Source organism: Sarcophilus harrisii, chromosome 4 (assembly GCF_902635505.1).
Source record: "Sarcophilus harrisii chromosome 4, mSarHar1.11, whole genome shotgun sequence".
Taxonomy (NCBI): Eukaryota; Metazoa; Chordata; class Mammalia; order Dasyuromorphia; family Dasyuridae; genus Sarcophilus; species Sarcophilus harrisii.
This window is the reverse complement of record NC_045429.1, coordinates 159,916,827-159,988,915: the sequence shown is the minus strand read 5'-3', so window position 1 is coordinate 159,988,915 and position 72,089 is coordinate 159,916,827.

Genomic DNA, 72,089 nt, shown 5'->3' with positions numbered 1-72,089 from the left:
TTTGCAACTGCCCATATACTTTATTACCTTGTCCACTTCTATAGGTTTGTGTCTGTCCCTGAAATAATTCTATCCTCACCTGATTTGCTGTTTGGATCCCTGGCTTCCTTCAAAGGTCAACTCAAGAACCACTCTCTACATAAGACTTATTTTGATCTAGACATTGGCATTTGTTACTCCTCTCCTCAATATACATTGTACATACTTTTATTTACCTATTGGTATTCATGTTATTTTCCCCAAGTAGAGTATAAGCTTCTTGAAGGCAGTATTTTTATTTTGGTGTCCATATGCCAACTGTCTCTCTGAGTATACAGTACACAACAGACACCTAATAAATTTTTTGAAGGGAATGGAATTGAACTTACTTTGTGGAATGCTTAGCTAGTCATGGTAGGACAGCACTAAAATGTTTTTTCAGTCAAATACGACTGCTGTTATTAACAAGGGCTAAGGGACAGATTTGAAGGAGATGAAATGTGTCTGATGCACTTTTGTGCCCTTTTCTGCCTTTTCCATTTCTTGGTGCCTTTTCTTTCTTATACCCGATGCTGAGATTCCCACATCTTCCTGAGAAATTCTGTTTAAACTAAAATGTGTCTTAAATTATACAACATTTAAATAATGATAAAAATTAAATTGACATTTTTTGCAGAGTTTTATTGGAAAAATGTATTTAAATTTCTAGGTTAAGAGGTTAAAATCCCATGACCTCTAACCCTTGAAGTGGTAACTAGAACTCCCCCTTATTCTTCCTCATCTTTTAGGACATGGGAGCAGGGACTATCATGACAATAAATCACTAGTGGTGGCTTGGGTGACCTGAGCTAGCAATTCTAGAAAGATGGGGGGGTAGGGTGAGTGTCTTGGGGTCAGGGGTGAATAATAATATGAAGGTAAGCATTTTGACATTCTAAATCTCTAGGTACCACTTTTTGGTTGTTGGATCATTGAATTTATACAAACTTCTCATTTTCTTTCTTTTTTGTCTTGGATCATTATATTGTTAAGAACAGATAAGTCATATGATCCTCATATAAGATTACTATTACTATATATAACATTCTCCTGTTTCTGCACACTTCATGTTCCATCAGTTTATATAAGTCCTTACAAGTTTTTTCCTCCTCTCATTTTCTAAATAAGGAAAAAGCTTGCTTAACCCTCAGTAATTTGTCCAAGGTCACAGAGGTGGTAATAGATAGCAGAGCTAAGATTTGAACTCTTATATCTCCTAACTCAAGTGACTAAAATGATGATGATCATGATGATGATGAACAACAAAAGAAGAAAAGATGAGAAAAATCTGTAGAATCTAATCTTCATAAATCTTTTATCACCTTCCAAAATTTTCATTACCAATGAGGATTCTTGAATGGGTCAGTGAGAACTTCACCATTAATGACTCCTTTTTGTTAGCCTTGAACTGAATCAATTTTCAGTAGATGGAGTTCCTTGGTAATGGAGTCATCTTAGCATTGTTTCCAAAGAGATCTAAGTAGTATTTCACATGTGTCTAAAACAATTGTATGACATTATGTTCCATGGGGAGTAATACATTTCACTTATAGAAGACAAATGGTTAAAAAATAGTCCTAGTGGGAAAAGGAGGTGACAAAGTACAAAATAACATGGAGCAATATATATATATATATATATATATATATATTATCTAGTGCATTTATACATAATCCTATTGTGAACAATATTGGGATTAATTAGAAAGGAATGGAGAGCTCAGTGGAAACAAATCAGCACTCCAACCTCCCATGGAAACTTAGATATTGTGTTTTCTGACAGAAATATAAGTCACAAAAAATAGATTAGTGGCAGAATAAAGTTAATATGATACGCAGAGTAAATTTTCGGAATGGATTCCATTTGTGCTGAAATGAAGAAAACAGAACACCATGGAAGCTAAGTACAGCCAAGTGAGTGAAATGTATAATGAGCTTTGGGGATGGAAGGGATCACAATCCAAGGAAAGGACCCTTATTCTACAAAGCAATACTGCCTGCCATCTGGCAACTGTCATACACTGAAGCCTGTTCTATTTGCTGAAACTTCAAAATGAGAGGTAAAACCTGGAGATATGACTTGGCCTTCCAAGTAATAGCTCCAGGCCCTTTTCCTCTTACAATAACTGTCTTCACATTTATTTGTATTTAACCTTGAGGTCTTAGTGGTGTTATTTGTTAGGTACAAAGCATAATGCCATAAGAATTGGGATGGGGCAGAAAGTATCATAAATTTCTTAAACAAACTTGCCATAATGGCCAAAGCTAATAAGTTTGTAAATTATACTGGGGTGAGTGAAAAATGGAAACTATTTAATACTACTGGGACTGGTTAAGGGGGAGACTGGAGACTGCAATGTTTGCTAGGAAGGACTGGTGGTGACCAGAATTCACTTGTCCTTGAACCATAGACTCTTTGTTCTACTCTTCTCTGCCACGATGCTCTCTCTCATCTAACTATTTGACAATATTGAAATGCTTTATTGATTCCTTTACATATTGAATGGATGTTCATCTTCTTCCAAAAAATTCTTTTAAACTACAAATTTGCCAAATAATGTTTAAACCACAGAGTCTTGTAATTAAAAACCAACAAACTTTTATTAAGTATTTACTTTGTGGAGACCCAGGGCTGAAATTAAAAAAAATTATATTGGGAATGATTCTTGCCTTTAAGAAATTCACAGTCTAGCTGAATAACATAATAGTAACATAGTTAACTAATAGCAACCATTCATTTAATATTATTGAATGAGTGAGCGAATGGATGAATATTTATATAACAGAAATAATTAGATGGAGAACAAAATAATCACTCAAGTTGGCAGGGTTTGAAGAATCTTAATGAGCAGGAAAATTGGGCCTGAAGTCAGATCTTCCTGAGTTCGGATCCAGTCTCAGACATTTATTAACTGTGTAATCCTGAGTGCTGTTTGCCTCAGTTTCCTCATTTGTAAAGAGAGCTGGAGAAGAAAATTGCAAACCATTTCACTATCTTTGTCAAGAAATCCCAAATGGGGTCTGAAAGAGTTGCACACAACTGAAATAAATTTCTTAACGCTTAAGACCAGCATTCTTATCCACACTTAGCTACAAATAAAAGGGAATGTGCTTAAGTTAGTCATGGGTTATATATATATATATATATATATATATATATATATATATACACACACACTACACACACACACACTACAAAAGCTAGTCTGTTACTAAAAGTTTGGGAAATATTCTTTTTGGGAGAAAATTTTAACGAAATTTTCATCTGCTTAATGTCTGCACTAAGGTTAGGTCTAAAGCAATAACTTACTTTGTACAAATCTAACTTGGAAATTTTCTCACTAATTTTATGATAAATCTGCCCCTTTATGAAACTGAGAGGAACTCATACAAAATGAGACAGCTATTAAAACAATGTTAGGACAAATCAGGCAAATTGTAATTTGGGACTGTAGCATTTAGAACTGGTGGAGAACTTAGAGGTCAACTAATCTAGCTTCTTCATTTTATAAGATTTGGTGCTGGGACCTAGAGAGATGAATATCTGATTTCAATATCTGACATACACTGTGTCACTCTCAGGCAACTCACTCAATCTCCAAGTTTTAGAGGCAACTCTCCAAAACTGTAAATTTTAAAAGGATTACTGATATACCTTGATTGAAGGAGTTTGCACATTGGGAGTCTTCCACATTTATGAAATTGATGAAATAATAGGTATGACCCCCCAAAAAATATATAGGTCTTGGCATGAAATTTAGAGTCTTCCTACTTCCCATTTCTCTACATCAATATGATGTTCCTGAAATGATGATTTCTTCATATACATGATTTGCTCAAAAACTTTCAAATGTGACATATTTACTCCTTACTCCTTAGTCTATTTCTTGTGATAACAATTTCTTTGCATTCCTCAAAACAAACCGCACATCAAATTCAGATATTTTAGTCTACTCAGTCTTTTCCCTAGAAGTAGCTAGGTGGCTCAATGGATAGAGTGTTGGGCCTGGATTTAGGAAAACTTGAGTTTAAATCCAACTCAGAAATTAGCTATGTCACCTTGAGCAAATCACTTAATCTGCCTCAACAATATGTTGGGGATTGTTTCCTCAACTATATAATGAGGATAATAATAGCACCTTCCTCCTAGGATGCTTGTGAAGATTAAATGATGTAATAATTATAAAATGCTGGTACATCATAAGTGCTATAATCATTGTTAGTCATTATAACTATTCTTATTAGTAAATGAGATATTTGTAAAGAACCTACTACAATACCTGACAAATAGTAGGTACTTAATAAATGATTGTTTCCTTCTGTCTTAAACATGCCCTGATTATTCCTGTGTTTTATAGAGAACCTTTTGAAATAACCCAATGGATTATTTTGCTTTAGCTTCTCTTGAGAGGCATAATGTAGAGTACAAATTTAAGTAATTATGACCTTGGTTTGAACCTGACTCGTACACTTAAACTGTCTTGTATTAGACTAGACATCTAACCTAAAGTAAGGATAATAAATCACCTTCCACACCCAAGTTTTTATGAGAATAAAATAAGAAAATATATGGAAAGCACATCATAAGCTTTAAAGTATCAAATAAACCATAATTGTCTATCATGACTTTCACAGGCATACCAGTCCAACATAGCCCTCTTTTAATATTTCATAGCATCAGCTTAGGATTTTATCATACACTACCTGGTATGATCATATATGTATATTTAACTTATTGTGTAGATCATCTCATCTCCTCATTAATATCATGTTAAGAACAAGGATACTTTTAATACGTGAATCATATATATATAGTTAGGCAAATATTAAGTGTTTAAGTATTTGCTTAATGAGAGAATAAGTGAATGAAAATATTTATTATCAGAATGTAGACAAGGTCTTACGTCACAATTTAGCTATCAATAGGACTCTAATGACCAGGAAGAAAGATTTGGTGTGGTTTCATTTTTACTTTAATTTCAGTAATTCCATTCAAGCCAACAGATGTTCATTAAACATTCTAGGCACATGCTTAACCAGTGATCCAAATCATTTAGGAAGATGCCAGATTAGAGTGATTGAACCTCATCCCTCTCCCACCCCTCAGTTACTGTAGGAAAACTTAAAGAAATTGGGAGGGGGTGGTTTAGAATTAATATGATGGTAAAGTCTGACAAGATGGGGATTTCATATCAACAGAGATGCTTCTTTATATCAGCAAATGCAAGTTATATCTGTAGATGTCTGCTTAGAATTCATAACAGGCTGATTGAACAAACAAGCAACTGAACCTCAGAGCTATTTCTCTCCTGAAATGTTCTTGAATTCCAGTTCACAGGAGCCTAGGAAGGTGTGGGATACAAAATACATTCCACCACTGAATTGACCAACCAGGCCCAGAATGCTCTAGAGGGCTCCAGTTTTGGCTGGGAGCTCGAAAGCAAGGGCACCTTCAGTTTGAGAATAACTGAAATGCATTAAAGGGAACTGAAGTGGGGAATTTGGGAAATAATTCAAGAATGGCTTCTTATGCTAAACAGGTCCTATTTGCTTTTTAACAAAAGGAAATAAAAGTCAGATAATGTTGATTTCTTACCATCAAGAAAATGTTCTGTCCTTTCCCATGATACTCAAACACTTTTAAATTGTTTTCCTTATATTTTTTGTGTGGCAGTTCTTGGCAAATAATAAAGAACTGTAGAATTATAAAACAGGCAAAACATTCCTCTTGCCCTATTTCTAGTTAGGACTTGCATAACTTAAAGTTATCCTCTTAAATTTTTCTCTTTTCTTGGTTGGAAGCAAATAAAATATCATAGGTATCTGTATCCCTTGTATTTTCTTTCATCTCATACCTGTGAAGTCTAATTAGTCTCTACCCAGGTTTGTTTATCTTGATTTTTAATTTCATAGATTGCTCAAGTGGTTTTTACTTTTTTTTCTTCCAATTTTATAGAGGTTAAATTGAAGAACAACTGTAGTTTTCTAGATTCTGTTCCCTTCATGCCTTTAGCCAGCACCACCTTGGTCTTCCTGTGAGACAACACCTATTCCTTGAGAACCTTGCTTCCATAAATATCTTTCAGTTACCTGGAGAAGTAGGAACGTCTCTTGTTTACTGGATGTGGACTAAGTAGGTATAGAGTTTCTGTTTCCTACTTTTGACCTTGAAGCAAAACAAAACAATGAATCCCTCCATTTTCACCATTGATCACAGACCTGAAAGAATGTTAATCCCATCTAGATTGTCTTCTCAGCAAATGATTTTCAACCTAAACGACACATGCCCTTTCAGGGAATTCATAGTTATTATGAGGGAACCTCAAATTTGTGTATGCTCCAGTCATTGCTATTCTGGTTTTCATTAGGTGCTACCAAAAGTGAATGCAACTTCTATCACAAGTAGAAGAAAGTCCATGAAATTTTTTGACCATTCAATATTTGCAAAAATTCTACATTATGTATGAAATTCTGACAAAGTATTTCCAGGCAAAACCATTAAGCTCTCCCCAGTACCTAAATGCCCTTGTCTCAGATCCTGTATTCCCTCATGGCCTTCAACTCTTACATTTCTTCCTTTCCTTCAAAATTCAGCTCAGACAATACATTCTATGTATTTTATATGACTTTCCTGATTCTTCCAGCTCCTGGTGTTTTCTCTCCCCAAACTAACTGGTATTTATTTCATATATGCTTCCTTAGTTAGAATATGAACTCCTTATGCTATGTACAGTTTCTTTAAAAAAAAAGAAGAAATATTCCTCCATCACCTAGCACAATGCCTGATCAATAATAAGAGCTTAATAAATGCTTAACAATTGATTGATCCTAGCTGTTTACCTTATTACAGGCATATAATAATGGCCACTGCCAACATTATTTGTGATTATTGTCTGAGAAAGAAACAGATTAAGTTTGATACAAATTTCTTCAAGGAAAGAAAATATTTTTTTTCAGTTCTGTATGTTTGTATCTGGACTGTGAAAGATAATGAATACCACAACAACCCAAAGGAGTCCCAACATAATCTCTTTGGAATAGGTTAGTGATGGAAAAGTTGGATTTAATGCTCTTTCATTCTTGCAATAAAGCGGGTTTTTTTCCCCCAAGTTCTCTTAGACCATAGAATTTAATATTTAATTAAATCAATATTTTAGGCTCAGAGGAAAGAGAGAGATGGGACAGGGAGGAGAATATAAATTTTGCCTTGTTTTTTTTTAAAAAGAATTTATTTAGAAAAACCTAGAATTGTTCTGCATTGAAATATGTTATGTTACAGGCAAAATTTGTAAAATGTTCTCTGGAGATGTTTAAAAATTCTATATTCCTTTATATTTAGGAAGGCCTGAAGATGATAAGAGAATTCTGGACCTTGTGAGGTTCAGAATTAATTTTTCCCCATTCCCAGTACTAAGTACTTTTTATTCATTCTTCACAAACTTGGTCAAAGTTTGCAAATATGTGTTTTTCAAGCTCCACCATCTACATGAAGCTTTCCCCAATCCTACCTACCATGCTTCTAATATATATAGTCACTCCTAATAAAATATATGCTTCTTGAGGTCAAGAACTAATTTTTGTTTTTATAAGTTCAGTACCTAGAATACTGCTAGACATATAGTAGATGATTAATAAGTGTTTCATGACTGATTCACTGATTGATTCCTATAAATGCAGAAGTCCCATGAGTAGCCAAGGTGAAGTTAAATTTTCCCACTGCAGCATAGGACTATGTGCTTTGGATTTCTTTATGTTTATAAAATGTTGAGGGAAATGGTACCCCCACTCATGATAAAGGTTTAGATGCATGTTAGACAAGATCTGAGGGGCCTGAACATAGCCTTTGGGGATGGAGAAGAGCATCAATCACTTTCCTCAGCATATTTGAGGCCAGGATTCTACCTGAATTCCTTGTCCATATTGGAGAAAATGCAACTACAGAAATAATGACCAGACATCTGGCTGAGGAAAATGCCAATGAGGTTTGCAAAAGAATTATATGGGGACTAGACAAAGATGCTCCTTTAGAGGAGATCATAAGACACTGTGCCACAGTGAGCACAAATGCTAATTATACCCAAACTATGATGAACATGGAAAGACAGGGTCCTTCTTGGCAAAGGAATTCTAGAGAAATTCATCGATGTTTTCAGTGTGGAAAGATAGGACATCTGAGATGGGCAATCGGATCTCCCATTCTGAGGTATGTGCCAAGAATGACTTAAGTCTGTGAGAAACCTGAATCCAGCAGTTGAGGAACAAATACGTAGAAAAACCACAAATGCTTCCTTTCTACATTGCCAGCTGGATGTTATAGAAACACTCATGTAAGGAAAAATTCCTTAGAATCCTATATAACTTGAGTTTGCATTTATCATGCACTCTACAAAACTTACTTGGATCAGCTCTTTATCTCCTGTAATTTCTCCTCTAAGTACATCTGAGTTAAATACTACAGGTCCATATCACCTTGCAGTAAGAATTACCCAGGGATGCTTTGCTGGCATATGTCAAAGGCAGAAACTGAAAGTCTCTATTTCAAGTTCTAAGGCCAGCTCTCCACTATCTCACACTGATTTCCAACTAACTAAACCAACTGTGAAAAGTAAATCCTCATTTTATTTTCCCTCCTCTCTAGAAATTTCATTTCCATAAACTCATTTTCCTAGTGATCAAGGATTTACAGTCATAAATACTTTAAGTATATATGTATATATTTAGTGAAATGAAAAAATATATTTATAAACACTTATATGGATAAGAGGATCAGACATTTAGAACAGAAAGAAACCTTAGAGATATCCATAATGCAAGCATTCCCTCAATCTGTAATAGATTACTGAAAAACTATACTTTCCACCCTCTGTGCCTCTTGCTCATCCATGTTCTTCATGATCTTCCACATTCTCTCAATGTTCTGGGGATCTTACTTTTGATAAATAACAATGGAACATTTGGGTTGCTTATCCTTTTTTCCTCATTTTTACTCCATGATTGAAATAACTTTACAAATGGAAAAAAAAGAGATTTACAATGCATACTCTAGGAAGATAGTTTTTACCAATTCAGTAATAACACTTCGTAAATGAGTAGAGAAGCATATTATGATGTGGGGGCAGTGCTATGAATTAAAAATGATGATAAGATGAATATGAAATAATTATTCCTTAGTACATGAACTTTGAGAACAAAGATTTTAGTTTCAAGAATTTTACAGTTTCTGATGCTAAGTGAAATGAGCAGAACTAGGAGATCATTGTATATGGTAACATTGATTATATGATGAACAATTCTGATGGATATGGCTCTCTTCAACAATGAGATGATTCAGACCAGTTCCGATGGTCTTGTGACGAAAAGAGCCATCTACAACCAAAGAGAGGACTGTGGGAACTGAGTGTGGTTCACAACATGGCATTTTCACTCTTGTCGTTTGCTTGCATCTTATTTTCTTTCTCATTTTTTTCTGTTTCATTTAGTTTTTCTTGTGCAGCAAGATAAACGTATATATATATATATGTATGCATATATTGGATTTAACATATATTTCTATCATGTTTAACAAATATTGGACTACTTGCCATCTAGGAAACAGGGTGGAGGAAGGGGGGAAATTGGAACACAAGGTTTTGCAAGGATTAAGTCAAAGAATTATCCATGCATATGTTTTGAAAAATAAAAAAGTTTAATAAAAATAATTTCACAGTTCAATCTGTAAGGATCAAATATAAGGATAATATATATGTATGTGTGTATAAGTGTTTTGCAAGTTCTAAAGCATTATTATATAAATGTGAACTGTTATCATCCTTATTATTAACACCATTGTGCTTTTCATCATAGTCATTGTAGGACTATGGGGCATTGGATATTTCTCATATTAAGGAAGTAGGACAGCTGAAATGTGGCATCAGAAAGCAGTGAACCTAAGGAAATTGTTCCTTAATGAAACTATTTGTAGGTAGCATATAAAAGTAGGAAAAACTGGATTAATATGAGAAGCTGTCATGGTTATGAGAGGTTGGCTACAGAACTTCTTACCTCTGAAGGGGAATAGGTAAAGGGAGGCCCAGATGAGACTTCACAATAGAAGCAGTACAGCTCTGGGGATTTGGTATTCCTGGGTAGTTTCTCTAATTTTACATTTCCTCATGTTATGTGTATCATTGAGAGAAATGGTATATGTTAAACTGAACTTGCAACTTTTGGAATTTTTTGGCATAAATAACTTGAACTATTTGAATGGTACTGTGTTTTGTTTGTTTGCTTGTTTTTCTGTCTTTTAAGAATACTTACTGAACCCTTCTCTAATCTCTAAGTCTTCTCAGTGATAGATGTGGAGGAAACTGATAAAACATTAAAGGTAAAGGAGGAAAGATGGGTAAAGATAAAACTGGGACAGCATTATCATTGGGGGTGACTTTTTTCCCCACATACACTTATAGATGCTCAATCAACCTAGAATTAGAAAAGAATCTCTCCTGTGAATTCTAACAAATGGTAGCAATTCTTATCGATGGTATCAATCAAATATTTTTATATCACTCAAACAAGTTGAGCATTTAACTTTCATGATATCTCAAAAAGCAGCAACAAAATTTCTATATATAATATATAAATATAGATAAATAGAAGGATGGATGGATGTGTACATATATGTATATATATATATATATAAATATATATATGCATATATATATATATTGATAGTGATGTCTAAATTTTAAGCTCCTGTGTATCATGCAAGTTCCTGGAGAAGAGGAGGTTTTTCAAGCAGGAAGAAATTTTTCTCATAGCTTTGTTTCATACTAATCCAGCATTAGGAAAAATATTCTATTTACATGTAGGTGACTGAACATTTACAACTCATACTATTGCTCCATTTATGTAAAAAAAGAAGAAATTAGACCTTGTAAATCCTCATTCAACTTATTTTTATTTGGGAACCATGTAAGCAATTGTGTATAAGGGTGCAGCATACCTAGGTAGGTCTGAACTTAACAAATTCTATTCTGAAAATTGATAATTAGTTAACTGTATGTAATCCAATGCCTTTTGGCATAAAGTTATAGCCCTTCATGTTACTGAGTTGCATATCAACCTTCAGAAGTCTGTTTAAATGGAAAGAGAAATATCTAGTAATAAATATCATAATAAAAATTATAAAAGTTCAAATTTACATAGTTTTCTAAAGTTTTCCAAGTGATCTATGGGTGGTATTCTAGAGACCAGATTATAGTTCATGTTCATATAGAACAAATTTAAGAATTAAAAGCACATTTTGTATTTTATCCCATTTGATATATATATACATATATGTGAAATATATGTGAAACTATCATTATAATATATATTGATAATCATGATAGTACTGTAGAATCAGACTGTTATATGTAATTGTATCTTTCCATAAAGATGAATTTAGACATATAGTTTGGTTGGCTAGTTATGTTCCTTGTTTCTTCCTTTGTGCCTTTCTCCCAATCTTAATCCTCAATTCACAATCAACAACCAAGCAAGTTTTAAAAATTTAATTATTCCACCATATTATGTGTAAAAATGATCTCAAGTGATGCATTCTTACTCTACTAGACTGTAACTTCCATGAAGGTTGAAACTGTTTCTTGCTTAAATATTAAATCTCCTCAGGACCAAAACAGTAAATGCTTAATTAATTGCTTTTTTAAAAAATTGCATTTCTTGAATTGATGCAAGAAATCAGAAGCCAAAAGTTATCTTCTTCAAGTCTTTAGGTATAATTTTTGGATGTAAATGTTGGTATGATCAGAATAATTGAATGGCAAAATAGCCTACTCCAAAGTAGGAGCCTTGAAAAGGAAAAAATGGAAGAGAAATGTGAGCCATATTTCTCTATCATTGGCTAGGGTAAATCCTGAACCATTCTAATGTTTCAGAATGCTTGAGTGAGGTGGACTAGCTTATTTATATTAACATCTGCTTCTTACTCTGATTTCAAACATTATTTACTATTTACTTGCCATACAGTCTTTTTTTCCCCAAAATGTTAATCTGGTCCACCAATTAGGTTCACTTAATCAGAAAGAGCTATTTCTCATTGTAAGTTATTAAATTGGCTTTCTAGTACAAGCCAATTTTATGTGAGTTTGGTCAGTGAAAGATAGTTTTTCCAAAAGTTTAATCACTATGGATTAGCCAGCCAAGAAGCATTCAAATCTGCCCAGCTTTGAGCCCATAATCTGTAGTGGAGAAATACAGACATTTTGAGGTCTCTCTTAAAAATCAATTTGCTTTCTTTGAATTATTATTACTGCTGATGCCTCGTTCTTAATTGATTCAGGGACCCTTGGTCCTATAGTGATGATCCTAATACAAACATCTTATTTTTGTTTAACGATATAATAATAATAAAGTACATGTACAAATATTAGTATATTTCATCATAACAAATGTTGAGAGAATAAGGACAAAATCTACATGACATCCTCCACTTTCAATGTGCTTCCACATCTTTTCCCATATGGGGTAATGTAAAGGTCTGAAACACTTGAGTTCATGCACTGAGGTTGGATAACTGAGCACTTAAGGCTAACTACCAATTGGATAATACTCTATTAGCATATGCTTGGAAAATGGCCCTTCCCACTATTCTGTGCTGGCTCGATAATTGGTGTATACAGAGAATTGTAGGAGGGCCTAGGGTCCCTAGCCAGGGTCACTCTGGGTGGGAGACGAAGGAAGGTCATGGAGATTCTGTGTCCATCCAATTCACTCCTACCTCTAAAGACCAAGAATAAAGACCAAGGACTTTTGCTTATCCTGACTCCAGCTGATTCTAAGGTATCCAGGGTGCTAACGTGGTCTTCACATTTGGTGTCCAATGTGTGGACCAAAGACCTTATTTTCACTGAAGAAGTCCCCAGTGACCAGGAAATAGGGTGAGTATTTTAATGGACAAACAGGGAACTTACTTTGTTAAGAGCTAAACTAGTAACCTTTTCTAGCTGAAATGGGGCAGATATTAGGAAAAGATTCTTCCCCAGTCCTAGCACCATGCCCACCCCCTCCCCAAGGGGGCACTATAGAAAGCATGCTTAAGTTGATCAAGGGACAAGGCTTAATTATAACTTGGTTGCAGATTGCTAGACTCCTGGCTACATTAGAACACATGTCCCCTTGGTTCTTAAAGGAAGAAGAGATAGCGCTAGATAATTGGAAGTTGATGGGAGATCAACTCTGTGAATACTACAATGATAAAGGTCCTCATTCAATTTCCAAGGAAACATTCTATACATACAACATAATACAATTGGCTTTAAAGAATCCTGAAAGTTATAGAAAACGGAAAAAATTTTCAGAACAGCCAGAGGAGGAAGTGTGAGGAAAAAGAGGAGGACAAAGGATGGATTAAAAGTGATGCCACTGGAGGGCATGAGGAGTTAAATGAGGATGAAAGGCATGGTGATTCTCCCTCTCACAAGGTAGCTTCAACCCTACCTAAAACAGAACTGGTTCTTGACACGCCCCCATCAACTTCACCTTCCAGGATGGAGGGAGGAGGAGTAGTGGAAGGGACAGTGACACCACCAGCACCTCTCCACATCCCCCAGCAATCACCCCCTCTTATGACTAGATTGCCAAAGGCACTACTTAAAGCCACAGAAGCAGGGCAGGATACAGATGATTTGAAAATAGGAATGTATCCTGTGATTCAATAGTTTAACTCTTCAGGTCAAGAAAGTAGAAGATATGCTCGTTTTGATATAGAAATCCTCAAAGACCTGAAAAAGGCTTGCACTCTTTATGGGGTTACATTAACTTATGTTAAGATGTTATTACAGAATTTGGCTTATGAAGTCTCAGCCCCTAGGGATTGGAAATCTATAGCAAGGACATGCTTAGAACCTGGAAAAAATTGTTGTGGCTTTCTGAATATAGTGAGCTCTGTAGGATACAAGCCCAACAAAATAATCATAGTGGAGTTAATACTCCAATCACCTATGATCAACTAACAGGTGTAGGTTCTTATGCAGAAATTTCAGTACAGATTAATTACCCCATAGCAGCATATGAGCAAATTGCTGCTGCTTCTATCAAAGCATGGGCTTCTTTCCCCAATAAAACAACAAGGGTGAAGCCTTCACAAAAATAACACAAGGGCCAAATGAACCCTTTGCTGAATTTGTGGGACGTTTGCAGACAGCTGTCATACAAACTAATGGTGAAAATGCAGGAACAGAAATTATGATAAAGCAACTTGCTAAAGAAAATGCTAATGAGGTTTGTAGAAGAATTATACTAGGACTATGCAAGGATCCTCCTTTAGAGGAGATCATAAGACGCTGTGCCACAGTGGGCACAAATACCTTTAATAACCAGGCTATGATGCAGACTTCCCAAGATCGAAACATGGGAAAACAAGGTCCTTTTTGGCAAGGGACTTCCAGAGAGATTTGTCAATGCTTTCAATGTGGTAAAGTAGGGCATATAAAACCTCAATGTTGGCATAGAGACAGAGTGAGAAAACAGGGTGGGAGAACAAGACCCAATACCCCATGTCCAAAATGCAACAGAGGCTTCCATTGGGCATCAGAATGTAGACTGATTCAGGAAAACTGGATGAGGAGCCCAGCCCCAGGGCCCAAGATAAAAAATACTTGGGGCATGATGGCGGCCAATGCTACACCCAGAGAGTGCCTAGAAATTCAGTACCCAGACATGACCAATCATCCAGGAAGCCATCTGATGGGAGAAAGGGATTATATAATCAATCAGCTAGGAAGCAACCTGAAGAGAGAAAGGGATTACAATTGGGGAGAATAAAGTTATATGCAGCTGGGACAATTGAGATACCCCCTGGAGAGGTGAAATCTGTTCCTCTCCAGCCTATAGATCCCTTGCCTCCAGGCACAGTAGGCTTGACCATTTCATCTCCTGAGAGCACTTTCAAAACAGTGTCCATCCATACACTGATATGGGAAACTGGTGATATCCCAGTCACTAATACAGGTAGACAATATGTGACGTATCAACCAGGAGAAATAGTAGCATCAGGTTTGCTAATACAGACTTCTAATAAGCAATGTGGTGATAGTCACCCAGATTCTGACTCCAAGCAATAAAATCCAGGAATATATTGGACAGCAGCTGTGACAGCTGACCATCCTATTCTCACTATATAAATGGCATACTATTAGAAGGATTGGTAGACACTGGTATAGATCATATAGTCATTAAAGGTGCCAAGGCCCAGTCACTGGCCAAAGATTAAGGCAGACATCTACATGTCTGGCGTAGGAGGATCAAAAGCAGCTGAAGTTAGTGCTATCCCTCTGAGATGGATATTTGAAGGTGAAACAGGAGTTTTTACTCCTTTTATATTTGAAAAAAATCCCCATCAATCTGTGGGGAAGAGACATTTTACAACAATTAGGATTAAAAATGAATACTTTGGTTTTTTTAGGCAGGGCTGCTGTTGAAGGTCTGCCAACACTTTCACCACTTCCTATCTAATGGAAAACTGATACACCAATGTGGATAGAACAGTGGCCCTTAAGTAGTGATAAAATTTAGGCCTTTAGTACAGGAGCAACTTGACCAAGGACACTTACAACCTTCTCTAAGTCCTTGGAATTCCCCAGTATTTGTTGTAAGAAAGAAATCTGGAAATGGAGGATGTTGACTAATTTAAGAAAGGTAAATGAACAGATGGAAACTATAGGAACTCTTCAGCCTGGTTCCATCTCCTACTCAATTTCCTAGAGCAGAAGTCCTCAAACTTTTTAAACAGAGGACCAGTTCACTGTCCTTCAGACTCTTGGAGGGCTGGACTATAGTAAAAACAAGAACTATGAACAAATTCCTATGCACGGTGAATATATCTTATTTTGAAGTGAAGAAACAAAACGGGAACAAATACAATATTTAAAATGAAGTAAAGTTAAATCAACAAACTTACCAGTATTTCAATGGGAACTATGGGCCTGCTTTTGGCTAATGAGATGGTCAATGTCTGGTTCCATATTTGTCACTGCTAGTCGTAACAAGTGATATAAGTGTGCATCCGTTAGTCTTGATCTGGTTGGAGATTTCAAAGTCTGTTCACAGACATAAGTGCTGCCAAAGATAGTTGCCATTTTGATGCATGGTTCCTGAGATGAGAATATGTCTCAGAGGGAAGAGATGCATAGAAATTATGAAGGCTGCTTGACTTGAATGCATCTTTCAGGGAGTCACAATTCTGCAGTTCAGCCAGTTCCATTTGGTAAATTGTATCCACATTTTCAATGTCAATAGAAAATGGGTTACGCTGTATGTCCTGTTCATGGAGATTAAGCTCTTTAAATCTAAATTGGAACTCCTTTTGCAATTTTTCCAGTGAATCCACACATGTTTTGTTTGGGAATGCAATCAGCGCTTTTTCTGCTAACAGATTTTGAGTTGTGGGGAGATGGCAGTTTTCCTCCTTCACTTGTTTGATGAGGAGGCCTAATTTTACTTCAAATGCTTTGACATGTGATTGCATATCACAGATGAGCTTCCCTTTTCCTTGAAGTTGCATATTGAAATTGTTGAGTAGCTCTGTTACATCTGTCAGGAAGGCAAGGTGCCATTTCCATTCTGCATCATTGAGCTCTGGTACTTCTTTGTTTTTTGAAAGCAGAAAAGTTGTAATCTGTGGAAGTAAGTCATAGAAACGTTTCAAAACTCTCCCTTGACTCAGCCAGTGGACTTCTGTGTGATATAGAACATCTTTATACTCAACATTTAGCTCAGATGGAAATTCCTGAAATTGTCTGTGATTTAGTGCATTAGCTCTAATGAAGCTAACACAAGATACCACAATTTTAATAACAGAGTCCCACTTCAGTGATTTGCTACACAGCGCTTGTTGGTGGATGAGGCAGTGTATGGCTATTGGATGAGAATGATTATGGTTGTCATCTCTTGGTTAATGCTAGCAATTACTCCTTTCTTAGACCCCACCATGCTAGAAGCACCATCAATTGTCACACTGGATAGTTTAGCCCAGTCCAGCCCCAAACCATTCATAGTTTGGCAAACCTTTTCATAAATATCCTCTCTGTAGTTGTTCCTTTGATGCTTTGCAGTGCAGCAAGCTCTTCTATAATTTCAAAATAATCATTTGTCCCACGAATAAAAATTAGAAGTTGTGCAGAATCATGAACCTCATTGCTTTCATCAAGTACCAAGGAAAAATATGAAATTTTTTTATAGAGTTTTGAAAATGCTGATGCATATTGTCTCCCATTTCTTCAATCCTCCGTGTAATTGTAGGTCTTTCAGGATCTACAGGAGTCTTTCAGGAGTCACTGTACTAAATAAATCTGCCTTCTCTGGACACATCTCTTTGGCAACAGAAAGGAGGCATTCTTTAACAATGGTCTTTAACAATGGTCATTCTTTAAGAATGGTCTGCCAGTGTGTGCCATTAGCTTGGCAACTTGAAAACTTGTTCATAGTGATGAAATATTTATCTGCTTCTGCTTCACAAAAGTATTTTGCTGAGTTGTCAATGTATTTTTTCAGTTTTAATATTTTATCTTTTCTTACTTCTCCAACCAATCATATTTATCTTTATGTTGAGTTTCATAGTGTCCACACAAATTATATTCTTTGAACACAGACACTATATTCTGGCATATCAGACATACAGTTCTTTCCTTGTACTGCATGAAAAAGGAATCATAAGTCCACTGTTCTTTGAATGTCCTACACTCCGAGTCAATTTTTCTTTTTCTTGACATCATTATTTCCTAGGGATTCCCAATTGCTATTAGTAAAATACATATGTGTGTGTGTGTGTGTGTGTGTGTGTGTGCAGCGCTACAAAAACAATATACCAGCAATAACTTTGCCCACACAGAGACATACAGACTGCAATGCCCAACTTCCTCCAAGCTGCCTCTGCGCTGTGATGCCTCCATTTCCCACATTCTCTCTCCTGCTCTTCACACTCCCGCTTCCAACCTTCACTGCTGCAGTGAATTCCCCCTGTACATCCCTTGTGCCTGTCTGTTGTGGTGGCTGCTGTTACTGTACAAGGCCATGGGCTATCAGTTCTCTGTCTTCTGCATCTCTCTCCCTTCCCCACATCACACACCCCAGCCTGGGAACTCACCTCACCTCGGTATCGCCTCACACTGTCTCCACCGTCTCAGCCCAGTGCTGGACGTGTGCATTGCTAACGTGAGTTTAGGTCAAATGTCACTTCTGGTCTGATTTTGTCATTACCCGGCAGGCTGTGTGAACATTCTCAGCAGATGGCATCTGGCCCATGGGCTGTACTTTGAGGACCCCTGGCCTAGAGAATGGCCTCTTTGGGTTATAGACATTAAGGTTAGTTTCTATTCTATCCCTCTAGATAAGGAGGATATGAAAAGATTTGCTTTTTCAGTGCCCAGTGTTAATTTAACTGAGTCTTATAAAAGATATGAATGGACAGTTTTGCCACAGGGAATGAAAAACAACCCTACTATGTATCAAATGTATGTTGCTGCTGCTCTTACTCCAGTAAGAAAAGCATTTACAAAAATTATGTTATTACATTACATGGATGATATATTGGGATGTGTACCTGAGGAACAAATGTTAGAAGCATATCTACAAAAGATCATGGAAACACTAAGGAACTACAAATTGCACATAGCTCCAGAAAAAAATTCAAAGACATGCTCCTTTTCAATATTTAGGATATGAAGAAAACCCTAAGGTGCTTACAGTACAAAAACTTTCCTTAAGAACAGAGAAGCTAAACACCTTAAATGACTTTCAGAAATTGATAGGAGATATCCAATGGATGCATCCAGTGTTAGGCTTGACTACCTATCAATTACAATCATTATATGACATTTTAAGGGGAGACAGTGCTTCAAACTCACCACACCAGCTTACAAAAGAAGCTCAAGAGACTTTGAGAGAAGTTGAACTGGCTTTATCCAATGTGGTTGAAAGAGTCACTCAAAAATCCTTGGAAATATAAGTTTTTGCTACACAAGAGGCACCTACAGCAGTCCTTCATCAAGGAGACAATGTGATAGAATGGGTGTATCTCCCAGCACAACCAGAACAAAGCCTTACTCCTTACCCAGTGCTTGTGGCTAGAAGTTTATTAAAGGCCATTAAGTGAGCAGTACAATTATCTGGGATAAGACCTGACAAAATATACACCTTTTATACTAATGCACAAATTAATGTATGCTGTGAAACCATCCCAGAGTGGCAAATTTTATTAGCCATGGCTCCAAATTTTACACATGAGTCTCCATTAAAGATAACCAGACTATTACATAATTGGCAATGGATTCTTGAAGAAAAGGTTTCTAAAGTTCCTCTTAAAGGACCAACTATCTTTACAGATGCATCCAAACATAATATTTACACTGTATACTCTTGTGACTTAACTATAAAGAGAGCAGTCAGAACTCCTTTTCAGTCCACTCAGCAGAATGAACTGTATGCAATCATTTTAGCTCTTACTTATTATGCAGGAGATATAAATATAATATCTGATTTGGCCTATTCAGTAGGTGTGGGACAAAGAATTGCCACAGCCCAAATAAAATCTGTAGCCTCTAATATATATCAGCTCTTTAAGGAACTTCAAGAGCAAGTGAGAAAGCATCCAAATAAGATTTATATCTTGCATGTCCATGCTCATAGTGGACTTCCAGGTCCTATTTTTGATAATAATTCAAAGGCCTTCTAACTATGCTGGCCAATTCTCCTTTATTTCAAGAAGCCCACAAATCTCATTTTAAATATCATCAGGCTGCTCGAGCTTTATGTTTACAATTTGGAATAACGAGAGAAGAAGCTAGGAGCATAGTAAAAAATGAAAAAAAAGCAAGTAAAAGCTTGCCTTCCTTTCCACACTCCTACACTGCCTCCAGGGAAAAACCCTTGTGGTTTGAGACCCAGTGAAATTTGGCAAATGGATGTGATTCATTATAAAACTTTTGGTTGTCTGTCTTTTATCCACGTTGTGGTAGACATCTTTTCAGGATTTACTTTTGCAATATCAGCAGCAAAAGAGATAGCCCGAGTGCTCAATGAATTCATTATACAAGTTTTTGCAATTATGGGTGTGCCACAAGCCATGAAAACAGATAATGGACCTGCATATACTTCTAAACATTTTGCACCCTTTTGTGCACAGTATAAGATTTTATACACCACTGGCATATCCTTTAATCCTCAAGGACAGGCAATGGTAGAGAGGAGACACAGAGACATTAAGATGCTCTCCAAAAACAAAAGAAAGGGGGAGCCACAGGTAACTCTAGAGAACTTCTAAATCTAGCTCTTTATACTATTAACTTCTTGATTTTTGACAAAGGCTCTGGCAGACAGGTTTTATAACCCACTGGAAGGGCAGTGTCCAGTGCAAGCAGCTCCACTATCTTTAGATAATCACCAGGTGATATGGAGAGACCCAGAAAATGGTGAATGGAAGGGACCAGATAGATTAACTTCTTGGGGGAGAGGGTTTGCTTATATCTCTACAGATGGAGAAGGAATCAGATAGGTGCCAACAAGCTGTATTTTCCTTGTCCATTGGAGAGAGACAGAGCAGACCCTTGAAACGAAGGAGAAGACCCAAGAAACATCAGGTGGTTCCATTGCTGATTGTGCCCACCACTGAGGGAGCATGGCAGTTATGGCGTTTGACTCATGGACATCAAAAATTGTTGGACTTCAAAACCCTCAGGAATCATTGGATTCTCTGAGATATGATAAGACTGTTGTAGGATTTGAAAACCCTCAGGAACCATTGGATTCTCTGAGACATGATAAGACTGTTGTAGGAGTTGAAAGCTCTCAGGAATCATTGGATTTTCTGAGAAATGATAAGCCTTTTGCAGGACTTCAAAATTTGCTGGAATCATTAGATTCCCTAACACATAAAAAGACTGTTGCAGGACTTCAAAAACTTGTGGGGATCATTGGATTCCCTGACCCGTGAAGCAATGGACAATAGATTGGTTTTGGACTATCTCTTGGCTGCTGAAGGAAGTGTATGTATGACTGTTGTTTACATACCCTTCTTCTAGGACTTCTGGAAATCTTTTACAACACCATTTGATTCATATTGTTTGTTATATCACTACTTGTATGTAGTTCATGTTTGTTATACCACATTGAACCTGCACTGGTTGTGGGGAGAGTCATCACTAATAGCCTGTGCATTTTTGCTATGTGCTTGTGTAATACTTCCCATGCTGATGGGTTTGTGCATACCTGTTTCTAATAAGACCCTTCAGTCCAGAAACCAGTTAGCAATCCGTACTTCCCTTTGGTGCTTTTCATCTTCCTTCCTGAGATGTGTGATCATCTCCTTTCAGGGGCTCTTACCTCCCTGAGAAGTCAGGGATGGTGTGATCATCTGTATTCTAAAACAAAAGAAAACGGGAGATGTAAAGGGATGAAACCCTTGAGTTCATGCACTGAGATTGGACAACCGAGAACTTAAGGCTAACTACTAATTGGACAATACTCTAGTAGCATATGATTGGAAAATGGCCCTTCCCACTATTCTGTGCTGGCTTGATAACTGGTGTATACAGAAAATTGTAGGAGGGGCTAGGGGGTGGAGTAAGACTAGCCTGAGTCACCTCTGAGTCACTATTCTGGGAGACAAAGAAGGAAGGTTGTGGAGATTCTGCTTCCATCCAATTCACTCCTACCTCTAAAGACCAAGAATAAAAACCAAGGACTTTTGCTTATCCTGACTCCAGCTGATTCTAAAGTATCCAGGGTGCTAATGTGGTCTTCACAGGGTAATTTTTTTTATTTCTGTGCAAAGACATGGCTTTGAAAATTTTCAACTTGATGAATATACACATTACATGTAGACACTATCCTCCCTGCCTACGTCTGCCCCAGGCACCATTGATAAGGGAGAAGAAGTAGAGATCCTGAACATATTTAGGTAGAAAGACAACATGCTACAGTGTAGAAAACATTGGCTTGCAAACTTGGAGACTTAGATTCTATTCTTATCTCTGTCATAAAATATTTATGTGGTCATGATCAAGTCAATTTTTCCCCTATCAAAAATGAAAGATTTGGGCTACTTGATCTTTAAAATCTCCTCTAGTTTGATTACTCAATGATACTGGAAATAGACAAAGTTGACACCATTGGACTAATCGTTTGTCTGTTCTTTCTACTTAACTATTTTTCCACCCTCCTTCTTGGCCATTCACTCTTACTCCTTCCTTCATGCATCCCTAGTATCTGAGTATCCTTGGCTATAGTTCTGCTCCTTTTTACTAATGGAGTCCCATTTTCATGTTGGATTTAGTTAGGAAGTTGTTCCTTTCCCCACTTCAAGGATCTTTTGATATGTTCCTGGTACTCAGAAGCTGATTCATATTTCTTGATCTCATGGTACCACCACAGAAAGGTTAGGACTTCCAAGATGTGATGATATCGCCTTTCAGTGTCTGTCTAAAATTTGATTTCTTGGATTATGTCCCTATCTATCCACAGAAGAAGAATCACATGGTTGTAACATTTAGAGCTAGAAAGAACCTGTTATATCATCCAGTTCCCTCATTTTACAGGGGAAGAAGTTGAGGGTCAAAGAAGTTAAGTGATTTGTTGAACGTCTCACAATAAGTGGTAGGATTCAGGTCCTCTATGTTTCATCCAGTATCTTGTATTGAAGAATTAGGATAGGAGAACTCAGAAAAAGCTGCTGGAAGCATAAGAAGGAAAAGAGAAACAGGAATGAATTTTGATCTTTTTCCTCTCCTGACTTTGTCTTATTTTTTAACAAGGAATTTTTTTTCACAAGGCTTCTAAATCAGACATACCTTTTGTGTTCATTGCCAAATGGGAAGTGGCTATATCCCCACCCAGAGGACATAGTGATTAACTATAAATTCATAGATTTAAAGCTCACTCCATCAAACAGCCAAAACATGAGGAATTGCAATGAGATATAGGGGAGGAGCCAATGTGGTGTTCTTTTTCCAAAACACAGCCAGGTGATAAAAGTTCAGATCTTTTATTGTGTCCTTCAATATAGCCCAGTTAGCTCAGAGGCCTATCTCTCTGCTTGGTTCTAAGAGCTCCGCCCGAATGTCTCCAAATGCAAAGGTTTGTCCTTCCAACTCCAGCCAGCACCAAGGTGGAAGGTACAATAAATCTCTCTTGCCTCAAAGATAGGGTTTGTGGGCTTCCTCACAGAGTGCTCCTCTCTGACCCCTGGGAATGTTCCCAAAACAACTCTATCAAGCTCTAAGAGCTTCCTGTATATATATGATCTTCCAAAGGTTAACTCCTCCTTCTGGAGAGAGAGGGATTCTGGGTTATCTCCCAGAGTGTTCTCTGGCTCTAAGGGAGGTATGAATTCAGATATCTCATACTAATCCCTGAAATCTCCCAAATGTGTGAACTCCATTGAGTTCTTAGATATTTATGAGCTCTCTAAAGGTGTGAACACAAGCATTGTTTCTATCAGTTGTACTTAGTACCTTGTTTCAAGTTCTGGCCCAAAATATCTCCTTCTAAGATCAAATCAATCATATTGAACCATGCCAAATTAGATAATTATTTTCTCTATCAACTCCAATGGCTTAACAGTTTGTAAAGATTCCAACAAGCCAAGTAGGGCATCCTGATATAACATGCATCACCTTAGTATTCCTTCCCCTTTGGATAGGCAAGAAAAAGGAAAAGATTAATCCTTGGGCAAGTCTTAGACAATCCTATCCAGTGGTCATTAATGGTTCTTTCATTTTCTTCCAGAGCTGTTCCAGTTTCTTCTTAATCTAGGGGCCAGTTTCACTTCTGAAAGGATTCAATACTAAGATAATGATTATAGTAGTAGGGTTGGTTTGAAACAACAACAAAATTAGAATTTTGAGCAGTAGAAAAAAGGAGGCAAAAATAATTTATTTTGGAAATTAAATAATTTTAATAAGCTGGAATAGTATCATTGAAAGCAAGGAGTGAATAAGTACTCAGTGTCAACTGTGATAGTATAAGTCATAACAATAAGAACTAGCATTTATTTAGTGTTTTAAGATTTGCAAATTGCTTTATAAATACAATCTTTTATTTTTCTCCCACCAGTCCTGGAAGTGGATGGTACTCATTAGACAGATGAGAAATCTGAGACAGACAAAGGTTAAATGATTAGCTCAAATAGCTAGTAAGTGTCTAAAGTCTCAGGTCTTCCAAAATCCAAGCCCTAAGCTCTATCCAATGTGTCATCCATCTGTGTATGGTCATGGGATAATCATAGGCAATCCCCTAGCAGAATTATTATCTCACAAGGCTATTCACGGTCATGGTGTGGAAGGTTCCTTTTGGAACTTGCCTTCTTTCTTTAGTGTCAACTTTGTGGTCATTTCACTTCCAAAAGATGGGCAGATACCATAAAGCAAAAAAAAATACCAGGTATATTATAAGAAGGAGAGGGAGAAACATCTTGAGACATCTCTTGAGAACGCAAGCTCTATATCCTTGGAAGGATACAGAAGCCTGAAACATAAGAGACTCTAGTAAGTTAGAAAATAATGAGACTTCATGAACCAATGGCCAATTTGGAACCAGAAAACTTCATTGGCCATGACAGACTCAGAGTTCCTTTGCACCATACAATCAAAATCTGAAATTCCTGGTAGAGGGTAGGGTTGAGGAAATCACTAGCCCATTTGGAGCTCTCCATGGTTCTGGCTGTCACATTTGTATTTTGAATTTCTCCTTATGATTTTCAGTTCCAAACCTCAGGCCACAATCTAACTGTTCATTATTTCCATCTATGCTAATGCCTGTCAACCATCTGGTTTCTTGCCCTTAGGAAATGATGGAAGTTTGGTTGTTAGCCCATTCCACAACTTTTGAACATGATAATTCTAAACACAAAAGCTTTATTAACTACTGATGATTTAATGAAGCAGCTGTGGATTTGGATACAAGGATCTAGGCTTGAAACTAGTCTCTGCCACTTATTACTTGTGGACCTTAGGCAAGTTCTTTTTACCACTTTGAGTCTCTAGTTGGTCTAGATGGCTCCTAAGTTCCCTTTTAATTATAAATCTATGTTCTATGATTCCAAATTCAATATTCTCTCTACCATGTTGAATTTAGGTTAATATAATCTTATACTCTCATGTTATTTAGACTCACTCTTATCTGAATAGGAAATCCATCTATATCTGTAATAAGTGGTCATCCAGTCATTTTTAAGACCACAAGTGACAATGGAAGTTACTTTTTCCTAAGTAAGTCCATTCTACTTTCATGACCTATATTGGGATATTTTTCTTTGAATTAATTTGAAATATATGGTTCTATGATTACCACTTTTTATTTTTAATTAAACAGTCTCTAATCAAGTTAAGTAAATTTAATTCTTCTTCTGAATGACAGCATTTCAAATATTTGAAAAGTGTCATAGATACCCTAAATTTTCTCTAGGCTCTAAATTCCTAGTTCCTTATGCAGATCTTCATTTAAGATGGTTATTAGTCCCTTCACCATCCTGTTCTTCTTCATAAAGATATGATCTAGAATACAACTATTGCCTTTCATAAAATACATAACACAGAACTAAATTTAATTCTTTGCACATGATTTGAATAAGGTAGAGCAAAATAGGACTTTTATCTTGTCCTGAATAATATAGTTATCCATTTTACATTATGACTTTCCCCATCAATTGTATCAATTGTGCATCCATGTAAGAAATTATATGGGAATTTGGGGGGAGTTTGTAGAAGCCACAGACGCAAAGGCCAGCAGACAACATAGAAAAAGTTTAACAACTCAAAATACATATGAATAGTATTGTATAATATAAACCCAAATTTTACGAGAAGGTACTTTAAACACCCCATTAAAAAGGAAAAAACATATTCAGACCTCTCTTCTGATAAAAAGGGAGAGCCAAAAATTTTATCCAGATTTTTCCATTCACAGGGACACTGTGCCCGTAAATTCCACAATATGGAAGGGATTTGCTATTACTGTAGTCCAAGACTGCATTAATTTTTTGACTGCTGTGTCACTCTGTTAACTCATGTTGAAGTTGTAGTCCAATAAAACCCCCAGCCTTTTTTACATGAACAATTGCTTATCTATGTCTCTTTCAGCTTGTATTTATAATGTTAATGTTAGAACCTAAAAGGGGGATGTTATGACTATCATTATTAAATTTCATCTTAGAAGGACATTCCTTCATTTTGTCCTGTAAATACTTGCTATATTTTGATTCTATCATACAATATGTTAACTCAACTTTGTATCATTGTTATCTAAAAATTTGCCTACCTCTTGAAACCTTCTCTATCCCAGGCCCTATGCGTCAAGTTTTTTCTCTTTTAATTTGGCTTCACACTCTCCCCTCCTGCCCATTCAATCTTACCCTTCTTTGCAGGTATCAAAATTTATCTCTTAATCTTCTTCTTTCCATACCAATTTAAAAAAATAACCTTTCACTCAATCAATAAAAACAACGTTAAGCACTAAATATGTATTCCTTTCCAACAATGAAAACTCTATGATATAATATATAGTGGATATAATTGTATATAATATTATTTGTACAAATAGTTGGAGAAATCACTGTTATTTTCGAAAGTGCATACAATTTGTATAGTATTTACCTAGGATAGCAAAACAGTTGGTTGGTTGTGATCTTTCATGCTTAAAGAGAACCAAAATGACATAATTATGGGTTTAAACATAGTGGTTAATCAGACCAATAGGAACTGGGAAGGCTCTATCACAAGTTGGTTGGTAATCCATATTAACATTTGGAGCAGAGATGACCCTAAATTTGTGTATTTCACATTTCTTTTGAGTTCCTGCAAAGAGTGCCTTCTTTGATGTGGTATGCCATGTTGGGAAGTCAGTATCTCCTATGTTTCCCAACTGGTTCTAAAGATTTTTAGAGAGACCTTGAGAGTATGCTTCTTTTGACTTCCATGTAAGTACTTGTCTTGTGTGAGTTCTCATAAAAAGTGTAAGCCAGTGAGTCCTGAATATCATTAAATACATCTTTGAAGAAGAAAAAAAAAAGAGATTGGGAGTAGTAGTGTGACTCACTTTTCAGTTCAATGGGTTTTGCTAATTAAGCTGTCTTCAGCATTAAAGATAGGAGCAGTGAAAAGTAAAATAGGAGTCCATCCTACCCAATGGCCATACAATACTCCCCTCCTGCTAGTCACAGATACATACAGTACTAGGGAGCTCAGAACAGTCTTTGGTAATCATGGGATCTTAAATATCTACAATAAAAATCTGAAGAGCACTTTGAATTTACATTATGCATTGCCAGATTTCAGTAAATCTTGTAGAGTGATGTTTTGATAAGAAATTTTAAAATGCAGCATAATACATAATACAATGACAAGTGGAGGACTTTCAAAGTTAGCAAAGCTAGGTAACAAACTTAGAGAGTAATACAAATCATATTTATAAATGAAAGCCAAGTAATATACTTAGAGAGTAATAGTATAAATTGTATTGACATATAATGCTTCTCCTCAACATCTCCAATTCAGATATAAACTAAAAGAACTTGAAGGGATACTAGGTTTTTATTTATTCCTGAAGACAGTGATTCAACATTCTACTTTGGCCCAAGAGATCATTAATATACTGAGGCTTATTGAAAATGTATGGACATAACAAAAATCATTATATTTCATAGTACAAAAACCCTGGCACGAATACACCTTTTTTTTTACATTAATGGACAGATATTCTTGTCTCCATTTATAGGAAACTAAAGTTTTTCAGTAATGAAATGACTTGCCAATGATCATGCAATTAGTCATTGTGGAAGTTAGGCTAAACACAGATTGCTATACAAAATCTAGGAATATTAGAGTATCAAAACAAATCATAAAATTTCAGTAAATTTGCTTACCAACAATAAGACAATTTCACAGTTGGAAACAAAAGTTTGGGACTGATGACATAAAGAGGTGATAGCATCTATAATAAAGACATCTTTGAATTTCTGCTCCTTCCCAACTTCATCCCAGAATTCACAATTATCAGTACCCTTTCTTTTCTTCGGACTCCTTTATGACTTTCTACCTTATCCATGACAGAGTCTTGAAAATCCAGTTATTTGGATATAAATCTTATATTCATTACTAGAATGTATATACCCCATAAAGAAAGGGCTGTCTCTGATGTATCTCTCATATACAATTTCATCTAAACTTTCTTTGAATGAATTAATTCAGAAAAGGTATTTTGAGTACTTATTCAAAAGCCAATGTGTAATACAATTGGGAATAGAAAATTGATTAAAGTGTTAAAAACCTTAATTTGGGGCACAATGTTAGAGCTATATAATCAAACTTATTCATTTTACATTTTGCATTTCATTTTACAGTCGAGGAAACAGAGGCTAAGATTTGTTCAACTTCCTACAGGCAATAAGTGGAAAATCTGAGATCTAAATCCAGTTTTACTGCTACAAGTTTGTTAAAATACTGGATATTATTATTATTATTATTATTATTAGTAGTAGTAGTAGTAGTAATAGCAATATTGATCCTAAAGATAATCTTGAAAGGAGCTGACAGTAGAATCCCTTAGAAATATCATTCTACATTTATAAATATTCAAGTGATAATGGAATTTCAAATGCATCAATGATATACTTCAATGCCAAAATACTTTGTGCAAGTAAACTGGGTTTCATTATTCTTTATCCAGAACATAAACCCCTTCTGATTTTTTTCTACTAAAAAAATGATCCTGGAGAAGTCATTAAGAGCCTTTACAAATGTTTTCTTAATTATAGCCTTTGGTTTAGAAATTTCTTAGATTTCATGTTCTTTGCATGTTTGATACTATAAGCATATCAAGGCCATATGAGGAAATTAGGGAAGTTTTTTCCCCTCTGGAATAAATTTCTTTCTCCTGGCATGTCTGTTTCTCCCTTGCATTTCCTTTATTACTTTAGGGCTTTAGTAAATTATATGGTGAAGCTCCAGGTTTTGTCAAGCTATGGGATACCTTTCTGCTTCAAACTTTAAAAACCTGGCTGTGAGACTATAACCACAGAATATTTAGGGTGCTTTTTCTCATGTAGATACCTGAAGAAGCCAACTTTAAGAAGAAATTGTCTGAATGCATTATCTTTTAGAGCACAGAGATAACATTTATGGAATTTTGCTTTATATATGTGTGTTCTCATCACATGCCAAACAAAGATGATTTTCTTTGTACCAGACTTCTGCTTTCAGAGTAAGGAATTCTAAATGAAAATCCTTCCCCCATTCCCAAGGCCATCTAACCAGATCTATCTTCATTTTCTTTGCAAGTCATAGTCTTAGAGAGTTCTGGCCTGGAGCACTAAGTCATTCAGTGTCTTGTCCAGGTTCATGCAGTCTCTAACTGTCAAAAAGGGAGATGAATAAGGGTTTTCCTGGTTCTCTCTTCAGTTTGCCACAATTCCTTTTTGAAGTGTGTGACAAGGATTCTACAATGATGATATATAGTCAATATCAGTTCAGTTAAAAATGTTTATTGCTTCCTTTTTTGTTTGTATTCCTGATCCTTAGCTTGTTTCCTCACATATTATTCACTTATATTAATGCTTGTAGATGAAATGAATTATGTCTTACTTCCTGTGGACAGTTTTGTGACTTTAAAACAGATCAGTGACAATTTCTTCATTCAAAGGGTTCTAACAATTGTTAATCATACCAATTCTAATCTCTATAAATTTCTCTTGCCCAATAAGATCTTTAAGATAAATGATATAACAAAAAACTTACAGAATAAAGAGTCAATTTGGGCTATTATGAGAAGCCTTTTTGAAGGAGGACAATTAAGAAATTATTTGAAAGAGATGAGAGATATTGATTAATGTGTGGAGGCTGCAGCAATGGAAAGTCTGCTACTGTGAATGGAAAAAATGGCATAATGTCAAAACTAGCCATGCAAATTATGTTATGTATGTCAAACATTCTGTGAACTTTAAAATGTTATGTAAATGTCAGTCATCATTATTAATGTTTGTTATTAATAATGATCATAATGTCAGAGAATCATGCTTTTTTCTTGCTAATCTAATGATACTCTACAGTAGAATGAGAATATTTTATAATATACTCATTTTATCACATCAAACTTTATTTCAAAAATTTAGTTTGGATAGAGTCAACATCCTTATCTTTGCATCTTCAGCACCTAAAATGTATTTGGTGTACAGTAGGCACTTAATAAATGATTGTTAATTAAATTGAATTGGACTGAATAATGAACCTCCCATCACCTTTTTTTATATAATTAGTTAAATAGAAAGAACATTGATTCCCGATTTGGAAAACCTAGGTTCAAAAACTGCCACTGATATTACTTGTGTGAGCTTAGGCAAATCACTGATATTAAACTAGAACTTATATAGCTAGAATTCCTTTCTTTTTCTTTCAAAATAATAATTCCAACCATTCCTTTTTCTCTGTCATAATTGTTTTTCTTTCTTCTCTCTTTTCACAGAATCTCCCCACACCAAAAAATCCTTAATTTCTCTATAATTCTAAGATCAATTCACCATACTGGCCTTGAAGTATCCCTTATTAAGAGGTAGCCATCCTTCTTAGGAAGGTACAACACTATGTCTTTAAGTTTTTGTTTCACCTGGGACAATATATCTATATAACAATAAAAAAATCTGCATCAACTTTTTTCATCCCAAGTTAATCATCCCCCAATTTACCACAAGTTCTGATGAGAGGATACTAATTTTAAGAAGAGAGAGAGACAAAGACAGAAAAAAAATAGAAATCACTATCTGCTTATATGCTCTCACAGGATTTAGAATATTTCCTCTGGACAATCTTTTTGATGTTGTTGTTATCATTTTTATTCATAGGACCAAATATCTGGAAATATAAGCTCTAGTCTAATATCAGTAGAAGACTAAGAAACTCATATTCCTAGGATAACTCACAATTTAGGACTATAATCTGATTTTCTTACTCTGGGGAACACTATTCTTTTGCGTGTCTCTACCCTTGTGATAAATGAAATTGCTTCTCAGATATTCTTGAAATGTATTAAGCTTTTTTAAGGAAATGACCACCTTAAGCACAGAGTCTGCAGTGCCTCCTAGTCCTGTTCCTTTGGCTGGGGAACATTTATCTTTTTAGTGAAAAACAATTCCCTTAAGCCTCGGAACTTCAAAAATATTTCTGTATGTTTTTCCTGAACTTAGACAGTTGTTCCCCTCTCAAGAGCAACATAGGTATATATCTAAAGGGTTGCCCCTCCCTCAAGCTAATACTATAGAGACAGGCAGCTTTTCTCATCTGCTCTCCAATTAGTAGAGTGTTTTCTTTCTCTAATCAGTTTCCAGCATCTGAACTTTAGTCAAATCAGCTCCCTTCATTAATTGCAAAACCTAGCTAGCCAACTGTTCTTAGCTGTGCTGTGCTTCTATTCTACTCTGCTTCTCTCTTCCTGTGAAGTTTGTCACTTCCGATGGCCTCTCAGTTCCATTAGCTTCAGAATCCAGTGTCTAATACTGATTTCTGCTTTCTAATTTCATGACTTCCCATGTCTTCTGCCTCCAAACCCCAACTTCCTTAGTGACACATCTCAATCTTAGGTTAAGAAACTCCAAATTCATGTTCCTCTCAGATATAACACAAATAGTTAATGTAGCTTTTAATTTCTCCCATGGTCCCCAAAAGGTTCTTTGATTAAGTTTCCCACAGATGAACCTCATGGTTCTAAAAAACAGTACACATAAATTAGCTACTAGAAAACAATGTACTACAATAATTTTTAAATCATTCAGTACTTTTGCCTCTGAAGGGGTTGTTTTCATTCAGATTCTCTCAAAACTTTCTCTTTCTCCTTAAGCTGCTTTTCTAATACAAATGCCCTTATTTTCCCCCAATACAATGTTCACATAAGGAAATACTGTCTTCAATAACAAAATATATTTAAATTATAAATTATATTTAATAATTTAATTTAATGCTAAATATTAGTTTAAATTATGCTGTCATTTGCATAGAATAACATATTTATTGTAAATAATTTATATTTAATATGGAACCAAATACATTATGCTTAGTTATATTTATATATTGTATTTTATAAATTAGAGATATCCCATCTAGATCATGGATATTAGGAGTGTAGCATCCCCATGATCTGGAAATTAAAAAAAAAATTTTGGACTTCCCTTTGTATTAGAGAAAAAGTCTAAATTACCATGGGATTAAAATATATGATATTATACATTACTATCCATATATTGAATTTGTTTCTTAACTTTTTCTGAGTCATCTACTGACTTTGCAAGTCTTCTACAATTTCTGCAAAATTCCCCCAAATTAAAATTCCCTCACAGCTCCCTCCCAAATACCATGTAATTTTTATCCCAACTCACAATATATGAAAACCATAATGGGGAAAGTCACAATGTGGAAGGGATAACTGTATCTTTAATTCTAAAACATTAGAACCTTAATAGATTTTTAGTAAAGTTATCCTTTCTATTAAATACAGATTGTAACCAATTCATAAAAATATTGTTTCTTTATCATTGGGTTTATCTTGTGTGAATTGCTAATCCTTTCTCTTTGGATGACCATGTATCTCATTGAGGAGACACTCTCCTTTCTCTTTGAATGACCAAGGATCTCATTGAAGAGACAGTCACTGTGATTCTTGATTGTCACAACACAAACATTTAGAGAACCTCAAAAACTTAAGAAATCCTCTCTTTGGTTTTTTTGGTAGTATATCCTTTATGAACTTGGTAAATGCCTTTGACAAATACAATATTTCCCTGTTCTAAACTACTTGATGATGTTTATAGCATCCTTGAATAAAGATAGTAGCTCATATACTTAGTATGGAAAGGGACCTTAAAAGTTAATAAACAATTCCTTGAAATAGCTGGATGACACAGTTGACAGAGTAGAGTGTCTGAAGTCAGGTTAACTCAACTTCTTAAATTAAAATCTAGCCTCAGTCACTTACTAAGTGTATGACCCTGGGAAAATTGCTTAACCCTGTCGGCCTCAGTTTCCTCATCTGTCAAATGAGCTTGAGAAGGAAATGATGAACCACATCAGTTATCTTTTTCAGAAAAACCCCAAAAGGTCATGAAGAGTCAGACATGACAAAATGAAGAAATAACAAAGCAGTACTTCATATTTTACAAATGAGGATGTTGAGATCCAGAATGGCGAAATAATTGCTCAAGCAATTTTGCATTTTTCTCCCCATTGTGGTAAGCTTTGGCTCCCTGTCTAGCATTTCCCTTGTTTTAGGTCTTTCAAGAGACTTAAGTCTACTGACAGAGGATGATTGAGCGATCTAATCTTCAACTGTCCTGACTTCAATCTAGTCTTCTTGCTTTTAAAGTTTTTTCTGCTTTTTCTCTAGCCATGTCAGCTAGAGAATGACTGTGATTCTCAGTAATACAATGATCTAAATCTATTCTGAGGGATTTATGATGAAAAATGCTACCCATATTCAGAGAAAGAACTGATTGTGTCTGAATAGAGATTTAAAGCTTACTTTTTTTTGTTTGTTTTTCTTGAGGGTTCTTTTGGGAAGTGGAATTCTAGATTTTTTTTTAACAACATGAGTTTTATGGAAATGTTTTGCATAACTTCACATGTGCTTTCTCAATGGGGTGAGGTTGGGAAGGCAAAAGAAGAGAATCTGGAACTCAAAGTCTTAAAAACAAATGTTAAAAAATTGTTTTACATGTAGCTGGGAAAAATAAAATATTAAATAAAAAAATCTTTCCTCTCTCCCTTTTTCTTTCTCTCCCTTCCTTTCCCCCCTCTTCTTTCTATCCTTCTGTCATTTCTTCTTCCCCTTCTTCCTCCTTTCCTCTTTGACTCCTTCCTTTCTTTAATCCTCTTTTCTTTCTGTTCTTCCTTCCTCCCTTCCTTCTTTTCTTCCTTTCTTCCTATATATATATATATATATATATATATATATATATATATATGTAGTTATCACCAAAGAAAACATTTCTTCCTTTATAGTCTTTGAGGCAAGGCACCATCTCTTCAAAACTTAATTTGTATGAGTTTAAGGTTTTCAAAGGGAAATTAAGGACAATCATTTTCTCAGGTTGAAAAATCTAAAAGCTAAAAATTTCAGAATCTTGTCTTTGTCAAATGAGCTGTAAGGAGAAAGTGGTACAACCATGAGGTCACTGTCTACTTTCAGATGATTTCCTGTTTCCTGTAAATTTTAAAAACACAGGGAATAATCCTTCTATTAAAATGAGGCCCTATATATGAGGTTGGGCAGAAGTTCAATGAAAAAAGAAAAAAAAATCTATGTTTGCCAAATACCAGATGCAAAAAGCATAAATGCTGCCAGAATAATTGGGGAAGAGCTTTACTTGTGGTGAACTGCTTAGAATACTGAGAGATCTCCAAGGTCAGATAGACATGTGTCAAGCAGACTCATTTTAGCCACACACTTCCTCAGAACAATAAAAGTTTAAAAGAATTCTCCTGCCTTTGGTGGTTTGAAATTACAGTTATAGGTCCCAGAGGTCTGGCTTGATTGAAACCTTTCACACAGGCAGGTTGCACTGCTTGACTCAGTCACTCACTAACATCAGGATCACCCATATGTCTAAGTCTGAGGTCTCAGCCATGCTGTTTCTGCTTTCTGTTCTCTGTCATTTTAGAAGTTGAGTACAAGTGTTGTAAAGCCTAATGATTCTTTACTGAGGCTCCTGCAGATGGCAGTTAAGAAATGTTTTTTCAGGAGAGCAGAGAAGAGAGAAAAGAGAAAAGGGAAGGGGAAAAGCAAAAGAAAGGAGAGGAAAGATTGGAGAAGGGAAGAAATGAAGAAAAAGAAGATGGAAGATAAAGTAGAGAGGAGGAGGGGAATAAAGGGAAAGGTGGTGGATATTGGATGCAGAATATAGATTTTACAAATATCTACATTTTGAGAACTGTGAGTTCCATTCAGAGATTGAGACTGAAATAGGCAAACCATTGCTATTGACAAAAAATGACCAGTAGGCTTAAAAAAAAGATTTAAACATAGGGACTTTACACCTATAAGCCTGGGAATCATTTATCATTGTAGCATTCCCCAAACACAGGGATTCACTCTCAGATGAAAAAAGAAGTAAATATATTTTGAATAATTTTCTTTCAGGAGGTTAGAAGGTAGAAGAAACACAGTGAGGAGAAAAGAAAGAAGGAACATAGTGAGGAGAAAAGAAAGAAGGAACACTGAATAAATTACTTTTTTGTATGGGAGGTGCATGATTTATCTGGGGAGGAAACAACTGCCTATCTTCTAAAAAATAATCATTTAAATCTATAGGTGTGTTCTGTTAATTTAAGAATAGGTTTGGAATGCTCTTTTGAATAACCTTTTTTAACTCAATTAAAATGAAAATAAAATTATAACTCAATTAAAGTGAACATAAAGTTTAATTATACAATACACGGAATAGATTGCCTACAATAACAACCAATACAGTAAATAATACATAAAAGACAAAGAATAAGGAAAACTATGATTAAGATAGGAGAGAGAGAGGTAATATACATCACCAATCTAGGAGCACAGCTGGGGGCCCCGTTGCAGCTCAATCGGGAAAAGTGCAGGTGGAATAGTCTGCCCATTGGTGAAGCCCGATGAGGATAAAACCTGGGCCGAATTTATAGGACACAGAGCTAACTTGCTTATCTATAGAAATGCAAGTATAGGAGAAGGAAATGCCAGATGGGCTTCCAAGATATGACTTGATAAATGTAGATGTCAGGGAGGGGGCCAACCCTCCCGGACATCTAAAAAGATGATTGATTACAAATTTTAAAATTTCAAATCATAGCATAAAGTATAAAGATCATAATAACAGTAGCATTTATGTATTATTTTAACATTTGCAAAATTCTTTACTGATATTGTTATTTCATTTGATTCTTACAACAACTCTGACTAGCTTCTGGCCAGGAATGAAGGACATCTACAGGGGTCCTCAAACTATGGCCTCATGGGCCAGATGCAGCAGTTGAGGATGTTTATCCCCTCACCCAGGGCTATGAAATTTCTTTATTTAAAGGCCCATAAAACAAAGTTTTTGTTTTTACTATAGTCCAGCCCTCCAACAGTCTGAGGGACAGTGAACTGGCCCCCTATTTAAAAAGTTTGAGGACCCCTGTAATGACATTTAAGAATTCATTTTTCCAGGAACCTTGCAAATCTAATCAGAATAGCTTTAAACTGAAAAGGAAGGAGCTAATTTATAGTACTAAAATTCAACATGAACTGAGGTCAGCAAGGAATAATAATAATCATAATCATAGTTACTATCTATATTGTGCTTTCAAAGTTTTTGTGCTTTCAAGGTTTACAAAACACTGTATGTATATTATCTCATTTGATCTTAACAACAATCTTGTGAGGTAGATCCTGTTATTATCCCTGTTTTAAAATCAAAGTTGAGATAAGTCAGCTGATTTGTTTGGTGATCGAGGTGAGATCTGAACTCAGAGCTTCCTGACTTTAAATTTAATGCTCTTGGTCACTGTGCAGCTGCCTAATGACAGTCTGAGCAAATTCCTATAACATGAAATCACATTTTCTTCTTGATATATTGATTTATTGAGGAAAAGAGGAGGGCCAAAGAAAGGACCTCTCTCAATACTACATAGCAATCCACTATTCTTTTACAATTGAATCTACCACACTATCTCCTCCAAGTACTTCAAATTTTTTCTTCTCTCAATTTTCTTATACTACCTTTTCTTCCATCTCTCTTAGTAGAGAACTTTGTTTCCTACTTCACTGAGTAAATATAGGCTTTCTGTCTTGAGCTCCTTCTTCCCTATTCCATATCTCAAAATTTTGGGTTCCTTGGGACCTGGCCACCCCTCCCCAACAATGTTTCAGCAGGCTCTCAGAGTCTCAGAGCACGGAGCAGCACAGTCCTGCTAGTGCCTCGCGGCTGCCCCCGCAGTCTGTAGAGGAAGCTCAATAACATCACCCAGCCCCTCTCCCCCAAAAAGCAGATTCCATTTGGGGTTTTTTTCTTTTTTTCTTTGCTAGTTTGTCTTTGATTCTTCCCTGACAAAATGAGCAAAAAATTGAAAAGGACCTTAACCATTGACAGCTTCTACATGGATAGAGAGCAGATTCTAAACCCTGAGGAGACTAAAAACAGACTGTCTCCAGATGAATCCCCAAAGGAGGAGATTATCTGTTCCTCAGCACAGATGAATCTCATAGAAGAAATTAAAAAGGCTCTCATAAGAGAGCTAGAAGAAAAATGGGAAAAGGAGAGGGAAGCTTGGCAAGAGAGTCTGGAGAAGTCATCCCACTCATTTAAAGACAGAGTGGATAAAGAAAACAAATCTTTGAAAAATAGGATTAGTGAACTGGAAACAGAAAATAGCTCTCTAAAAATAAAACTGGCAAAATGGAAAAAAAATTCCATAGAACAAAACAACTCAATTGGACAATTAGAAAAAGATATTAAAAAAAGTGAGTGAAGTAAATACATCATTGAAAATCAGAATCGAACAAATGGAATTGAATGACTCGAGGAGACAAGAAGAATCAGTCAAGCAAAACCAAAAAAATCAAACAATGGAGAAAAATGTGAAATACCTTCTTGGGAAAACAACAGACTTGGAAAATAGATCTAGGAGAGACCATCTGAGAATTATTGGACTTCCAGAAAAATATGATGAAAAAAAGAGCCTGGACACTGTTTTCCAGGAAATTATCAAAGAGAACTGCCTAGAAGCCGTAGAAACAGAGGGTAAAATAGACATTGAAAGAATTCATTAATCACCTACTGAAAGAGATCCTAAAATCAAAACACCAAGAAATATAGTGGCCAAATGCCAGAACCCTCAGACAAAGAAAAAAATACTGCAAGTGGCTAGAAAATCCCAATTCAAATATAGAGGAGTCACAATAAGGATCACCCAGGATCTAGCAGCATCCACATTAAAAGATCAAAGGGCCTGGAATATGGTATTCCAAAAGGCTAAGGAATTCAGTATGCAATCAAAAATAACCTACCCAGCCAGATGGATGGGTATTTTACCTTTTTTAGAGGGAAGGGAGGGGAGGGAAGAAATGGAATTCTTCCAATTTCAGAGGGAAGAAGATGGATATTCAACGAAATAAGCGAATTTCACCTATTTTTGATGAAAAAAAAACAGAACTTAACAAAAAGTTTGATCTACAAATATAGAACTCAAGAAAACCTAAAAAGGTAAAAAAGAAATCTTGGGAACTATATTTCTGCTATAAAGATGTATAAAGAATATATGTATACCTTGTTCTAGAAACTAGAGGAGAAAGGACATTGTACAAAAAAGGGTAAAGTGGGGGTACTACATCTCATGAAGAGGTAAAGGAAACCTATTATATCTGAGAGAAAGAATGGAGGGGGATGAATATAGTGGGTATTTTACTGCCATCAGAATTGGCTTTAAGAGAAAAAATTCATATTTTTTCATAGACATATTCAATTTATGGTGAAACTTCATTGAAAAGTAAGAAGGGAAAAGGGAAAAGGAAAAAGGGAAGGAATAAGCTAAGTGGAAAGGAATACAGAAACTGTGAGGGAAAGGAGTAAGATAGGAGGAGGAACTCAAGGAGGGGAGGGATAACCAAAAGGGAGGGCTGTGAGAAGGGGTTCCACAAGTTTAATATGGGATGAGGGAGAAGGGAAAAAGCAAAACAGGGGTTCGATCAAGTAATACAAATTGGTAATTTTAAATAAATGTGAATAGGTAAACTCTCCCATAAAGAGGAAGCAGTTAGGAATGGATTAAAAGTCGAATCCTACAATATTTTAAATAGGAAACAACGAAACAGGAGATACATGAGGTAAAAGATAAAAGGTTGGAGCAGAATCTACTATGCTTCAGGAAGTCAGAAAAGCAGAGGTAGCCATCCTTATCTCAGATCAAGCAAAAACAAAAAATGATCTCATTAAAAGAGATAAGGAAGGGCACTATATCTTGCTAAAGGGTAGCATAGATAATGAAGCAATATCAATATTAAACATATGTGCACCAAGCGGTGTAGCATCTAAATTTTAAAAGAGAAATTAAGAGAACTGCAAGAAAGAAATGACAAAAATATAATAGTGAGGAATTATTATTTTAAATTAGATAAATCAAACGACAAAAAAAAGAAAGGTCAAAGAGGTAAATAGAATACTAGAAAAGTTAGATGATGATTCTGGAAAATGAAATGGAAAGAAAAGGGTGCACTTTCTTTTCTGCAGTTCATGGCCATACAAAACTGACCATATTTGGGCCATAAAACCTCAAACCAAATGCAGTAAGGCAGAAATAGTGAATGCATCCTTTTCAGACCACGATGCAAATGAAAATTGATTCAACAAAACCAGGGAAAGTAGACCAAAAAAATTGGAAACTAAATAATCCCATGTAAAGAATGATTAGGGAAACACAAATCATAGACAATTAAAACTTCACCCGAAAACAACAATAATGAACATCATCCAAATGGGGATGCAGCCAAAGATAATAAGGGAAATTTCATATCTCTAGGGCCTACTTGCAAAAATAGAAAAAGAAGGTCAATGTTTGGGTTAACTAAAAATGCTAGAAAAGGAACAAATTAAAACCCCCAGTCAAACACTAAACTTGAAATTCTAAAAAAAAAGGAGAGATCAATAAAATTGAAAGTAAAAAAAAAACTATTGGATTAATTAATAAAACTAAGAGTTGGTTCTATGAAAAAATCAACAAAATAGACAAACCCTTAATAAATCTGATTTAAAAAAGGAAAGAGGAAAATCAAATTGTTAGTCTTAAAAATGAAAGGTAGAACTTGCCACTAACAAAGAGGAAATTAGAGCAATAATTAGGAGTTACTTTGCCCAACTTTATGCCAATAAATTTGACAACTTAAATGAAATGGAAGAAACCAAAATATAGTTCCCAGATTAAAGAGGAAAAGTAAATATCCTAAAAGTCCTATTTTAGAAAAAGAAAAAACAAGCTATTAACAACTTCCCTAAAAAAATCCCCAGGACCAAACCAGATGGATTTATATGTGAATTCTACCAAACATTTAAAGAACAATTAACTCCAATGCTATATAAACTATTTGAAAAAATAGGGATTGAAGGAGTCCTTCCAAACTTCTTTTATGACACAGACATGGTACTGATACCTAACCAGGTAGGCTGAAAACAGAGAAAAAAAATTATAAATCTCCCAATGAATATTGATGCTAAAATTTAAACAAAATATTAACAAAAGATTATGAAAATCATCCCCAGGATAATACACTATACCAAGTAAATTTATACCAGAAAGCAGGGTGGTTAATATTAGAAAACTATTACATAATTGACTATATCAATAACCAAACTAACAAAAAAAGATCATCTCAATAGGAGAAAAAGTATTTGATCAAACCAACATCCATTCCTAATAAAAACCTTGAGAGTAGGGAATAAATGGATTTTTCCTTAAAATAGTCAGGAGCATTATTTAAAACCATCAGAAGCATCATATGCAATGGGAAAAACTGGAACCTTTCCCAGTAAGATCTGGAGGAAAAGGTTGCCATTATCCCATTATTATTCAATATTATATTAAAACACTAGCCTTGGCAAAAGAGTCGAGAAAGAGATTAAAGGAATTAGAGTAGGCAATGAGGAAATCAAACTATTACTCTTGCAGATGATATGATGGTATACTTAGAGAACCCCAGAAATTCTATTAAAATATTAAAATAATTCTAACTTTAGCAAAGTTGCAGGATACAATATAAATCCCCATAAATCCCCACATTTTATAATCAACAAAAATCCAACACAAGAATTAAAAAGAAATTCCATTCAAATTGGATAGTATAAAATATTTGGGAACTATCTACCAAAGGAAAGTCAGAATTATATAAAAATCCAAAACTTTCCAAAAATAAATGACTTAAATAATTGAAAAATTATTTTGGATGGCCGAAATTAATAAAGATACAAACCCTTAAACTAATTATTTATTTTGTGCTATACCAATCAGTTCCAAGAAAATATTTTAATGATCAGAAAAAATAACAACAAAATTTAATGGAAAATAAACGGTCAAGAATCTCGGGAATTAATGAAAAAAAATCAAATGAAGGTGGCCAGCCCATCTAAAACTATTATAAGTTTGGTACCAAACCATTTGGTATTCTAAAAAAATTAGTTGATCAGTGGAACAGGTTAAGTTCACAAGACAGAATAGTCAATTAGCAATCTAGTTTGACAAACCCAAAAATCCTAACTTTGGGGATAAGAATTCATTATTTGACAAAAACTGCTGGGATTACTGGAAATTAGTATGGCAGAAATTAGGCATGAACTCACACTTGACACCATATACCAAGATAAGATCAAAATGGGTCCATGATTTAGGCATAAAGAATGAGATTATAAATAAATCAGAGGAACATAGGATAGTTTATCTCTCAGACTTGTGGAGAAGGAAGAAATTTTGAACAAAGAGAACTAGAGACCATTACGATGACAAAATGAAAATTTTGATTACATCAAATTAAAAAAGCCTTTGTACAAACAAATCAAACAAGATTAGAAGGGAAGCAAAAACTGGGAAAACATCTTCACAGTTAAAGGTTTATAAAGGCCTCATTTAAAATATATAGAAATTGACTTAATTTATAAGAAACCAAGTTCTCCAATTGATAAATGGTCAAAGGATATCGAAATTTTAGTGTGAAATGAAACTATTCCACTTAATGAAAGAGTGTTCCAAATCACTATTGACAGAGAAATAAATTAAAAACTCAGATATCACATACCTGCGTTGTCTAAGATGACAGGAAAAATAATGACGAATTTGGAAGGGATGGGAAAACTGGGACACTGATGCATTTTGGGTGGAGTTGTGAATGAATCCAAACATTCTGGAGAGCAACTGAATTATGCCCAAAAAGTTATCAAACTGTGATACCCCTTTGATCCAAGTGCTACTACTGGGCTTATACCCCAAAGAGATATAAAGAAGGGGAAGGGACCTTATTGGCCAAAAGTTTTAGCCCTGTTTCCAGTGGCTAGAAACTGGAAAATGAATAGATGCCCATCAATTGGAGAATGGTTGGGTAAATTGTGGTATATGAATGTTATGGAATATTATTGTTCTGTAAGAAATGACCAGCATGATGAATACAGAGAGGCTTGGAGAGACTTACATGAACTGATGCTAAGTGAAATGAGTAGAACCAGGAGATCATTATATACTTCAACAATGATACTGTATGAAGATGTATTCTGATGGAAGTGGATTTCTTTGACAAAGAGACCTAACTCAGTTTCAATTGATCAATGATGGACAGAAGCAACTACACTCAAAGAAAGGACACTGGGAAATGAATGTAAACTGTTTGCATTTTTGTTTTTCTTCCTGGGTTATTTCTACCTTCTGAATCCAATTCTCCTTGTGCAACAAAAGAACTGTTCAGTTCTGCACACATATATTGTATCTAGGATATCCTGTAAGCTCTTTAACATATATAGGACTGCTTGCCATCTAGGGGAGGGGGTGGAAGGAGAGAGGGGAAAAATCGGAACAGATAATGTTGTAAATGTAATGTTGTAAAAAATTACCCTGGCATGGATTCTGTCAATAAAAAGTTATTATAATAAAAAAAGTGGATCCACTTCTCATCAAGGTACAGCCAGTCCTAGTCATACTCTTGGTCTCATCTCTTATTCTTTTTTCCTCCAATACCTTTTTCTCTTGATCATTTCTTCACTCTCTCTTGACTTCAATCTCTTCCATTTGTTATATTCTTCCTGACTTCAATCTCTTCCATTTGTTATATTCTTCCTTACCACCTAAAAACATATATAAATCTTCTCCATTCTTAACAAATTAAAGCAACAGACCTTAATGTGACTCTGCTACATCTCAGATTACCATCATATATCTCTTTTTCCTTTCATAATTAAACTCCTAAAGCAGCTAGGTCATGCAGTGGATAGAGGGCCAGACTTGAAACCAGGAAGACTTGTCATTGTGACTTTAGACACATATCTATATTATCCTGGACAAGTCAGTGAATCTTGTTTGATTCAATTCCTCCTCTGTAAAATGAACTGGAGAAGAAAATGACAAATACCATTATCTCTTCCGAGAGAACCCCAAATGGGATCATGAAGAATTGGACACAACTGAAATGCCTCAACAACAACAAAATCACTCTTAGAAATGATTGTTTACTTTTGTTGCCTTATTTTTTTTTTTTACTTCTATCTAAACCTTTGCAATTTGGTTTGTGGTATTCCACCTTCTCTCACCTTCAACATATTTGATAGAAAGTCTCTAGTGTTATAAACAATCTCTTAACATTAAGTTCAATCATCTTTCCTCAGTCCTCTTTCTATTTCAGCTTTCTGCACTAACAACCACCTCCTCCCTCACACATATTCCTTGATCCCTCAGTTTCTATAAAAATGTTTTTTCTTGGTCTTATTTATTTGTCCATTTTAAAATTTCATTTGCTGGATTATCATCAATTTTCTGACTACTGAAAGTAGATATCCCACAAGGGTCTGAGTGGGTCCTTCTTTTTTTCTCTTATTCTGGCTCAGAATCCACATAGTCTTCTTTAACTTATCCCTTTTCCTTAGTTTTCAGACACAATTGTTAAAATACTAATTATCTGACAGGACTGTTGAGAGAAGCAAATGTAATTACATAGGTAAAATACTTTGTAAACTGTAATGTATTAATTATTAATATAATGATACAAAGTTTAAAAAAATTCCATATAATCTACTAATATGCCCTTTGTCTAAGTATCTGGGCAATAAATAGATAAGTTTGGCAATGGGGTGAGAAGGAAGTAGTTTTTGAAACTTTTAATCAAAATAAATTTATCAGATTACCTTTCATGTTACTCATCATATTTAATCAATACACTGTATTTAGGAGATAGAAGGCACAAGAAAAACCAAGAAATGCTTAATGGTTACTGAAGACCACAAACTGAATTTGATTTAACAGTGTAATGTTGTTTAAAATGCTAACATGCTAGTGATGTGACACATCATTAAAAAAAAAAGCTTCCATCTGTGGCATTAATAGAATACTTTGACCATATGAATAAAAATCCGAATAACTGAAGAAGGTCCAGAAATAAAAAACAAAAATGATTAATGAATTTGAAAATGGGCCCTAAAGAGATAAGTTATAGGAACTAGAATTACATAATCAGTAGAAAAGATGGCTAATCTTTTTCTTAATGACTATCTTTTAGATTTCAAAGGATTGGTTACCTGACCAGATGATCATGAGGTTCTTTTGATATGAGGTTCTTTTCAGTTCTAAGATATACAATTCTGATTATGTTTAAAGAAGGTACAATTCATTACTAAATAAGAAAGTGAATTTAAATTGCAGCAGGAGAGATTGAGGTTGGACAAAACAAAACAAAACACAACCAAACAAAAAAGAATCCTTTCTGATAGCAATACTGCAACATTACTTGCATTAGTCAAAGCAAAGAATACATTGTTTGTAGATACAGGTGATGGCCCTTTCGATCCCTTTGTAAACAGTTTTATATGTTCCTATGACCAAAAATAAAAACAAAACTCCCAAACTCAACAGTCTTAACTGATCAACTTTCTGGTGATGAACTTTTGGAAATTTAATTGTTAAAATTAACAAATATTTATATGGAGTTTAATTTTTTTCTTCAGACTGGGTCTTCTGGGGGAACAACTATCCAGGTTAAAAATACTTTGTATCTGCACTCTTCACATCATAATTTGCAAACCCAGTTGGTATGTTAATACCAATATTCAAGAAATTGACACACATTAGCTCAAAGTAAAGGTATTACTTAAAATAGTATAGCAGAAACAGTAGTAACAAAACATTCCCCTCCCTCAAACCTAGGACTCAATGTTCTACAAAAATATACAGTATCAGTGGGAAAAATGGGCATACACATAGAGTATTGTACATGTATAGAGATTCAGGTGGCTGAGGCACTGCAGACACAGTATGTTTTCTCTTCTCATGGTGTGGTCATGTTGAATATCTTTAGTGTGACATATCTGCTGAGCATGTAGATCCACTTGACTCCCTACATCTACTACTTCTCTCTCCAGCTTAACACAATTCCATAGTTGAACTCTCTTCTTGCTTAACAGAATGCCTCTCTTGGCATAAACAGACTATGTTTATTATGTATAAAGGTGATTGCTTTTTTAAGGATATTTTACAAATATATCTTTTAGACAACTATCGACTAGTCATCCTATAATTCCATCAAATTGACAGGAATGCCATACTTCCTAAAAGAGCAGGGAAATATAAACACTTCTAATACATCTTTTAAGATATTAATATAACACTTCTCCAGTTATCTACCCCTTATATTGTAATTTTATCAAGTGGGCTAGGGGTAACTGAATTATGCTCACACTCACACTATATTTATTAAGCATTTATTTTGTATAAGCAACTGTACTAGACTTGAGAGAAACAAAGATCAAAAAACAAAACAAAACAAAACAATAAAAGAAACAATCCCTCCCCTCTAGGAGTATATATTCTATTGAAGGATATATTGTCCACACAGATCATGTAATTCAAGGAGAGTAATAAAAACTGTGAGTCAGAAATTACTTCAGTGATGAGTTAGCAAATTTGGGAAAAATGATAATAAAAATGATAGAGATGACTCAATCAATTGATCAATTAACAAGCATTTATGAAGGGTCCAGTATATATTAGGTACTGTGCCAAGTGTTATGGATTCAGAGACAAAAATAAAGTTATCCTTTCCCTCAAATTGTGTTGGGGGAAGACATGTAAACATTAAGTATACATGAATAAACACAATACAATTTTGGGGAGGAGGCATCAATAACTGAGCACAAATTTCAAGAGAGGGATAATGTTTAAATTGAATTTTGAAGAAAGATCAAGATTCTTAGGGGGAAAGGTGAGGAGAATATATTTTCTAGGAATGGAGAAGGGAGATAGGATATTGAGGTCCATGTATAGTTGGTGGATCAACTTGTATGGAACCGAGTTCATGAAGGGCAGTAGTATGGAATAAAGCTAGAAAGATAAAGTTAAAGATTGTAAAAGAAAAGTCTTAAATTTTACATCTTTCTCAATATAACTAGATTCATGCTCAGACACATAATTTGTTTCCAGCCTTGTATGCAAAGCTTTCCAGCTTGGTATGACTTCCTAGAGCTTATGTTTCACCGGAGAGGCCTTTAGCCTTTCTTCTGAACATAAATCACCTAATTCATTACCTGATGATATCTCTTCCTTGCTCACTGATGAGAATTTTAAACTTAATATGTTCCAAATGTAACTTATTGCCATATAAAGCTGTCTTTCCCCCAAATTTACCTTGTTTATGGAACAGCAAGGAGACTAGTATCATTGGATCTAAAAGTATGTGAGAAGTAAGGTAATAAGTAAGTAAGTAAGACTGAAAAAGTAGGGAGACTAGATAAGGTATTTCAATGCCAGAGGATTTTGTATTTGAACCTAGAAATGACAGAAAGTCATGAGAGAATATTGGGTCAAGGGTGACATGGTTGGACCTGCACTTTTTAGAGAAAATGACTTTTGTAGCTGAATGGAGGACGGACTGAAGTAGGAAAGAATTGAGGTCGGCAGATCAGCCATGACCCACTGTGTGCACTAGAATAGTGGCAGTATCAGAAGAGAGAAGGAAGAATACTCAAAAGATTTTACAAAAGTGAAATTGATAGGTGTTAATAACAGGCTGGATATAGAATATGAGAAACAATGAAGATAGCACCAGACCTGGAGCTTTGAAGGATTGAGAGGCACTTGACAGAAAGAGGGAAGGTTAGAGTTGGGGTGGGATTGAAAGGTAGTTTAGGGGAAAAGATAATGAGTTCTTTTTTGCACATATCAAGTTTAATATAACTATTGGGCATTCAGTGCAAGATGTCAGCAAGGCTTTTGGAGATCTGAGAATTGAAATCATGAGAGAGATTGGGGCAGGAAAGGAATTTATAAAAATATAAAGCAATAGTTAGCAGAGATGGAAGGATCAAATGAGAATTTGTTTGAAGATGAAGGAGACTATTTATAGGTAGTAGGGAAAGAACCAAAAAACAGGAAGAGATTGAAGATAAGTGAGAATGTAGATATTATGGTGGAAATCTCTTGGAGAAAATGGAATAGAATGGCATTACTTATGCAGGTAGAAGGATTTGCCTTGGAAAGGAGTAAGATTCTATAAAGGTAGGGTCTATTTCATTTTTGTCCCAGCACAGTGTCTTGCAGAGAGGAGTTAATAAATAAAAGTTTATTGAATAGAATTTCAATTGAAGAACTTAGAATAATTGTTATACCTGACAAGAATAGAGGTAAGACTATAATACAGAACCAGAGCTGTTTAATTAAATGAAATTATTTGATCTCATACTTTGGGGATGTTTAGGACTGGGATGGTTAGTGGTCTAAAGTTAAATGCACATCCAGGTTAGGAGGTTAAATTAAATTTCATGAAGCTCCATCTGATTCTGAGAATCTAAATTTGAGTGACTCAAATAATATCCAATATAGCTAAATGCCTTTGTTTTTATAGAGAATAATGTAAGAATTTCTTAAATGGAAGGTGAGGGATATGTTAAATGGGAGCAGAAGGAGGGAAAAATTAAAAGAAGAAAATGGAAGAAAAAGACAAAGAGTTGAAAAGAACCCAAATATATAAGATTTTGGAAAACAGTAGGTGAAAAGCTTTTTAAAAGAGGGAAAAGATTAAAATGCATGTATATAAAAGTGAATGTTCACTATTACCAAGTATTGAAGTTTGTAGAAGAAAAAAAAGAAGAAAGTTACGTGAGAAAAGATAAAAATCAAGATGATAAGCTTTTTGGAGATGTAAAAGTGATGACAAATTAGTCATGAGAAACTTTATATGAAGTGTTTTTAAAAGTCTTTATTAAATAGAAATAAATGTTAAGTATTAGTGAATGATACTGAAAACTCAAATTCATAAAACTAGAGAAAAAAAGAAAAAAATCAAAACATCATAATGTTGATAAAAACACATGCAAAGAATTTTAATTTGAGTAATATGAAACATAATGCAGTTTTATTGGCTCCAATAGGAAACACTATTTAAACATATGGAAGTTTATTGTATATTACAGCTCAGGAAAAAAAGTTCTTTTCATGCAAATAGTATTTTTCCCCTTTAGTTTGTTCACCATGGGAATATAAAACTTAAACATTCACTCTTTTTGTTTTATTGGCTACATCATATTCAGCATAGCCAAAACTAGTTAGGGAAATTGTAGCTGTGGTGCCTTTGAATATAGAGCTGGCAGTAAAGAAAAGGCTTTAAGCCTCAAAGCATTTCAAGAAATATCATGACATCATCTTTTTTTATCCTAGTAACCCATCACCCAAAGGGATACTTTTGTGTCTTTATCTTATTTAAAATGTGACTATTTAAAGATGACTCACCAAAAGTAACCTTATAGAACCTGAGATATCTACTTTCAGTATAAAGTTTCATGTCTATAATGGATAATATTAATAATAATAATATTTACATACCGTTTCAATGTTTGCAAAATACTCTCTAAATGTTTCTTCTGAGGCTTTTATTTTGATTTTTATATGCAATATGTTTTGAAAGAATAGGATGACTTGTTACTGTACAATTTGAGAAAAACATGAAAAGAATGATCAACTATGATACTCACAATAATATGACTTGCAAACTTCCACAGAAATCCTATTTTGATGCCTTATATCAGTGGTTCTCAAAATATGGTCTAGAGAATTCTGGGGATCTCTGAAACCCTTTTAGAGGGTCTACAAATTCAAAAATAATTTTTATTTCCAATATGGTAAATGTCTATAAATATAATCCAGATAAACAAAAACGCTTTGGAGAGATCATCAATAATTTTAATAGGATAAAGATACTGAAAACAAAAGTTTGAGAACCACTGCGTTATGTAGATGAAATATATCCTGAAAACTTCAACATTAATGGTATCCCCAACTGAGAAGTTTTACCAAAAATAAGTGTGTGGCTGGAAGTATAATCTTTGAAACATATTGTGTTTCCTGTCTCAACAATAGACTAGTAAATTCTGGAGATCCTCATCATCAAAGGATTGATCACCCAGTAGTGATTTTAGGGAGGAGAGACAAAGGCACTCCTTGAAACAGAACAAAACACAGAATGACCTTTAGTCCTGTGTGACTCCTTTTTGTCTCCACAGTGCTGATGGCAAAATGGCAAAGAAGAGAGAGTGCCAAAAATCACACCATTTTAATGTGTGTTTTAATTTTAATTTTAATACTTAATATTTAATAATCCCATAACTGATGTGTCAATCCTATGCTTAAAGACTTGGATAATACCTATACTGTTACATTCGTCATATGTAAAACCAGAAGACAAAAACCAATTGCATCTGAATAGGATGACTCAGAGGTTCTTCTCAGAGAGGTTAATAAAGAAGATGATAAATTTAGCTTATTAGCTAGAAGTTAGGAACTACCATTCCATGGGACAGTTGGTCACCTGGTCTTCCAGTCCTTATATGGAGCTTAAGCAAACAAATTACAAAGAACAAAATTATATCTTATACACTGATATCAATAAATCCATCATGTTTTCAAAGAAACTCTATGAACAACTTGACAAGTCCCTGATAAAGTTAGCATATGCTGACATTTTGGTGTCTTCAATGCAATGGTGGTTATAGAAGAGATTAATAAGGGCCAGGGAAGAGAACAAAGACTAGGTTTCAAATATGGCTCAGGACCAAAAATTGAAAAAGCAACAAGGTTTGTACTTTTCCCAGAAGCATACACATACATCAGCCAAAATTTCTTTATTTTTAAATTTTATTTTTAGTCCCAAATTACCTTTTTATCCCATTTCTTCACTCTTTTCTACTCACTGAGTCTACTCAGAGACTATTGCAACCAACAAATCAAAGTTTGATTAGAGCACAAGTTTATTGGTCAACAAAAGAAATGTCTAGAAGATTATTCATTAAATATACTAGTTGTATAATCATGAGCAAATCATATAACCTCTCAATGACTTGACAACTTAATTCATTAAAGTGTAGTATAAGATGGAGTGAGGCATAATGAAAAGAGTTTGGGGTGTGGAGTCAGAAGATTCAGATTCAAATTACATTTATGTCATTAACTAGCCATTTAACCTTGCACTACTCACCTTACAAGATCAATTAAGATAATATGTATAAAATGCTTAGTGACTGCATAATGTAAGGATTGATAAGTCATGATTCCTGTCTTTGTCAACCTTATCATTTAGTCTTGGAGTTATTGTTTAGTAGGGGATAGTAGTAAAAAATAACAAATAATTCAATGGTAATTATTTTTTAAAAATTGTTTTTCTTAACTTTTTCTTATTTAAGAAATATTTCAGTTTTCCAAAACACTTGTGATTCATCACTATTGATATTTTCTACAATGAGTCAACTCCTCACCTAACAATGTCTATTAGAATTACATGATTTTACTCATGTTTTTCCCTAAATTCATTAAAGGAATTTCCACACTGTGCTACAGGGGTACCTCACTTTCTCCTGACAGTGCATAGTTCATGGGCTAACCATCAGTTACCTCTAATTCTTATCACATGATTGATCCATTTCTTTACTAAGTCTTTATTTGAAAGTGTAATTTGATTACACTATCTATCTAAGATACTTGTAAAAAAAAAAAAAAAAGAGTTGTCACAGTAAAATTCTTCACTTTGCTTCTCCCTGGCAAGCATATTATAAACATACATATATTAGCTTGCATTTTATGTTTAGTTTATATTTTAATAATTAATAGAGACATATAATTATTTTATATCAAAAACTATATTGAAGAATAATTACTGGGGGTGTGTAAATTAGGATTCTAGTAGAACTCTATTTTGAAGTTTCACCTATGAGTATTTCTTTTGGCATGGAAGGTTGAAGTTTGTATGTTTGTATGTTCAAAGATTACTATTGCAATAGTAAAATATATTATTTTGTGGCCATTTTTTAGTCACTACATTTGTGATTCAATAATATATCAATGCTTAGAAATAAAATAATTCTTATTAAAGAAACTTATTAAACAATTCATAGGAAATAGTACTATGAAAATCCCCAAAATGTAGCCCAGTAAAACTTTACCAAGGATCAAAGATACTTTAATAAACAAATGGCTTTTAAATCATATTTTAGTTACTCTGAAGGTTGATTACCTATATATCTTTGTGTCTGGATTTACTCAAACAAAGACTCTACAATAACTATAGATAGGAAAAACATTTTTCCTTCTTATTATTTCCCAAATATTTACATAGAATGATGATTGCAAATTAGCCAAAGAAATGTTGGCTATTATCTTTGATGTAAAGAGATAATATGCCTCTAGCCAAAAAGAGCTCTTTATCTTTAAATGCCAAGGTTGGGGAATAGAACTTTTTGTATTTATTTAAGCATTCATAAGTACCAATGGTGGTACTTCTAGAAGTAGTTATGATACACTAAAGTAAGTCATCATTTAAGCAAATTACTGTCCTTAGTGATTGGTAAGATGATAAAAAATGTTGAAAATGTCATAACCTAGAAAGATAAGCCTTTGAACACCTGTTTTTTGACCTTGTTTGCCAAAATAGTCAAGACCATCATGAGACCAAGATACACAATAGCATTCTATTGGAAACTTTGTTTTTGTTGTAAAAGGGAAAAAATCCCTTTATTTAAATGTTTCATCTCAAATTTATTTCTTCTAAATGGCAAAATAAACATTTCAAAGAATTTTGAAGGCCATAAAGTAGGATCTATTTTTTCAGTGTAGTCCTGTGATTTCACATGTCCTCTGATCACAATCAACAGCTATTCTGTCACATAATCCTTGAGAGCTGCCAAGAACCTTGAGCAATTAATGACTTAATGTACACATTCAGTGTATGTCATGACTCTGACACAACTGTCTATCCACTATACTATATTGCCTTGTGGTCTATAAAAATGGCATATCTTATTATTTATCATATTTATTATTTATGCAGTTTTTAGTTATCTTATTCAACTTATTATCCAACTTATGCTGCAAAACTCATAAAGTTTCCCAAAGAATTTTATTTTTAAAAACATTTTTATTTCTTCTTATTTCTGGTAACATATAGAGATGGACAAGCTGTTTTGGACATAATAAAAAAGCAATTCAGTATCAAAATCACAGAATTTCAGAGTTGCAAGAAAGCTGAAAGTTCATATAGTTGAATTTGTTGGATTTATGTATTTAGGAAAAATAGGATGCAGAGCCAAGATGGTGGAAAAAAAGCAACAACTTACTTAAGCTATGCCTAAAACACTTCTAAATGCCTTTAAATAATCCATAAAACAATTCCTGGAGCAGCAGAACCCACATAAGAATGGGGTGAGATAATTTTCCAGGCAAAACAACTTAGAAGGTCAGTGAGAAAGGTATGCTGCAGACTGTCAGCACAGACTGAGCTCCAGCAAAGCAGGAGTAGGCCTCAGGTGCCACTGATTTAGTAGTGGCAACAATTGCTTTCAGAGCTCTCAGCTGACAGAATATAAAGGGATTGAAGGAAATTACATGGGTTTTTTTGCTAGCATTGAGAGCTGGATCTAGATCACACTGGATCTAGGTCACAATACTGGTGGTAGTCCCAGGGCAAGGAGGAGCACTAGCACACAGAGTTTGTAGTTACATTGGAACAGTGACCCTCCTCACTGAACAAGATTACTCATGTGATTATTCATAGACTAGAGCACAAGCCAGGAGAATAGTAAATATACCTCTCTTTAGAAGATTAGTAGGTAAGTACTAAACATACCTCACCTTGGAAGAGCCAAAATCTTACATTCCTTAGAAGGAGCTCTGAAAACAACTGCTCAAAATCCCAAAAGTTTTGGATATTGCCCCATCACCCTGGAAGCAGAGCTCTAACAGAAGATTCAAAAGTCAATAAATAAATTTGGAAAATGAGCAAACAGAAAAAAATCTTACCATAGAAAGTTATTATACTGACAAAAAAAAAAAAAACTAAAAATACAAACTCAGAAGAAGATAACAAAATTAAAGCTCTTACATTCAAACCCTCCCAAAAAAAAATATGCATTGGATTTAGGCCATAGAAGAGCTCAAAAAGGATTTTGAAAATTAAGTAAGAGAGAAGAGGGAAAAAAAGAAAATGAAAATGGTGTATGGAAATCATAAAAAAAAAAAGTCAACAGCTTGATAAAGGACACACATGGAATAAAGTAATACAGTAAAAAAATATATATTAGGTCAAATGGTAAAAGAGGTACAAAAAGTCAATGGGGAGATGAAAATTAAGTAAGAGAGAAGAGGGGAAAAAAGAAAATGAAAATGGTGTATGGAAATCATAAAAAAAAAGTCAACAGCTTGATAAAGGACACACATGGAATAAAGTAACACAGTAAAAAAAATAGATTAGGTCAAATGGTAAAAGAGGTACAAAAAGTCAATGGGGAGATGAATATCTTAAAAAACAGAATTAACCAAATGGAAAAAAAAGCACAAAAATTCACTGAAGAAAAAAATATCCTTAAAAAAGCAGAATCAGTCAAATGGAAAAGGAAATAAAAAGCTCACTGAAGAAAATAAATGCTTTAAAATCAGAATTGAGTAAATGGAAGCTAACTTGTTTTATGAGAAATCAAGAAACAATAAAACAAAACTAAAAGAATTTTTTTAAAAAAAATAGAAGACAGTTTGAAATATATCATTGAAAAAACAAGTGACATAGAAAATAGATGGAGAGATAATTTACAAATTGCTGGACTACCTGAAAGTTAGGATAAAAAGAAAAAGCCTAGACATCATCTTTCAAGAAATTATCTTATCAAGGAATCAGGGCAGGAAAACTGCCCTGATATTCTAGAAGCAGAGAGTAAAATTGAAATAATCCATTGATTACATCCTGAAAGAAATTCTAATATGAAAACTTCCAAAAATTCTATAGCCAAATTCCAGAGCAGCTAGGTCAAAGAGAAATTATTGCAAGCAGTTAAAAAAAAAAGCAATTTGAATATGGTGGAGCCATACTCAGAATAACATAAGATTTAACAGCTTCTACATTAAAGGATTGGAGGGCCTATAATACAATTCAATAGACGGCAAAGGAGCCAGAATCAGCAAAACTGAGTATAATCCATCAGGGAGAAAAAATGGATTTTAAAAAATAGAAGACATTCAAGAATTTTTTGATGAAAAAACCAGAGCTGAATAGAAACTTTGACTTGGAAAATATAAGACTTGAGAAGCATAAAAAGGTAAACATGATAGGGAGATTACTTCTGGGGGCAGAGCAAAGATGACAGAGACAACACGTGTTTCTTTTTGACCTTCTCCTACAACCCTCAGACTAATTAGTAAATCCAGCCTCTGAATTAGCTCTGGACCAACAGAACCCACAAATACTGGGAATGCAACAAATTACCAGCAAAAAAAAAATTCAAAGATTGTCAGAAAATGTCTTTTTCAATTGGAAATGAGAGGGAGGTAGCCAGCACAAGCAGTTGAGCACACAGTATAGACTCTGAGGGAAGTGCAGACTCCATGTAGTGGAGAATCTACAGGGAGGAAACAGACCAGAAAAAGTCTGTTTCAATTGGAAACAGGAAGGAGGCAGTCAAGCACAAGCAGCTAAGCACAAATACCAGAACAGATGGTGGCAGAGTCCCAGGGCGGTGCAGACTCCATGGGGCGGTACAGACTCCATGTGGTAGAGAATCTATGGGGAGGAATCTACAGCAGCAGTGTTGGCTAATCTGCCCTGCCTGCAAGCCAGTAGACCAGCAGAGAAGTTAGAAAACATCCAACACAAACACAAAGGTAAATAGTAAACCACAATACACCAGAATCTCATGGGACCTGATCATGCCCACCCAGCACTGGGAGTGAGTCAGCACTGACCCAACAGCCATGGCCACTAAAAGAGGAAGCTTGTAGAGAAAGCTTGGAAGACCTCTCTTGCCAAAAAGCAGACCTTAACATTTTTTTAAATGAGTAAAAAAGTAAAGAGAACTCTGAGGATAGACAGTTTCTATGGTGAAAGAGAAGAACAGATATCTGACTAAAGGCAGATTGTCTCCAGATGAAGCTCCAAAAGGTGATATATAACCTGATCCTCATCACACAAAGCTCTCCTAGGAGAAATTAAAAAGGATCTTTAAAGAGAATTAGAAGAAAAATGGGGAAAGGAAATGAAAACTTTGCAAGAGGATTTGGAAAAAGCATATACCTCATTAAAAGATAGATTTGATAAAATAGAAAAAGAAAACAACTCCTATAAAAACAGAATTTGTGAAGTGAAAAAAGAAAATAATTCCTTAAAAAATAGAATTTGTGAAATGGAAAAAAATTCCACAGAACAAAACAACTCATTTAAAAATTTAATTGGACAAATACAAAAAGAAGTAAAATAAAAAAAAAGTAAATGAAGAAAATAGTTCACTAAAATTCAGAACTGAACAAATGGAAATGAAGAATTCAGAGAGACAACAAGAATCAGTCAAGCAAAACCAAAAAAAAAAAATTAAAAATAGAAAAATGCAAAATACCTAATTGGAAAAACAACTGACCTGGAAAATAGATGTAGGAAATACAATCTAAGGATTATTAGACTCCCTGAAATCTATGATGAAAAAATAATCTGGACACTATTATTCAGGAAATCATCAAAGAGAATTGCTCAGATGTCACAGAATTAGAAGGTAAAATGATTCACTGAACATCTCCTAAAGAGACCCCCAAAATTAAAACTCCAAGGAATATCATGGCTAAATTTGAGAACTATCAGACCAAGGAAAAAATATTACAAGTAGCCAGAAAGAAACAATTCAAATACCAAGGAGCCACAGTAAGGATTACTCAGGATCTACTAGCTTCTACTTTAAAGGCTCAAAGGGCCTAGAATCTGATATTCTGAAAGGTGAAGGAATTTGGAATACAGCCAAAAATAAATTACCCTGCTAAATAGAGCATTTTCTTTCAGGGAAGGAGATGGAATACAATGAAACTCGTGAATTCCATTTATTTTTGATGAAAAGACCAGAGCTAAACAAAAAATTTGACCTTGAAATATTGAACTCAAGAGAAGCATACAAAGGTAAAAAGAGAAAAAAAAACTCTTGAGAACTATTTCTGTTATGGGCATACATAGAGAATACATGTATAATCTGATGTTACTGGTATAAAAAAGAAACTAGCGGTGGAAAGGGGATTGTAACAGAAAAAATAGGGGAAAGTGGAGGTAAAATTAGGGAAATTACATCTCAGGAAAAGGCAAAGAAAACCTATTATAATGGAGGGAAAAAAAGGAGGGTGATAAATATTGTGTGAATCTTACTGTCATCAGATTTGACTCAAAAAAAGAATATTAGATATATTTGATTTCATTGAGAAACTTCTCTCACATTATGGAAAAGTGGGAAGGGAAAGGCAAAAAGGGAAGGGGTAGGCTAAATAGAAGGGAAAACAGAAATAGTAGGGGAAAGATAGAAGAAAGGGAGAGGATCTCTAAAAGGGGAGGACTGCTTGAGGCAAGTAATGCTCATAAGTAAAATATTGAGGAGGAGAGAAAGGGGAGAAGAATAGAGAAAAGTATAATTTGGGTTTAATAAGATAGCAGGAAATACAGAAGTAGTAGTTTTAACCATAAATGTGAATGGGGTAGACTCCCCACAAAACATAAGCAGATAGCAGACTGGATTAAAAGCCAGAATCCTACAATATGTTGTTTACAAGAAACACATTTAAAGCAGAGAAATACATACAGAGTAAAAGTAAAAAGTCAGAGCAGAATTTATTATGCTTCAGGTGAAGTAAAAAAAAAAAAAAAAAAAAAAAAAGCAGGGGTAGCCATCCTGATCTCAGATTAAGTAAAAGTAAAATTGATCTAATTTGTGAAGATCATGTATTTTTAAATCTGTAGGAGTCAGGAATTCAGGTCAGGGGAAAATCATCAGTCTTTATTCTCAGTGAAGAAGGATCGGAGGTGGAAGAGAATCGGCGATAGCAATGTGTGCAGCTGAGTCAAGAAGCTAGCTAGACCAGCAGCCACACAACCAGCAGCTCGGAGTCTCAAACGCAGGCCCAATCTCACCCAGCTTCTCTTCCTGTCTCTCTCTCTCTGCCTTCACCCACCAAAATCGTCATTTCCTATACAACACATCAGGACTTGCACAGAGAGTGGGCAGGGACCATTCTTTATCCAATCATGTATATTAATAGAGTATAGCCCAATTACTATTTAGCCTCACGTACTTGGGACCTCAGTGCATCAACTCAAACCTCAGCCCATTACATTAATTAAAAGAGATAAGGAAGAAAACTATATCTTCCTAAAGGGTACCATAGATAATGAAGCAATATCAGTATTAAACATATATACACCAAGTGGTGTAGCATCTAAATTCCCAAAGGAGAAGTTAAGAGAGTTGCAAGAAGAAATAAATAACAAAACTTTAATAGTGAAAGATCTTAATCTTGCTCTCTCAGAACTAGATAAATAAAATCACAAAATACATTAGAAGTTAAAGAGGTAAATAGAATACTAGATTCTTTGGAGAAAATTGAATGGAGACAGAAAGGAGTACATTTTCTTCTCGGCAGTTTATGAAACCTATACAAAAATCAACCATATTTTAGGACATAAAGACTTCAAAATCAAATGCAGAAAGGCAGACAAAGTAAATGCATTTTTTTCAGATCATCAATAAAAAGCTAGGGGAAAACACACCAAAAAGTAATTGGAAACTAAATAATCTCATTCTAAAGAATGAATGGATGAAACAGCAAATCATAGACACAATCAACGATTTCATCCAAGAGAATGACAATAACGAGACAACATATCAAAATTTGTAGGATGCAGCCAAAGCGGTAATAAGGGGAAATTTTATATCTCTAGATGCTTACTTGCTTATGCAAATAGAGAAAGAGAAAATCAATGAATTGGAAAAGAAGAAATTAAAAAAACTCAATCAAATACCAAACTTTATATTCTAAAAATAAAAGGAGAGATCAACAAAATTGAAAGTAAAAAAAAAAAAAAAAAAAAAAAAAAAAAAAAAAAAAAAAAAAAAACTATTGAATTAATAAATAAAACTAAAATTTGGTTTTATAAAAAAAATAGATAAAGCTTAAATTTGATTAGAAAAAGGAAAGAGGAAAATCAAATTGTTCATCTCAAAAATGAAAAGGGAGAACTATCCACCAATGAAGAGGAAACTAGAGCAATTATCAGAAGTTACTTTGCCCAATTTTATGCCAATAAATTTGACAACCTAAGTGAAATGGAGAAATACGTACAAAAATATAGATTGTTCAGATAAACAGAAGAGGAAATAAATTACTTAAATAGTCCCATTTTAGAAAAAGAAATAGATCAAGCTATTAATCAACAATAATTAATCAATTATTAAGGACCAGATGGATTTACATGCGAATTCTACCAAACATTTAAAGAACAATTAACTTCAATACTATATAAACTATTTGAAAAAATGGGGAAAGAAGGACTCCTACCAAATTCCTTTTATGATACAGACATGGTACTGATACTTAAACCAGATAGGATGAAAACAGAGAAATAAAATTATAGACCAATCCCCCTAATGAATATTAAGGTAAAAAAGTCTTAAATAAAATATTAGCAGAGATTACAGAAAATCACCCCTAGGATAATACACCATGACCAAGTAGGATTTATACCAGGAATGCAAAGTTGGTTCAATATTAGGAAAACGATTAGCATCATTGACTATATCAATAACCAAATTAACAAAAAACATATGATTATCTCAAAAGAGGTAGAAAAAGCATTTGATAAAATCCAACACCCATTCCTAAAAACACACTAGAAAATATAGGGATAAATGGACTTTTCCTTCAAACAGTCAGTAGCATCTATTTAAATTCATCAGCAAGCATCATATGTAATGGGGATAAACTGGAACCATTCCCAATAAGATCAGGGGTGAAACAAGATTGCCCACTATCACCATTATTATTCAATATTGTATTAGAAATGCTAGCTTTGGCAATAAGAGAAGAAAAAGAGATTTTAAAAAATTAGAATAGGTAATGAGGAAACCAAATTTCACTCTTTGCAAATGATACAATGATATACTTGGACAACCCTTGAGAATCAACTAAAAAACTATTAAAAAATAATCTATAGCTTTAGCAAAGTTGCAGGATACAAAATAAATCCACATAAATAATCAGCATTTTTATGTATCACTAACAAAATCCAACAGCAATAGATACAGAGAGAAATCCCTTTTTAGATAGGGAGATTATAAGGAACATAATAAGGTTAACACTTTTAACATTCCAATATGAAATGTAACTTATAAATTTTAACTTATAAAAATTTTCTCATTATTAAGGAAATTAGAAGGAGAATATATAAAGAAAAAGGGGACAGGTGTTATTTGAATATGAATGGGATTACATCCAAAAAAAAAAAAAGTAAAATTAAAGAGTGACAGAAAATCTACTAGGGAAAAGGTAAAGGGAAAAACAGAATAGTGTAAATTGATTCACAAAGAAGAGGCAAGAAAACATTTTTATGGGGGAGAGGAAGAGTGAAGAAGTGAAGGTCAATAAATAAACTTTACTCTTATCAGAATTGACTCAAAGAAAGAATAACATACACATTCAATTAGGTGTAGCAATCTATTTTACCCTATAGGAAAGTACTCCTTACCCCTACAGAAAGTATAAGACAAAGGGGGAATGATAGAAGTAAGGCAGATTAAAGGAAGTGGCAGTCAGAAGAAGGAAAACAGTTTTGAGGAGGGACAGAGTGAAAGGAGAGAGAATAAAATGGAAAAGTAGTAATGAAAATGGTAGCAACTGTGAAAAAAAATGGAAATAATTTTTCTAATAAAGGCCTTGTTTCTCAAACTTATAGAGAACAGATTTATAAATTTATAAAATAAGAACCATTCCCAATTGATATGAACAGTTTTCAGATGAAGTAATCAAAGCTATCTGTAACCATATTTTAAAAATGCTCTAACCTACTATTGAGTGGAAATTAAAACAATTTTGAGGTATGAACTCATCCTATAAGAATGACTAATAAGATAGAAAAAAATTTAAAATGTTAGAGGAGATATGGGAAAAATATGACATTAATGCTATGCTAGTGGCGTTGTGAACTGAGTCAACCATTCTGTCAAACAATTTGGAATTATGCCCAAAGAGCTATAAAACCATATATATCCTGACAGAAAATCAAAGCATACTGTTTTCACTTTTTTTGTTGTTTGTTTTTTCTTTCTTAAAGTTTTTCCCTTCTGTTCTGGTTTTTCTTTCACAACATGACTAATGTTTAATTTATTTAGTATGATTGTACATATATGATCTATATCATTGTTTCTGTCTTGGGAAAGGGAGAGAGAAAAAAGAGAGGACAAAAGGGGAAAAAATGAAAATTGAAATCTTATAAAAATAAATGTTGAAAACTATCTTTACATGTAATTGGAAAAAGATAAAATATTAAGTTGATGCCCATTATTTGGGGAATGACTGAACAAACTGTGGTATATGATTATGATGGAGTATTATTGTGCTATAAGGAGTATTATTGTGCTATAAGAAATAGTGAATAGGATGCTCTCAGAAAAAAAAAAAACCTGAAAAGATTTCCAAGAATTAATGCAAAGTGAAATGTATGTTGTACAACAGCAATATTGTAAAATGATCATCTATGAATGACTTAGCTATTCTCAGCAATACAATAATCTTAGGCAATTCTGAAGAACTTACGATATAAAATGCTATCCATCCACAGAGGAAGAACTACTGTATGAATTTCTGCATTTTTCCTTAGGGTCTTTCTGTCTACATTTTCTTTGATAAAATATTTATGAAAAATAATTCTCTCTACAATGCACCATAGAAGTAACCAGCTTCCTTTGCACAAATGTATTTAATAAAAGGGAAAATACTTCTTCCCAAGGTAGCCCATTTCACTTTAAGACAACTCTAATTCCATCAATCAGCCATTTGTTGTTCAAGGCATGGGACATAAAATGATAAAATTGAAATAGTTCCTTCCCTCCAAGATTTTGCATTCTATGTTTAAAAGATTATCCTTATATAGAACTTAATTTTTTTGTCATTTCCATTCTTTTGTAATAGTTGTATTTTTTGAGCTCAAGCAGAATAAATCAAATCTTTCTTTCATATAACAACCCTTTAAATATTTGAGGTCAACTATAATGTCTCCCCACTTCCTTCCAAGTTATCTCTTCTCATTCCTTCTCCATTCTAATACCTCATATTCAAACTAAATTAGAAATGTCCATTCAATTATTTTTAACATATTAGTTGGCTATATTCCCTCCTCTAATTCCCATCTTTGGAAGATTGGCAGTGTCAGGAAGGACTCCGTCTTACCTTTTACTTCCTACTATGTAGTTAGTTCTTCCTTGTCACGGTCCATCATTTTACTCTGTGGAATCTTCTCTTAAATAAATAGTGAAAAATGAATGAATGCCAGACTCCAAACTTATCTCAGATGGTAAAATGGTGTTCTGACATTTTATCCTGGGAGGATAAGGAATCTTAAATATAGTTTAGAATGCTTTTGGAAAATTTAACCCCCCAAAATCAATAAATCAAAGTCATAAAGTTTTCCCTCAACTTGTCTCAGCCTTGTTAAGAGAAAGATTGACATTTAGAATGCCAATTCTCAACATGGTCCTTTCTTTATCTCTGCATACCAAAATCTAAACATTGCTACTTCCTTCTGCAATCCCTCCTTATCTATTTCTAAGTAAGAAAATTTATAGATTAAAAGCAAAGAGATAGATTAAAATCTATCTAACCAGCAAAGGAAATTCAAACTTCTTAAATAAGAACTAGAAAAATAGTTTTACATAACTAAATAAACTTTGGAATCAGTTTCTATTTGGAAAGAGGAAGAAGGAAAAAGGTAATTTTTTACAATTCTTCACCTGTTCTCCCAACTACCAAAGTGCTAAAAGAAAATAATAACAGTTTAAAGGCTGAGGGTTGAAAACTCCAACAGAAGCCTCATTGTTTATTGTTGTGCCTCAGTGCAGAACTCTCCAGCTAATCTCTAAACTTGAACTTCCATTCCATCTCCTCATTTGTTCAAATGAAGTACTATCATCTGTTGCTTGGTCTACAAAATTTGTCTCCCAAAACCTCTTATACAGGTACATCAAAAATAAAGATGATACTAAAGATATTTTTGGTTGTTTTCTGCCCAATTAAATCTAGGGAAAATGATAAACACTGGTTAAAAAAAACTACACATTTTTATATCTAGTGTTTTAACTTCAGATTCAGATAATTTGAATATTCATGGTTTAGCAAACTTAATCATTCAGACATAGACATTTTATCCTGAGACTAATCTTTCCTTTCCCTCATATTTTATCTAATTTAGACCAGTTCACCACTTATTAACACCTCCATCTGAGATTCAACAAAGAAATCAGAACTTTGTTGGAATACATGGGAGAGCTGTTAGAATACATAGGAGCCACCTGATAGTGGCTGCTGGAGATCCAACCCAGAATGGGTCTCTTCTTGTGAGAGGATGATACAAGGAGACTGAGAGGCAGTTGCTGTTCTCTGACCTCTCCCTGAGAAGTTGTTGCATGTCTGGCCTCTCTTCTCTTTCCTCTGCATCCAATTTATCTTATATCTACAACACCTGTGTTAGCAAAGGCTGCCTTGCAACTCTTTCAGATGTTATGATCCATAGCTGTGGAGACTCTCAAATAATTTACCTGTCCCTTAACAGAGATTAACAGATTTTTTTCAAGCACCAATTCTCCCCTCTTACCTTGACACTAAAACACATAAAAGGATTTGGAACAATAATAAAAATATCCTCTGTGTCTCATGCTTTGATAGAAAATACTCATAAAATTCAACTTAATATTATATATATAGCCAAAGTTAAAAAAAATCTACAAGTAATTGTTTACTTTTTCATCTCTCTCCTATTTCTCATTCTCTTATAATTTGACTTCTACCCTCTATTAAATCAGGATTGCTTTATACAAGCTTATCAATTATATCTTAACTTATCAATACAGCGGCCATTATTTTGTCTTTATTTTTCTTGAGATATATCTTTGAATTCTTTTCTCCCTTGGTTGCCTTGATGAAGCTCTTTCCTGTCTCTTTCTCTTATTTATCCTCTTGTTGTGTCCTGCTTTCTAGAGCCCCCAAGTTGGGGTGACAAAACATGCCATGCTTTCTAGAGCCCCCATGCCAAGGTGGTTAAAATATGCCATCTTAGTGGAAGAGTGATGAGTTGAGACTCCCAAGGATAGTTAAAATATGAAGTCTGTTTATTTCAAATTCTTTCCCCCTTATATACCCTCATACTCTTGTATAACCACAACAACATTGCACATGTGCTAAGTATATACTGCACATGTCAGACCACATAAACAACTTGCTATTGTATGTAGATTGCCACCTAGCATCACTCTTTGCCACCTGATATCACTCTGCTTCAATCACAACACAGGTTGTCACTGCCCCCTGACTTCTCAAGAAAGCCTAGAGCCCTTAGGGGAGATAGGGAGCTGAACCAGGCATTATTAGCAGGTTCCCTCTGGACTGAAGGTTCTTATACCTCACCCAGAGTTCCCCCACTTTCTATGGCCCTCTACATTCTCTTTTCTATGTTACCAGCTCTTCTGATGTAAATAGGATAAAAAAATGGAAATTAAAACAAAAACATAGTCTTACACAAATTATGTCAGTAGTACCAAATTGAAACAAGTTCCCAAAATTGTTCATATCCTTTGACCCAGCTATATCACTATTATGCTTATATTCCAAAGAGATCAAGGAAAGAAAAAGGGATCCTGTGTGCAAAAATACTTATAGCAGCTCCTTTTTAAAAAATACTGGTAAATAATAATTGGAAAAGAAGACTAAATAAATTATCATTTATGGATTTAATAGAACATTATCATGTAACACAATGGGTATTACCAGAAGAAAATAGGAAAACCTCTATGAACTCATGCACATTGAAGTGAGCAGTACTAAAAGAACAAATTATATAATGACAATATTATACAGAATAGTACTTTAGAAAGACTTTAGAACTCTGATCAATGATAAACTAAGAATCAAGAATGCTAAAGATGAAACATGCTATTTTCCTCTTTCTACAGATGTCATAAACTTAAAATACATAGGGAAACATGTTTCATATTTTCTTGCATGGCTGATGTAAGAATTTGTTTTTCAGGTCTATTTATGATGCAGGCTTTCCTTTTCCTTTTCTCCCCCTCCCTTTTTTGGGGGGATTCATCTGGGTAGTAGAAAGATTAGGGTGCATTTAGATGCAATTAAAGTAAACTTATTTTTTAGAAATGAATTTATGTAACTATCACTTAGCACAGGATTTGGCATTCATATTTTTTAATCCATTCATAGATACATTCTTTCATTTGTTCATAAAGATAATAAGAAAGTACCTAATTACCCTTAATGGGCTCCCACTAGTACTCAAACAGCCTACATTCCAAGGTAATTAAAGAAGTGCTACTGGGTTAGAGAAGGGCAAACTTTAACTTGATTTTCAAAAAAGGAAAGAGAACACAATGTGCAAACTGGAGAAGTGTGAGCTTACGTAGAAAATTATAATTTTTTCTAAGTATTTGAAGGGCGCTCATGTGTGAGAGAGATTAGATTTATTCTGGTTGGTTCCAAAGAGCAGAACTAGAAACAATAAACTGAAGTTATTGAAAAGGAGACTCACATTTGGTGACATTTATCACTGTTCAAAAGTTAAATAGATCACCTTTAACAATAATCAAGTCAGAAACCACATAATATATGCTTGATGAGTTTCTGTATGACAGGGTGTGGCAGTTGGAGAGAAACTGAAGAAGTGATAAAAATTATTCCCTGAAGGAGTAGGGAAGGAGGCTCTGATATTTGAGATTAGTTTAACTCCATGGTCCCACCCACTGGAGGTAATCAGTCAGAAATCCAAGTTATGTCAAGACCCTGGGACTAAATTCTCCCTACAAAACAACATAAAGCCGAAGCCATAGTTATTGCTCTCCTTTGTCTTAGTCCATCATTGCACTCTGTCTTGTGCAACCCTACTTCTTTCTCCTCCTTCCAGCCAACTAACTCTTTAAGGGTGCTTTCAGGATTTAACCTGTCAACTAAGGACATGCCCCAATCTCATGGGATGCTCTCTTTCTATCAGGCAATTATGAGTTCCACTAAGGAACCTGTCTTTCAAATGCTCTCCCCTTTCATATTTACCATTCTTGGTATGTATTGTATCCCTCCATTTTGTGTGTTAACTATTCTTCTAAATAAATCTACCTTTTGCCAAAGAGAATGGCCATTATGAATTCTTACATGATCAAATCTCAACTTTTGGTATTTGCCATCATTTGGTATCAAACCCTACATCATAGATCACATCATATTTGCTATATACCAGGCACTGTCTAGGTCTTCTCACACTAGAAGTTCCAAACAAAGACTGGATTAATTCTCTCAGAGATGCTATAGAGGGGACTGAAATAAATGGCCTCTGAAGTTCTTTCCAATTTGGTATCAACATGGTCCTGCAATCAATAAATGTTTTTGTGTGGGACAAAGGCCACCTGCTCAAATAAATCAGGGAGATTTCTCAAGGTAAAAGCAGAAAAGAATTTTATTATAGTCTCTCAGTAAAGGGTGTCTCCCTCCCAACAAGCAGTCAGACAAGATTAGGAGAGGTACAGGAAGCAAAGAATGATTATATAGGGGTCTGGAGTAATGCTTCCTATAGGCTGGACCTTTGCCCTGGTTAGTCAGGACAAATGACCTTACATTCTAAATCATAAATGCAGAAAAACTTCTCACCTGACCATATCTTTAGGATTACTAAATTACCTTATATAGGAGTTTTAATGCCAAGGTGGCCCCAATTTAGAAGGGGCTATATAATCCCATTCTTTGTAAACCATATCATCTTTGGAGAAAGAAACCTGGGGCTGGGGCACATCTACTTTCACTCAATTTTTAGAACACTTCATCTTGTGAGATAGCTTTCACAGTTTGTTTCATTCAATTTAATAATTATAATTAATCAATTTGTGTATTTTTAAGCTTTTATGAATAGTTTTAAATAATGGATACACACATACTGGACATGCAGTCATATTGCACACTAATAATTAAATTGACATACTATATTTAAAACTAGGTCTAATAGACTAGATACTAGTGTCTACCAAAGGTGATTTAATCTCTAGTATATTTTTATTCATTCTTTTGGTGATAGACTAGTTCTGTCTTCTGAGTATATAAATCTGAATGGGATATGCATGTTCTAGAAGACTTTGGGGAGTATTCTTTTGACAATAGAAAAAGAAAAAAGGAATAATTGCAAAGATCAGGACTTCTTAAAATTTTTCCAATTGTGACCCCTTTTCACCCAAGAAATTTTTACAAATCAAATATTTACTGATAACAAATTATAACTTTGCAACTCCCACATTCACTTATGATCCTATATGGGATCATAACCCACAATTTAAGAAGCTGGGTCCTATTAATATATGAGCAAATCTAGTCCACATTCTTTGTAAGCCTGTGAAGTTTAATTTTTTTTAAGGTATAATCTGTCTAGTATATTCTAGTTATTCTTCTATATACTTGGGGCAGTGAATAGAGCAGTGGACCTGGAGTCAGGAAGAACTGAGTTCAAATCCAACCTCAGACACTTACTGTGTGACCCTGAGTAAGACACTCAACCCTACCTTTCTCAGTTTCCTCATCTACAAAATGAGCTGGAGAAACAAATGTCATGCTTCAGTATCTTTGCCAAGAAAGTCCCAAATGAAATCATAAAGAGTTGAACATGACTGAAATATCTCCATAACAATAACATTAAGGCTATTAGGTGGCATGGTAGATGAGATCGAACCTTAAGTCAGAAAGATTCATCTTTCTGAGTTTGAATATGGCCTCAGACACTATCTATGTGACCCTGGGCAAGTCACTTAACCCTGCCTCAGTTTCCTCAGCTATAAAATGAGCTGCAAAAATAAATGGCAAACCATACCAGTGTCTTTGCTAAGAAAACCCCAAGTGGGCTCATAAAGAATTGGACATGATTGAAAAAATGAACAACAATAACAAAATAGCATATTCTTCAAGAATCTGTGGTTTTATGGTTGGGATCAGTTGAAGAAATGGTGATGTTTATCTTGAAGAAAAGACATCTAAGAAGATGTGTGTGTGTGTGTGTGTGTGTGTGTGTGTGTGTAATAATGTCTTCAAATATCTGAAAAAAATCAATATGTGAAGGAGAGAGTAGGTTTTTCTAAACCTAAAGAATAGACACAGAAACTAGTTTACAAAGAGTTCAATTTAGGTTGGATAGCAGAAAACAAACAAACAAAACAACGTTCTAGCAATTGGAACTGTCGAATTTGAAATGAGATGCTTCAAGAGGTGGTAAGTTCTCCTTCATTGGACATTTTTCCCAACCTAAAGAGCCATTTGTTAAATATGTTAGATTAAGAATTCCTTTCAGATATTGGGTGATCTAGATATCCACCAAAATCTCTTCCAACTCACTTGTGAAACTTCAACTGATATGAATAACTTCATCATATCTTTCTACTGAAAGTAGATCGTTCATCTGTGGTGGAAAATGTTTATCTCTTGGTGGCAATAATCTCGGACAATAAGCATTTTTAATATAATTATGATTTGCCTTTAGTCCATCTTGTTTTAAGTCTTTCCAGGGTTTGTTCCTTGGCAAAAAATTAAATAAATAAAAAAAATATAAGAATCACATTGTAATGAGGTTTTGCAGCAGGATTTCTCTGGAAATGTTTCTAAAAAGGCAGTAGCAAACATTTTCCTTTCTACTATTTCTAGTGTCTTTCACCTTCCTCTTCTATTCCTGGGATAAGTTTAAGAGATACAGGTAGGGTTTTTTTTTCAGCCTTTTAACTTTATTTCAAATGACACAGACCTGTTTCCCAAGCCATCCATTTAACAGAAACAGGATTGATAATAAAAGACAATTGGCATTTACCACGAACATTTTCTTCTTGTTTCTCTTCTAGGTAATAATATATTGGAGTTATGGACAATGGAGTAAAAATAGCAGGAAAGGCAACATTCTATAAGAATAAGGCTAAAAAGTCATCATATATGATTGGTTCTCCTGAACACTAAGAACAGAATTATACAAGGAGAAACCTACCAGACTTTCCATGCAGTTCACAACATATGGCATTTTATAGTGAATTAGAAACAAAGCCAAAATGAAACTGTGAAATCCAGCTTTTGAAACTGACAAGTGACAGCTAAGCAAAACATTCCAACCGGTACCTAAAAGCTTTTCCCGACACTTGCATTGCTTCAAAACCTTTAAAGTGAAACCATAAGAAATTTTTTTTGGGAAAATCAGCTTATTTCCTCTAACTTTTTTCAAGAAAAAATTGACACAGATGCAACTTGAGGACTTCAGTGCATTTCAACAAAAAAGGGAACCAACCAGAAATCTAAGTGCAAAAATCTTACTTTGCTGTTCACTATGGGGAGTGATCTTGAGTAAGTCTTTAATCTCTCTAGGGCCTCAGTTTCATTGTGAAATGAAGAGTCTAATTAACTCAGTTTTAAGGGTTCCTTCTTTTTGTCATCAATATTTCTTACAGCTTCAATGAGATTCAACATGCTGTTAATTGACAGTCACTTCATGAACTAGAGAAAACCTGTTGATAGCAATTGACCACTTTATATTAGGGTTTCTGGGTGCAAGAAAAAAAAATATTCAAAGTTTCACTGCTTTCCTAGCACTAAGACAGAACAACAGCAGCTTTGTTATTTGTCCCATTCAGCTTCTTAGAGAGTGCATTCAGAGGCAAATTTTTCAGTTCAGTGCAAGCTCACCTTACGGGAAAAAAAATTGTCTCTTCTTGAGAGAGAAAAGAATCCCTTAGAGAGGAACATTTCCCAGTAAAAACGTTCTTTTCAAAATGGTCTGGGAATTATCTCTTTGAGTCACCCTATTGTATTCTGTCACACTCCCCATCCCCATCCCCAATTTTGTTTTGGCCCATGGCTTATTTGAAAACTGCTGAACAGAACTTACTCAAACTTTCCAAAACAATTCATCTTTGGACATAACCCAAAACTTAGAAATGTGACATTTCAGCCCCAAAACATCATTCTTCCAAAATGTAATGGGCAACTAAAAAATAAAGTATTTCAAGTAAAACTTTCTTTCCTGTGATCTTAATTAAAATTTCATCCAAGTTGATATAGTTCTATTCTCATGCAGATGTGTATGTTTTCTAAAGTTTTGAATGAAATATCTGTCAGTGACAAACATTAGTAGAAGTTTCTCCCTCTCTCCTGCCTTCATTCTTTTTCTCTTTATCTTCTGTGTGGTTCAGAAATGGTGAGGGGTCACCATTTAATACAAAAAGCTGGAGAGATCTCTAGAAGCAAAGCAAAGTTTATTATATATTCTCACAAGAAGGAGGTCCAACCAGTCGAGCAGACAATAAAAGGGAGGAAACACCTTCTGGGGCAGGGTTAACATTTTTTAATGCCTAATGCAAAGACCTCTTCCCACCACTGACCCTCATCCTCATTGGTTAAGGATCTTACATTCTAAATGCGGGAACTGTTATGCCAAAGTTCCCTTTTAATCTTGTGACCCAGTTTCTCCAATTGTCCTATTTAGTTATTCTGCCTTAGGTTATAACCTTTCCCTCTTAATGTTTGAGATAAAGGTTTTATAGACATTCATTCTTAATGTTTGACAAGATAAAGGTTTATCCATTTTAGATGTCATTAGAATATCAGTAACCTCCCTCCATTAGGTTATCCCCACCTAGGTACCTCCATTATGTCATTGTTCTTGTTATTCTATTAAAAAGCTTGCTGTCCTAATACTTTGGGCTAGACTCTTTGAGATGATAGTCTCATCTAGCCCTGGGATCAAACATAGATCCATTGGTCGCAGTATTTCTCTCCATTTAATAAATTATTGAATTGGTCTCTAATCTCGTCTTGCTCAGTTTCTTTGGCATTACAGAACTACCCAAGAAATTGAACTTGATCAATAAGTACATAGTTGCCCATATTTGACTAAAATAGGGAGAAAATGATGTCATGGGAGGATAGCAGGAAGGGGACTTAGGTATGCCCTTGGATCAATGCTCAAATTCCTTCAGGCCTACTCAAACTCTGAAGTAGATGAAGCCTTACTCGATTTTTACAATTGTCTTGAAAGATCTCACCTCATCTCGTACCCTTCCTTCCTTCCTTCCTTCCTTCCTTCCTTCCTTCCTTCCAAACATTTCAATTGAATAGTTATTTTCTATAAGTCATTATGATGTGGCTGATGTAGCACCAAATGAGGTTATTTAAGCATTAAATGAGAGTAGGCATCAAAAGTTGAAGTTTGGTTATGTGAAGAATTCACAATGACCATTCTCTTTGGCAAAAGGTAGATTTATTTAGGGGAATAGGTTACAGACAAAATAAAGAGATAAAATAGATAGCAAGAATGGTAAATATGAAATAAGAGTGGGAGAACATAGAAAGGAGTTTTAGTAATTAATGATGGAAAGGGCAAATTTCCTTATGGAATTTCAATTAGCCAAGAAAAAGGAAAAACCCTATAAGGATGGGTTATTCCCTTAGCTGGTAGGCTAAATCCTAAAAGGAATTTGCCACCCTGAAAGAGTTACACATAAGAAGAAGTAGGCTTGAGAAGAGAGACACCATAAGGCATAGTGGGATTGGGAGAGATACCACATGGCATGGAGAAGGGGAGGTAATGGGACAGACACCATGAGGAAGAGTATTGTGGCTGATTGACCCAGAAGAGTGCAGCCATGAAGGCATGGGCCATAAGATTTATAGGGAAAGTTTAGCCTCAGGGACTTGATGTCATTTCGATTTCTCACTGGAGTATCTCCAAAGGTGAGGTGAGGTGGGACTGTGGAATTAAACTGACATCTATCTGAGCCTTACTCTCTGTTAATCACATTCATCATTTCAGGACCTCATCATTTATACTTGAGGTCAGAGTGGTATGAAGTTGAAAATATTTCAGTCCTTTTGTTCAAGGAACTTAGTATCTAAGGGAGAGTTTACAATGATGTACTGAATTTTCAAATACTGAAAATCCTGAATCTGAGAGGTATAGTCTGAAACTTACTCTAATTAACAATGATCATTCTTTTGTCTTAGAATTTGTTTCATAAAGGTTCCTTAGAATATCTATAATCGTTCTTTGAGATCTTGAGAATAAACCAGGTTTAGAATTTACTGCATAAGGAGAAATAGTGCACTGGTAGAGAAAATATTGATAGAAAAGATTATATTTCTATACTTCTTTGACTTATCTTTGTCAGTCTTCCCCTCCTATCTATCCATCACAGCTGATGTATGCCTTCTCTTCCTAAGCAATTGTCTTCCTTGTCTTTCTAGTAAGTCTCCAAAGAAATTCTACTCAAATTATTAGAGACTTTCCTTTATTTCTTTTAAAATTTTATGTATGACAGTGTAATACTTAGTCTATGTATTTATTATTTCTCATTCTTATTTTACACTCCTTTTAAATTATAGATGTCTTTTATATCATTTCTCTTCTTAATCAATATTTGTTTGTCGTATGATATAGACTTCTTTTACCCAATATGGTTCTTTCTAATGTAATTTTGATTCTTAAAGTATGCTGCCCTGTGACCCAGAGCCATATGTTATTAACAACCAATCCTGCTATAAACATTTACTTAGCATTTATTATGCTAGTTTGGGGGATAGAAATATAAAAGTAAGACCTGTGGTCCTGATGAGATCTTCAATGTTGGGTGTGGTTAGCAGAGGAATTGATAAAAATTAATCCTTGAGGCCAACAGGCAGGGAAAAGACACTGATGAAGATCTAGTTTAGCTCTGTGGTTCTACTCTCTGGGGAGGTCATCTGTTCAGAAATCAAGATATGTTAAACCCCTGAGACC